The sequence below is a fragment of the Lynx rufus genome, unplaced genomic scaffold (genome assembly GCF_022079265.1).
Source record: "Lynx rufus isolate CCGP_SWC_20201006 ecotype Redwood Valley unplaced genomic scaffold, mLynRuf1.p SCAF_49, whole genome shotgun sequence".
Taxonomy (NCBI): Eukaryota; Metazoa; Chordata; class Mammalia; order Carnivora; family Felidae; genus Lynx; species Lynx rufus.
In genome coordinates, this window is record NW_025814866.1 from 540,469 (window position 1) to 608,927 (window position 68,459).

Below are 68,459 nucleotides of genomic sequence, written 5' to 3' on the forward strand. Positions count from 1 at the left end.
GTGACACAGCCTGTTTGGGGACTATGTAAAGGGCTGGGATTTGGGTGGAGGAGAATAGAAGGTGTGAAGGAGTGAAGAGCCTGGCACTGCCTGCAAGTCCCAAATTTGGTTCCACTTCTGATCCTGTGACTCAGATTGTCATTTCTCCTTGATTGCTGCGGGGTGTACTCTGGGCCCTGCTGACAGGACGTTCTTTGTGCACCACGTATTTATGCTGGTGGGAGTTGTGTGGCTGGCGCTTTGTGCATTGTCTCAGAAATTGCGTGGACTAAATGTCATATGGGCAGTGAATGGGTTTCTTCTGGTAGATGTTAGGCCTGGGGGATGGCTTATGTTTTTAATAGTCTTTTTCTCAGATTATGAATGGATTTTATAAAACAGGCAGTGGTCACTCTATCTAGTTCCTTCTAAGAAATGTAAAAAATATCTCTTAGTACTTATGAGTGGGAAAGACACAGCCACTTAAGCTGCAAGAAACTTTGGAAGGAATTCTCCAAGGATAGAACCTGTGTTTAGTAGATAAGTGTTTGATATCTTGTTATTTTCCTTCTTTTCCTTTTTTAAGAAATTATAAAAATAATGCATGCTTTTATGGAAAACAAACCATTTTAAAGCCTACCGTGTAAAAAGATGAAAGCTCCCTGTTAGTCTCCGTGCTCATTACCCAGAGTAACCACTATGAATGTAGATCCTTCTGAGTCTTCTCAGGCTCTACAAATATGCACTCTTTGTGTTTTTAACAAAATGAGGATAATATCATACATATTCCGCATCTATCCAAATCCATGTGATACGTTTCTTTCTGCCTCACTTCTGTTAAGTAGCAGTGTGATCTGGTGCTGACTTACTGTCCTGCATTGTCCTCCTGTTGGTTTTCCCACTGGTTTGCTATTAAACATACTACAGGATTGAACTTCCTTGTGTGCCACTCTTTTTGAAGAACGGCTACCTAGGCTTGGAATTGCTGATGGGTGCCACCACATTGCCTTCCAAAATGGCTGTCTCAGTTCTCATGACAGTCTGAGAAAGTACCGCTTCCTATACCCTCCCTGAATTGGATGCCCATCTTTTAAATTTGTGCTCCTTGGGTTATTACCGAGGCTGAACCTCAGTAATCATCAGCCATTTGTATTTGGTCTTTGTGAATTGCCTATTCATGTTCTGCGTTTATTCTTCCATCAGGATGTTTCTTTTTACGTTGATTTGTAAGAACTTGTATTAAGGATATTCTTTGTCGTCGTGCAGATGTTTTCCTACTTTGTCATATATCTTTTGATTCTCTGCTTGTCATGTTGCCGTATCCAATTTCTGTTATGATTTCTTCTTTTGATTTTGTACTTAGAACATCCTTTCCCACTTAAAGAACGTGTGAATATTCGTCTATATATTTTTTCTTCCTAAAAAAACGTGATGTACTGTATTAATATATACAAAAGAATCTTCTAGGTAAGTTGTCCTTTGTTTTTCATATGGTTATAAAAATGCCTGGTTTTGTATTGAGCATCGGGTAAGGATGGGATCGAGAGCCCACTTAGCCAGTCGTGTCATAGCCGCGTGGGGATTCAGTCAGTCATCTGGTCTTCACCTTTATCATTTGTCGACTTCAAGTAAACAAACATCTCTTACTTTTCTCTTTCCGAAGTTTTTCTTTGTGAGACTTGATGGCAAGCCTGTCAGCAGATAATCATTTATTCATTCACCCAACAAATATTCCAGGCAGGGGCAGCGTTGGGCCCTGCAAGTGCTGCCTTCTCCTTGACTTGGGGCAGGGCTCTAGAGGCTGCAGTGCCAGTGGCTGCGGCCGCAGTGCTCATTCCAGAAGACTCAAGAAAATAGTGGATCTTCACAAAGTAGGTTTCGGATCAACGAAGAGGAATCCAGAGGGTGTGTGCATGTGTGTGTGTTTAAAATTCTGACACAGAAGTTAGAGCTTAGGGTAGACCGAAACATAAGCATAGTTTGTTTTCTGTCTCATGTAATTGCGGGCTGATTTTTGTCTTGAATTATGATGAGGGCTTTTTGCTGTTGAAACAGTTCTATATTCGGCTATCTCGGTTGTGATGGAATAAAAGTTGTGTACTGATAAAAATGGTAATTTTCTTCTATGATTTTGAAGCATTTCTGTAATAGCTGATAAAAATAAAGTCAGGCTTTTGGTGAATATATTCTTAGGGGAAAAAGTGTAATTTTTTGCAGCTTGCATCATTTAAATCTAATAAATAACCTTAAAACTGAAGTGGAATCCTGGTTTGGAATGAGAAGTATTTTTTTACTTAGAGAAGGGATATGAACAACTTATGATTAAGGAAAAAGCTTCCTGTATGAGGCTGCTTTTTTCATGAATTTTAAAAATAAGTATATGATACAGAATGAGAAAGGTTGTATAAAAGGTTATATGGTTAAAGAGCTCCTTGCCACCCTGTCCCCAGATATCCATTTCTCTCCCTGGAGGCAGCCATCATTACCAGTTGTTTTTTTGTTAATCTCTGTGTGTGTGCATGTATGTGTGTGTGTGTGTGTGTGTGTGCAGTTTTTAAATTGTGCTAAAATATACGTAACAAGATTTACCATTTTAGCCATTTTTAAGTGGACACTTCTGTGACACGGAGTACGTTCTTGTGCAGCCATCCCCATTATGCATCTCCAGGATCCTTTTCATCTTGCAAAACCAAAACCATCTCCATTAAACTGTAATTCCCTATTCCCCCTTCCCCAGCCCCTGGCAGCTACCCTTCTCCTTTTTGTTTCTATGAAATTGATTATTCTAGGTACCTCATATTATATTTTATAATCGTGTTTATATATTTTGTGGGCATATGCACACAAACAAGGGTGTGTGTGTGTGTGTGTGTGTGTGTATGTTTGTGTGTGTTTACACAAACAATGAAATGCCATGCACATTTCCAAAATTTGCTCTTTTTAGTGAATGTATCTTGGAGATTGGTATCAGTTTCTATAGAGCTGTATCATTCTTTTTAAGGGTTGCTTTACTAGTATAGAAGAAATTCCTAGAGATGGGGCTTGCTTGGTCAAGGGGTATGTGCATTTTAAACTTGGAGAGATATTGCCAAGTCAAGGGTGACCTTTTAATTGCATAGTTTTAAAGAAAAGACTACATATGAGGAGATGAGCACACGAATTTATGTCTGCAGTGCTATTTGTAGAGACTAGAGAGCTGTTAATTAGGCTAGGAAGAAATAATTTTTAGCAGTTAGCACTAGAAAGCAAAACTTCGGAAGCTTCCATTTCATCAGATGTGACCTCATGTGAGCAGAGCCTGTGAGGCAGGACCCTTTACTTGACAAGGGGAACTTCAGCCAGTTCTCGTTTGTGAATATTGAAGAAAATGGAGCATTTTTATTTTGCTACTAAGTTGCAGTGGCTCCTTGGGACTCAGAGTTACAGGGTCTCCTGAAGCTGCTGGACCTTCTGTCTCATTTGTATTGTAATATGCATAAGGAATATACTGGAAGTATTCAGGACCAGAATGCTGTTGCGTCATGCTCTTTGATACTTTATAGAGCAATACTTCATTAATTTACCCTATACCAATTGAGTGTCTATTCTGTCATTTACTGTACTAGACGGTACAGACTTCCACTATCCTCAGTGATCTGATCTAAAAGAAGATACAGATCGGCAAACAGACGTTATTTACAAGGGGCCAAATGCTACGATGGAGGAGTACTGACCACTGAGGGAACACATCAACGTTAGAGAGGTCCCACCTAGACTTGAAAGTGAGATTGGGGAGGACACGTCTTTGAAAAGTGACCTCCACGACCTGAACCATAAGGCAACATTAGCTAGTCCAGGAGAAGGTGGAACATAGGAGTGGGGGAGAGACCAGCATGCACAGAGGCTCAGACAAGAGAGAACTGTTGGGCTGGGCCTGAGGAGTTTGGAGGATGGAGATGAGACAGGTGCGGCAAGCCAGGCCTAAGGGCTAGGAGCAGTTTGCAGAGTGTGCTGGTAGGAAATCAGACACACCACACCAGCTGTGCTAAGCAGGCTCTGCTTTCCTTCTAAGTCACACCCCATTCTGAGATGTTCCCACGCCCCAGAAGGCAGTGTAAGGAGCTCTGGCCATCCATCCTGTCCCCTTGCCATCCCCATGGCTCTGGAGGCCATCTGCCCTGAGCTGGCTTCCCACCCACCCATCAGGGCCCCGGGGCTCTCCCTGCAGGTCTCTTTATGGAACCTTCCTTCCCTCCACTTCTGCCCCAGGAGACCCATGAGGAGAGGGCTTCCCATTCTCCAGCACACTTCCTTCTGTGATACTCCATGCCGAGAGGAGGGCGGGAGCTTGTGTGGCATGACCGTCCACTCTGGTGCCAAACTCACTGCTTAGTTCTTCTGATTTTTATTTATTATTATTATTATTATTTTTTACCAAGACTTTCATGGTGAAGAAAGCAGTGCATAATCAAGCTCACTCTGTCTTGTCAAGGGCCAGGTCCACCCTGATGAGCCACCACGGATGGCACTGCTGCGATTCCCACAAGCCTGGGCTCAGGAGGTTGGATCAGAGCCCTCTTTACCTCTTCTCTGTGTGGCTACTCCTTGGCCCTCCCTTAGGCCATCCTGACCCTCCCATCTTTGAGGTCTTGCCTTCCTGCAGTCCTCCTGGCCCTCTTCCTCCCCAGCCTCTGCACTCTGCTCAAGCGTTAGCTACTCCGGTGCTTTCCACTTGGACCTCAGAAACGTTAGCAGTTTGCCCTGTTCACATCAGCCTCCTTTATGGAGCTCCATGTGACGGCTCCCGTGAAGTCCCGGGCACGGTTGCACTTGCTTGCCCTGCCTCCCTGAGGTGGCCTGTCCTCCGCAGGTGATGGGGATGCTCTCCATGCAGGCTTTATGCTGCGTTACACGTGAGAATGTATAACGTTCAAAACTGTTTTTACAGGCTTGCGGGAGGGTGTCCTACTGGATGTAACATTCTGCAACTCGCTCTTTTCACTTGGTACTTGGCTTTTGAGTTTGGTCCGTGTTGCTCTGTACAGACCTTCATTCAACATGTCTCCTTGTGCTGTAGAAACATCTTTACAACAGAAGCCCCACCAGAGCCCAGAGGGAGAATGGAATTTAGAGAAACGGGGATTGACATCTGGTTTATGTTTACATCCTTTGGTCCTATTAACCAAGAAGATATTTTTATTTCTTTGTTTGTGAAAGCTTTCCACACAAAAAAAGGCATCCATTTTCTAGATTTATTAATAGGGCAGTCCAAAGGTTTTATTTTTAGATTTGAAAGAAAGCAAAGCAGGCTTCTGAGATACGCACGTTTCCCTTTGTTCCCATCTTTGCAGCATTCCACACTGCTGCTAAAACACAGACGTGAGCACTTTAAAGCATGAGCTGACCTCTACATGTGGATTCTTCTTGAAAATATTAAAGTATTTTGACTTCTTTGGGGCCTCTAGTGGTACTCAAGTTTTGATAGTACTTTGATAAGTTATATTTTAATTTTGTCTATACATATTCAATAATACAGTTTTAAAGTATAAATTTGTGTGTTTCTGGTTTTTGTGTTTTTGTAAACAGCAGAAGGTATCGGTCCATATTAGTGCTAATTTGCTCTAATATTTTCAGCTGTTTTTGGAATTGCACTTGGCAAAAAAACACAAACGTCTGCAGTTGTGACAGTTTGTCTTTTTGTTCCACTTAACTCCAGAATAAATAATTCTAGTGATTTTTTTTCTAGGCTCGTAAGAACATAGGAATGATTAAAGTCGTCGTAATACTTAAGGAGTTAGGGAAAGTTGAAAAGTCTTTAAGTGGTCACCCTATAAAAAATGTTAATGTAGCTTGTATGCAGCTGTCTAAAATTGCTTAGCCATTCTTCTAAGTTGTTTAAGACAAAAATGTAGTATTTATTAAGCTCTTTATTTTTTAATTCCACAAGTAATTTTATCATTGTGGAAAACACATATGGAAATGACTGTGGAAATTCCACCACGCGGAGAAAACTGCCGTTACTGTTTGGTCTGTATGTTCTTAGACCAACGGTTCTGACTCATGGTTGAAAATCCACGGGTTCCGTAACCTTGGATGGGAAAAATACTTCATCTTGATTTTCACTAACCTCTCACTGAAAATTCAGTTTTCCTTCAATGACAAATGTAGGCCACAGACCATGGTAGTGTTAGGAGTACCTGTGACTTTGTCACCAGTAGAGATGAAAGATGCTTTCTTACCACATTACAGTTACAGATATTTTAGAAACATCATTTGTCCTTATCATACTTCAAACTTAGGGTAGTTATTAGACCTAGGTGTTTAATGGTTTCCCAAAGAAGCACATAATACTCCAGCACCATCTCGATGTGCATAATTCATCAGTTTCTATGTATTTAATTTTATGCATTTCAAAACATTCTTCTGAGAAGGGTTGCGGAGAGTCAGAAGGGCCTGCGGCAGAAGAAGGTTAAGAACACCCAGTGTGTATGTTATGCCGTGCGACTGCAGACATCGGAACTGCCAGCCCTTGAGTAGTCAGTATGTGGGGAAAAGAGTAAAGAAAGCCCTAGAGCACAAGTGCCAGAAAGGGAGACAAAATGGCATTTAAAGCTTACTTCAAACTATTCTGTCAAATATTTTTATGAACCCATTTAGTGTTTTTGCAAAATCCGTGCAAAGTGTAATGCAACTAAAACTGTTTAAGAATGCTTAATACCACATAAATTTCTTGATAAATAATAGTCTTAAAGTTACCTTTGCTGTTGGCATTTTAAACATTTTTCTTGGGGCCCCTGCATGGCTCAGTCGGTTAAGCGTCTGACTTCGGCACTCAGGTCACGATCTCACGGTTTGTGAGTTCAAGCCCCACATCAGGCTCTGTGCTGATAGCTCAGAGCCTGGCGCCTGCTTCGGACTCTGTGTCTCCCTCTCTCTCTCTGCCCCTCCCCCACTTGCACTCTGTCTCTCCCTCAAAAATAACCATTAAAAATTAAAATTCTTCTAGAGTCTTCCTTATGCACCCTGTGCATACGTACATTCTGTTTTAAATAAATGGGATGATATTATAAATGTACTGTTGTAACTTGCCTTTTTTCCTCAGTGATGGGTTGTAGATATCTGTCTGTGTCAGTAAAAGTAGATTGATAACACCACCTTTCTCTAAGATGAAAATAACGTGATTGTATTTACTAACTATAAAAATAATACCTGTTCAATGGAAATTTTTTTTAGAAAATAAAGAGGAAAAGAAAGAATTGCCCATAAATCTGGCATCTACAGATAACATCTGGGGAATGTCTTCACGCCGTCATTTTTGATGATCACATGACATTTCATTGATGACTATGCCTCGATTTAATTTGGGGCATATCCATTGTTTATGTGTTTCCATTGCTTTGCTGGGTTCAGCTGTGTGCTGATGATTCCACTCTGTGCCTGCATATCTAGCCTCCCTCTTGAACCCCACATTGGATGGCCTCTTCAGTATTTCCACTTGAGTTCCTCATAGACATTTCAAACTTAACAAGTCCCAAACAGTTCCCTTGCTTTTTTTTCTCCCCTCAAATCTGCTTTTTCTCCTGTCTTTTCTAATTTTTTTTAATGTTTATTTTTGAGAGAGAGAGAGAGACAGAGCATGAGCAGGGGAGGGGCAGAGAGAGAGAGAGGGAGACCCAGAATCCGGAGCAGGATCCAGGCTCTGAGCTGTCAGCGTGGAGCCCGACTTGGGGCTCAAACCCATGGACTATGAGATCATGACCTGACCCGAAGTCGGACACTTAACCCACGGAGCCACTCAGGCGCCCCTCCTCCTGTCTTTTCTATCCCAGTAAATAGCATCAGTATCCATCCAGTTACCAATGCAGAATTCCAGGAGTTGTCCTTTGCCTTCTGTTCTTTCCCTTACCGGCGACTCATGTGGGGATCCGTGTTCAAAATGGACCTCACAGCCAGCCGTGTCTCACCACCTCTAATGCTAAGGCCTCAGTCTAAGCCCCAGGTCACCTCTCAATGGATGCAGCGGGACCTTGGGTGACATTGAACAGCTTCCTCACTGACACTCATGAAACACCACACATTTCATAGGACTATTTGTTATACTGACACTCAATTCTGAGTGACAGGACTGTTCCATATTTAGTAACTTTTTCATCTGGCTGATACCGTTCAGTTTAAATACTGAATTCCTTGCTGCTCCATGCCGAAGGATCTGCAGTTCATCAGGCTGTCCCCCAGCCATTCATCCCACGACGGAGTTAGGTGTCTCCAGTACCTCAGGCACTGTAGTAGGCAGGTGGAGACTGCTTGGTACCTTTCCTCGTGGAGCTTAAGTTTGGCAAGAGAAACAGACTTAAATAATTCACAAGTAATTATGTAATTACAGCAGGTTAAGTGCTCTGAAGGCCAAGTGGCGGTGGTGGGGGGAGGGGTGGTTACTCACCATGCTCATGAGTAATGGGGGAACAGTGAAGCCTTGGGAGGGATAAGGAAACCAGTGCTAAGGAGGCAGTGCTGAAGCCAAGACTTGAGGGGTGAACAGAAGTGGGCAGGACACAGAGTGGAGGAGGGCTTTCCCAACTGGAAAGGGCATGTGTGAAGGCCGCGAGCCTGGCAGGAGCTTAGCCCTCTAAGGCACTTACAAAGCCCTGTGTGGCTGGAGCAGAGTTGGGGCGGGGCAGGTGGCGGTGATGCAGGCAGAGAGAGGTTGACAGGCTAGGTGCAGGATTTTTTATGTTAATCTCAGAGCAATAGAAAACTACTGGAGGGTTAGGTTGTTTGGCGTTTGAGTTTTTATCAAAATACTACGGCCACTCAATAACAATATAACTCCTCAAAAGAGGTTATAGTGAAAACAACAGCCTACCCCTTCCCCTTCCTGTTCCACAGTCCAGATAGGACAGCTTTTAACTGTTTCTACTTTCAGTTTCTTTAATGGTTACCTTCAAAATTAAATCATCTGCTTATCCATCTCTCTTGGTTTACCAACTTTGCAGAATTAACTCCCTGAAATGGAAGAGGATGGCTTAGCTTCCATCACCTCCCATGTTGAGACTCACACTCACATTTTCTCTCTGACTCCGGACGGTGCTTCCTCTTCTGTCAGCTTGCGGCCGTGTGGCACTTCCCCTCTGTTAAGATGAGGATACTAGCGACCCTGCTTTTCCTCCCACCTTGACCTAAAAGCTATACTTGACCTGGGCACCTGGCTGGCTCAGTCGGTGGAGCATGCAACTCTCAATCTCGGGGTTGTGAGTTTGAGCCCCATATTGGTGTAGAGATTATGTAAAAATAAAATATTTTAAAAAATAAAATAATAAAAGCTATGCTTGATCATATTCATTCTTACAATTACTAACATTTGTGCTCTGCCCTCCAACTACATCCACGTGGTCGTAGGTTAATTCTAAAGTTGAATGAACACCTGTCAACATCCTTGACACCGTTACACGTACGTAAATATTGTTACCCTGAGGCCAAGTCACAAGTGCTAGGATTACATTCCCTTCTTTATAGGTCTGGAGTCACAGTCGCTAGACCACTCAAAGGAGAATGACCAAGCAAGGTAAAATGGATTCTCCTTTCTTACACTCCCATCACCTGCTTACAGTCTTTGCCAGAATTTAACGTGCTTCATGTTTGGACCTTGGCTTTCTTGTACAGATCTTTGTTTTCCCCACTGTTTCTGATGGCCATTTGCTCTTCCTTAATAGTATTTCCTGGTTTTGTAAAATCTTTCCAGCCGTGCTGTTTCTTTCCTGTAGTTCTGCATCGTCCTCTCTCCTGCCCCCCTCCTGCAATCTGGATGAGTACTTGCTCTCTGAGGTGGTACACAGCTGCCACCCGGGTCTTCCCTTCGCTGAGATCTTGGGTTGGAGCCACTGTTTCTCAGAAGCCATGACTTTTACATGGTTTATTCCTCATTTCCTGGATACTGGGATAGGGTGTGTGGGTAGTAAACTGTAATGGACATGGTTGTTCCTCATCACATCCATTCCCTCTTTCCCCGTTCCTAACAGGGCCCTGGTGTCATCTACCTTTCTACCTTGCTGCCGCCACCAGCAGGGATCCTTAAGACATTCCACACATTGCATTCCCTTGGCAACTGATACTGTGTTTTAATTTTTTTAGAGAGAGAGTGAGTGTGAGCCGGGGAGAGGGGTGGAAGGAGGGAGGGAGAGAGAGAGAATCAAGCAGGCCCCGTGCTCAGCACGGAGCCCAGCACGGGGCCCAATGCAGGGCTCGATCCCACGATCCCTAGAATCATGACTCAAGCCAAAACCAAGAATCGGACACTCAACCAAGTGGGCCACCTACGTGCCCCTTGGCAACTGTTACTGATCCAGGTTAGACCTATGTTCTCAGTCCACTCAGAATGAAGGGAAGGGCTTTGATGGCATGTTCAGGGTAAACCGACCCTCACTGGGTATAAATAAGGAAGATGCTGTTGGCGGCTTTGGTGTAACCTCAGACTGAGGTGTCAAGCCTGAGGACAGCACTTCCTCACCAAGGATCTGGGGGCAGATGGACAGGAGGAGCCTGGGGCCTGCTCCCGCTCTGGGCTTCCAGTTGTAGGAGAGAATACATTTTCTTACTGTGTAAGCCAGTTGGAGTTGGCTTTTCTGTTACTTGCAGCCAAAAGCATTGTAACAGACATGTCTTCCGAGTCACTGCATGTCTGAAATGTCCTTCTTCTGCTCTTCTACTCAATTGACTGAGCATAGAATTTCAAGTTGAAAATCATTTTCCCTCCTAATTTTGAAGGCATTGCTTCCATTGTCTTCTAGCATTCAAAGTCACCAATGGAAGAAACATCTGATGTCAGTCTGATTGGGGTTCTTTTGTAGGTGTCTTTCTTTTCTTTTCTTCCCTGGAAAATTTTTAGGATTTTTTTTCTTTTTCTTTAGTGTCTTGGAATTTCATGAGAATGTGTCTGGAGTTGTGTCTTTTTCATTCATTGTGCTGGGGTCATTCAGTCAGAATAGTTTTGTCTATTGTCAACTCTTTTCTAAAAAATGTTTCATTTTTCCATTTTCTCTTTTTTATGGAGATTCCTCTTAGCTTAATTTTGGACTTCTTATATTGGTCCTCTGTCTCAATCTTCTCTCATATTTTCCTTTTGTTTTCTTTCACTCTGAATTTTGGAATGTCTCCTAGACTCTATTTCCATCCCTTCTGTTAAATTCTTCATTTCAGCCAAATCTTTTTTTCTACTTACTGTGAAGCCTGTGTGCCTACTGCCTAGATTCAACAATTGTTAACATTTTGACATATTTGCTTGGTCTGTTTAGATGTGTGCATTTTTAGGGGCACCTGGGTGGCTCAGTTGGGTAAGTGTCTGACTCTTGATTTCAGCCCAGGTCATGATCTCACGGTTCATGGGATCGAGCCCTGTGTTGGGCTCTGCGCTGGCAGTGCGGAGCCTGCTTGGGATTTTCTCCCCCTCTCTCTGCCCTTCGCCTGCTCGTGTGTAGGTGTGCTCTCATAATAAATAAACTTAAAAAAAATGTGCATTGTTATATCTTTATGCTGACCATATGAAAGGAATTCGCAGACATCATGACATTTCCTCCCTAAATACTTCAGCATACATCTCCTAAAATTAAGGATATTTTCCAGGGGCGCCTGGGTGGCGCAGTCGGTTAAGCGTCCGACTTCAGCCAGGTCACGATCTCGCGGTCCGTGAGTTCGAGCCCCGCGTCGGGCTCTGGGCTGACGGCTCAGAGCCTGGAGCCTGTTTCCGATTCTGTGTCTCCCTCTCTCTCTGCCCCTCCCCCGTTCATGCTCTGTCTCTCTCTGTCCCAAAAATAAATAAACGTTGAAAAAAAAATTAAAAAAAAAAATAAAATAAAAAAAGGATATTTTCCAATACAACACAATGCCCTGAGCATACCTAAAAACATTAACAGTTTTCTACTGTTACCATCAGACAGCCATTCTAAATTCTGATTTCTCCCAAATGTCTCTTACAGCTGTTTGGGAAGAGGGGAGCTAGAGAGCAATTAAGATTTATTCGTTATATTTGAGTATGTTTCCTTTTTCTCTTTTGACAAGAACAGCCTCCCCACCTCCAGTCCACCTGTGACATTGGCTTTATGAAGCAACTAGCCCACTTGCTTTACAGAAGACCCACATTCTAGATGTGTCTCTTTCCCTGTTTATCTTTTATATTAATTGTAAATGAGAGGTTAGATTTTAGGGCTTACTTAGGCAAACATTTTGGGCAAGAGTATTTTGTATTAGTATCAAATCAGGAGGCACGTTCTGGTTAGTTCTCTTGTGGCTCCTGATGCTGTGTTTTACCACTTGGTTGAAGAAGCGGATGACTACCAGATCTCTCCATTGCAGATGTACAGTTTTCCTGCTGTAATTGATAAGTAATATGTGGTATGCTTTGGCACCATACAAAGATCCTGTTGCCCAGCAGTTCACCTAATGATTTAGCATTCATCGATGATCCTTGCCTCAATCGATTACTTCATTGGCAGTTACAAAATGATGGATTTTCTAGTTCTGTCCTCTCTTCTACGTGTAGTATTGGCATTCTTCTGTAAAGAACTTTCCCTTACCAAGTAAGGAGGAACTATATTTCCTCCTAAAAAGATAGCATAAGCGCTAAATCTTTGCCTTTAATTACTAAATTAATTACTAGATTCCAGAGCAAGGAGTTGGTGTAATAGTCACCTCCAGGTGGTGGCAAACCCTTTGCTGTTGTGTTTTCTCTTCTCTTTTATGTCAATATGAACTCATGGATTTTTATTTATTGAATGTTTTGCAATTCAGCTACAGTCACTATCTTTTTAATAAAATTATTCCAAATTTGATCAGTGGGAGTCCCTTCATGCTGGCACCTGTGTCCTCTTGGCATACCGTCATTAATTAGTCTTTGAGTGATTCTTTGCTTTCTGGCACAAGACATTCCATGTGTGCTTTTCCTGACCCAGAACTGGTTCCAAGAGCTCTGATTCCTTTTAGTGGAAAATGGTATTTAGGAGCCAAGCTTTGGGTGCTAGATGTGCTCATTCTTACTGGGGTGACATTCTCTCTAGGTTCTCTCAATGGACAAAGCTAAAAACGCTGAAAAGATAATTTTTAGACTCATGAATACATAATGATGTCTTTGGTGGAAATTTAACATTTGAGGGTTTGTCTTTAACTTTTATTTTATCCTTATATATCAACTGAAAATGTTGACTCCTAATTAGCCTACTTACTTGCTTTATCTAGTAATATATAAAGTAGTTACAAAATTATAATACCAATATTACTACTAACCTGCAGTCTCAAGGGCTGAAGAATCACAGGACAGAGAGTTCACAGCAACCACAGCAGCTGAAAACCAAGAGCAGAAATCCCGGAAAGCAGATAGCCACAGGCAGGGGGCCCAAATTCTTCATATAACTCTGCTAAATTCCAGCGAAGGCAAAAGAAACGAACAGAGATTTCAGATGCTGCCCACCATAGGGAACACAGTTTGGAGTTTGAATTCTACTGAGTTGACTTCCTGTTAAATCCGTGTCTTTATTGCAGTATAACCGAATCCAAAGTCTGACAGTGTATCATTCACAATGTCTAGGCGTTTGAAAAAATAGGAAAATGTGACCCTTACTCAGGAGCAGGGGTAAGCAAATTATTTTCTGTACATAGTAACTATTTTAGTCTTTGCCAGCCATATAGTCTCTGTTACAGCTACACAATTCTGCTGTTGTAGTGTGAAAGCAGCCATAGACAGTATATAAATGAATAGGCCTGACTACATTCCAATAAAATTGTATTTCCAAAGATAGGCAGTGAGTCATATTGGGCCTGCAGGTCATAGTTTGCCCACCCCTGTTCAAGAGAGAGGCAATCAGGGGCACCTGGGTGGCTCAGTCGGTTAAACGTCGACTTCGGTTCAGGTCATGATCTCGTGGTTTGCAAGTGCGAGCCCTGCGTCTGGCTCTGTGCTGACAGCTCAGAGCCTGGAGCCTGCTTCAGATTCTGTGTCTCCCCTGTCTCTGCCCTTCCCATGCTCATGCTCTGTCTCTCAATAATAAATAAACGTTAAAAAAGTTAAAAAAAAAAAAAAGGCAATCAATGGCAACCTACCCCAAGATGACCCAAATGTTGGAATTAACAGGATTTTTATTTATTTTTGAGAGAGAGAGTGAGTGCATGTGATGTGGGGAAGGACAGAGAGAGAGGGAGAGAGAGAATCCCAAGCAGGCTCCTCATTGTCAGTGCAGAGCCTGATGCAAGGCTCTATCTCAACAACCCTTGAGATCAAGATCTGAGCCAAAACCAAGAATTGGATGCTTAACCAACTGAGCACCCCCCGCCCAGGTACCCCTAGCAGAGAAGGATCTTAAAGCAACTGTTGTAAACTGTGTTCAAGAATGTAAAAGAAAATATACTTGTAATGAAAGGACAAATCAGTAATCCTAAATCCACTCATATCAATAATTACATTAAATGAAAAGTGGATTAGACATTTTAGTTAAATGGCAGAAACTGTAGGCTGGATTAAAAAGCAAGGCCCAACTTTTGTTGTCTATAAGAGAAGCAGTTTTTTAAAGTTTATTTATTTATTTTGAGAGAGTGTGTGTGTGCACGTGCACATGGGAGGGGGGGAGAGAGAAAGAGAATGAATATTCTAAGCAGTCGCTGAGCTGTCAGCACAGAGCCCAATGAGGGGCTTGATCCCATGAACCATGAGATCATGCCCTGAGCCAAAATTAAGAGTTGAACACTTAACTGAGTCACCCAGGCATCCCTGTAAGAGAAGCAGTTTTAATGCTAGACACCACTAGATTAAAATAAAAGGATGGAAAAAGGTATACCATGCAAACAAACAGTAAGCGTAGGAAAACTGGAGTAGCAATACTAATATCAAAAAAAGAGACTTTAAAACAAAGGATATTACCGGAGATAAAGAGACACACACTTCATAATGAGCAAAGGGTCGGCTCATCAGGAATACATTAACAGTTATGAATGTGTATGTGCCTAATTATAAAACTGCAAAATACATGAAGAAAAATTGGCAAAATTAAAGAGAAAAAGACAAATTTCATAATCATACTTGGCAATTTTAATACTCTTCTTTCAATAATTGTTAGAACTAGACAAGAGAATTAGGATACAGATCTGAACATTACCAGCCACATTGACCTAATTGATATTTATAGAATAACACGCTCAACAACTGCAGAACACACAGTCTTTTCAAAAGTACATAATATAGTTCAACAGTGTAACATTTACTGGACCATAAACAAGTCTCAAGACATTTCAGAAGTTTGAAACATAGATTATGTTCTTTGATCAGAACAGGATTAAAATATCATAACAATAAGATCTAGAAGAAAAACCCCTACTATTTAAAAATTAATACATTTCTGAATAGAACTAGAAGTCAAAAGAAAAATTAGGAAAAGTTTCAAGCAGTAACAAATTATAATGAAAATAAAACATGTTAAGAGTTATAGGATTCAGCTAAAGGAGTACTTAGAGGGAAATTTATATGAGGTATGAACAGCCAAATTAGAGGTAATTAACAAAGCCAAAAGTTGGTTCTTTGAATATATCAACAGATAATGTGCTGGCCAGACTAATCAAGAAAAAAAGAGAAGTATGTAAGTTACCTACATCAGGCAGAAAAGGGATATTACTGAAGCCTTTTCAGACATTAAAAGGATTATAAGGGAATGTTATAAACAACTAAAGTTGGCAAATTGGATGAAATGGATAAATTCCTTGAAAAACAGGACATATCAAAACTGACATAATATGAAATAGAAAGTATTTAGTAGTCCTTCATCTAGTGAAAATATTTAATTCATTATCAGGGCACCTGGCTGGCTCAGTCAGTAGAGCATGTGACTCTTGATCTTGCGATCGTGCGTTCAAGCCCTACATTGGGCGTGGAGCCTACTTAAAAAAAAACAAAAAAAAATTAATTCATTATTAAAACATTTTCCCAAAAAGAATATTCTGGGCCTAGATGGTTTGGTTTCACTGGTCAATTTTATCAAACATTTAAGAAATAGCACCAATCTTAACATAAACATTAGCTTTTAGAAGAGAGAGGAGGAAGAAGAAACACTCCAGCATAACCCGGATACCAAATCTTATGAAGACATTACATGACAAGAAAATTCAGACCAATATCCATCATGAACATAATGTAAAAATCTTAATAAAATATTAGCAAATCACATCCATCAGTATATAAAAAGATAATGTGTCACAACCAGGTGAGGTTTATCCCAGGAACACAAATATGATTTAACATTCAAAACCAGTCTATAATTCACCATATTAAGAGAAAAAAGGAGAGGGATGCCTGGCTGATTCAGTCTGAAAAGCATGTGACTCTTGATCTTAGGATTGTGAGTTCAAGCCTAGTGTTGGGTATAGAGATTACTTAAATAAATAAAAACTTTCTGAAAAAGAATAAAGGAGAAAAATATGGTTATCTCAGTAAACATAGAAAAAACATTGACAAAATTCAGTGCCCATTCATAATAGAAACTCACCAGATTAGAAGGGAACTTCCTCATTTGATACAATGCATTTATGAAAGCTACAGATAAACTATTTAATGGTAAAATATTGAACATGTTACCCCTAAAATCAGGAAAAAGGCAAAGATCTCCATCCTTAATACTTATGTTCAATATTGTACTAGAGGTTTAGGCCAGTATAATAAGGCAAGAAAAAGATAAAAAGCATGAATGTTAACAGGAAATAAAACTTTCTTTTTTGGAGGTAATGTAGAAAATTTGAGTCTATAAAAGAAAGAAAGAAAAACCTTTACTAAAATTAAAAAGTGAATTCAACAAGGTCTCAGGACACAAGGTCAATTATACAAAAATTAATTGGAAAGTGAATTTTATAATGCAGTACCTCTAAGAATAATTTAATGAAAATGTACATGGTCTATACACTGAAACTGAAAAACTTGCTTAAAGAAATTAATCGCCTAAATAAATAGAAAGATATACTGTGTTCACAGATTGAAAGACTGATCGATCTTTGCAGTGTTAGTTCCCCCATATTGATCTGTAGATTAAACATAATTCCAGTCGGAGCGCCTGGGTGGCATAGTCAGTTAAGCGTCTGACTTCGGCTCAGATCGTGATCACACGGTTCATGGTATCGAGCCCTGCGTCAGGCTCTGTGCTGACAGCTCAGAGCCTGGAGCCTGCTTCAGATTCCGTGTCCCCCTCTCTCTGCCCCTCCCCCACTCGTGCTTGGTCTCTTTCTGTTTCTCAAAAATAAATAAAAACATTAAAGGTTTAAAAAATATAATTCTGATCATAACTAAAGGCTTTTTTTGTAGAAATTGACAAGTCAATTCTAAAATGTGTATGGAAATGCAAAGTACCTAGAATTTTCAGAGCAATCTTGAAAAAGAACAAAATTGGAACATTTACAGTACCTGATTTTGACTTACTATAAACCTACAGTAATCAAGACTGCTTGGTACTTGCATAGGATAAACACGTAGTTCAGTGGAATAGAATAGAAAGCCCAGAATTGACCAAAGTTCTGTGATTATTTCATTTTAACAGAGGCACCAGAGCGGTTCAATGGGACAAAGGAAAGCCTTTTCACCAGATGGTTCTGGATGATAGCACATGACATTTATACCAGACAAAAATGAACCTTGACCCTATCCATATTAGTTTACCGGAACTGCTGTAACAAAATACCACAAACTGGGTGGCTTACAACCCAAGGTGTCAGCAGAGCCATGCTTCCTCTGAAACCTATAGAGAAATCTTTCCTTGCCTCTTCCTAGCTTCTGGTGGTTTGCTGGCAATCTTGGATGTTCCTTGACTTGCAGCTGGATAACTGCAGTGTCTGTCTTTCTCATCACATGGTGTTTTCCTCATAATATGTGTCTTTGCATAGCTGTCTTCTAATAAGGACACCAGTTATAGTGGATTAGGGGTCCACCCTATTCCAGGACGACCTCGTCTTAAGTGATTGCATCTGCAAGGACCCTATTTCCAAATAAGGTCACATTCTTAGGTACTAGGAAACTTTAACATTAAAATTTAAAACTTTTGTTCTTTAGAGGATACCATTAAGAAAATGAAAAGACAGATCACTGAGAAAATAGTTGAGACAAGTCATAGAGAAAATAGAGAGTCATATATTTGACAAAGGACTTCTATCTAAAATATGTAAACTACAGTTAAATAATAAAAAGAGGCAAGATTTTAATAGATACCTCACAAAGGAAGGCATCTGAATGATGACCATGAGAAAGTGCTTAACAGTACCCATCGGAGAAATGCAAATTAAAACCACAATGAAACACCCCTACACACCCCCAGAATAGCCAAAATTGAAAATTGACAATACCAAATGTTGAAGGGGATATTGAGTATGACTGAATGAGAAGTGGGGCCAGGGAACTTTCTGTGGCCATAGTGATGTTTTCTATCTTAATAGAGATTTGGCTTCTACAGATGGATGTACTTGACAGAACTCATTAAATGATTTTGTCACTTTACTGGATGTAAGTTTTACTAAAAAAATTAAAATAAGTTTTCAACTCCAGTTAATGATACACATGCTAAAGTGTTTGGGTGTACTAGTGTGAGAACTTTGAAATGCATCAAAAATAAGATGGATTGATGGATAAATGGCTGATGTCAACAGCAGCAGAATCGAGGTGATGAGTATGTGGGTATTCTTTGTGCAGTTTGTTCAATTTTTCTGTATGTTTGAATATTTTCTTTATAATATGTTGGGGAAAAGTCACTTGGAATAGTTCTTTTCTGTGTGGTTATGTTATTTGATATACAGCTAGGTTTATTTGTTTTCAGTGTTGGTTGCGCTTTTCTCTGTTTCTGGAATATGTCAAGTATTTAATGGTTCAGAAGTCAAGTCTAATTTATTATGGGGATTGCTACTTTACTGAATGAACCTTGTTTAGTTATGATTGTAGAATAACAAAAAGTTAACGATTGTAATAGTGATTCTTTACGTTAAGGGTTTATATGCACACATTTTGTATACATGTAAACAACATTAAAATGCAAGTTGATGTCTGTTGAATCTAGTATAATAGACTTTAATTTTTTTAAAGCCCCGCCTGTGTAAGAAATATACACTTGTAAGTCATATTTCCATTTTATTCCCTTGGTCCCCTTTTAATTAAAAATTTTTTTAATGTTTATTTATTTTTGACACACACACACACACACACACACACACACACAAAATCTAAAGCCACCTTTCAGGCTCTGAGCTGTCAGCACAGAGCCCAACGCAGGGCTCAAACCTGAGAACCATGAGATCATGACCTGAGCCAAAGTCAGGACGCTTAACCAACTGATCCACCCAGGCGCCCCTAGGTGATCATTTTATTAGTTCTTTGCTCATCCTACTAATGTTTCCTTTTACGAAGATAAGCTATAGACATGTATTCTTATTTCTTCTTCTTTCTTACACAGAAAGTTAGCACGATGGATATACTGTTTCACATTTTGTTTTCAGTTTGTTTTCATTTGGTCTGTCCTGGAGATCAATCCGTATCAGTGTAAATTCCCTCCTTTTTTATGGCAGTGTGGTGTTTTCCCTTCCTCATTCTTATGTCCCTGCTGCATGGACTCTGTTGTACAGATAAACTATGCTTTAGTCGAGCAGCTCCCTGTGGATGGACATTTGGAGCCTTTTGAGCCTTTTCCTATTGTAAACAATGCCACACTGTTGTTTTGTATTTGTAGCTAATCCGTTTTTAATCTCTGAACTCTTTTATTGTCCGTTTCTTTGTTGTTTGTGGACACTTCTGCTCTGGTTTTAGGGCTACGTTGTCTTCTAGAATTTCTCCCAGAATATTATATTTCCTCTAGGGACAGAATTGGTCTCTCTTCCATGTCGCTGGATCTCTTCCCCTGGCCCTGGAAAGCCATTCAGGTTGGGGACGAGAGGCCTGGGTAGCTGGCACGCTGCCTCTGCTCTGGTGGAGTCCCCCACTTCCTGTGGGGTCTCTCCCCCAAAGAGGATTTGGAGTAGGAGTTCTATGGAGGGCAGGTAGGGCAGGTTAACCAGCAGTTGGCTTTGCAGGGTAAGCAGATAGGAGTCACCCCCATGCCATGGACTCTCAGAGGCCAGATAGAGGCGGGCTTCACCTGGGCTGCTGCCTGCCATACCGGGAGCCTTGCCGGGAGGAAGGGAAGGTTCAAGCCACAGATTTAGAAAAGACCCTTGGTTTCTTGCCCACGGGAGAAAGGGGCACCTTGCCACTCAAAGTGTGCTCCACTGACAGGCCCCAGTATCATTAGCCTCGCTGGGAGCTTTCTGGAAGTGCCCTGCCCTAACCTTCTGGATCACAGTCTGATGCTCAACAAGCCCCCTAAGTGGTTCATATGTATGAGAGTTTGAGGGGCTGCTTGTCCCTGGTCTCCTCTGCTCTGAGAGCCTCTTTGGGCTTCTGACTGGCACCTGGGCTCCCATATTCTTTGTAGTATGTTCTGTTCTGTTCCATTAGTCAATACATTCCTCCTACTTCCAGCATTTAGAAATTTGTGAACCATATCTGTTCAGAAGTCCCCTCCTGTTGTCATCTCTGTTGGAGGTTTCTTTCTCTTCATACATCTATACTTTGTTTCTTCAAGGTTTGAAGGGCTAGGTAACAAGTGCATGTATATAGTTGCTTATTCTCTAGGAGCGAAGGATTTTAAGCAGGGACCTAGCTGTAATATGGTGAACTTCATCAGAGGCGATGGAGACAGAAGCCAGGTTGGAGTGAGTGGGAGGTGAGGCAGTAGAGAGCAGGTATAGACAACTCTTCTTTTTTTAAAAATATTTTTATTTATTTTTGAGACAGAGAGAGACAGAGCATGAGCAGGGGAGGGGCAGAGAGAGAGGGAGACACAGAATCCGAAGCAGGCTCCAGGCTCTGAGCTGTCAGCACAGAGCCCGATGCGGGGCTCGAACTCACAGACCGTGAGATCATGACCTGAGCTGAAGTCAGACGCTCAACCGACTGAGCCACCCAGGCGCCCCAATATAGACAACTCTTCTTGAGAAGTTGGGCTATGATGAGGACCATAGAAATGGGAGTGGGGTTGAGGGTGATGGGGTTGCAGAAGGTCTTTTTCAGGTGGATGGCTATGAGAGCTTGTTTGCATGAAGAGGAGGAGACAGAGCCCTGGAAGAGCAGAGTCCTTGGACGGAGAGCGGCCATTGGAGGGTGGGCTTTGGGTGGGAACTTACTCTTTGGTAAGAGTGGGGAGAGTAGAACGTGGATCCTTGGTTAAGGCTCAGGAGTCCAGTGAGACTCACTAGACTAGAGCTCACACAGTGCTGGAGGCCAGAGGTCCAAAATCCAGGTGTTGCAAGGCCTCACTCCTTCCCGAGGCTCTAGTGAAGAATCCTTCCTGCCTCTTCCAGTGGCTGGCAACTGCCTGGCAGTCCTAGACTTTCCTTGGCTTGTGGTCACGTTACTGCAGTGGTGCTTCTGTCTGCACTTGGCTTCTCACCGTAATCTGGGAGGAACTCATCTGAAGACCTTTCACTTAACCATGTCTGCAAAGACTCTTTTCCCAGATAAGGTCACGTTCACAAGGCCTAGGGGTTAAGATGTGTACGGACCTTTTTGTGGCCACTATTGAACCCACTATAGAGGCCTGTCCACCACAAGGGCAGAAGGGCCCAGGGAAGGCCAGGAGTTCCCACAGAACAGTTGTTTTCCAGTGGAATCCAGGCCCTAAGCAGAAGGACAGTGGCCATTCAGTTCTATTTTGTGTAGCATGACCCACAGTATTTTGGCTAACAGAGTTCGTGGTAGACTTAATGAGATGTTTATCTCGTCCTGAGTAGTCTTTACACAGCGCCCATGTAACTCCTGGCTGACTGGCTGCCACAGTTTTGGGGAGCTGTAACAGGACAACCTTGTTGTTCACTGGAAAGTTTGTGTAGTTAAAATCAAGGGTCCCTTTAAGTCTGTTCTCATACTCCTGTACCCTGTGCTATGACCAGGCATGGAGATGGAATATTAAAAAATGAAAGTGTTGGAGCACCTGGGTGGCTCATTCGGTTAAGTATCTGACTTTGGCTCAGGTCATGATTTCACAGTTTGTGAGTTCGAGCCCCACATCGGGCTCTGTGCTGACAGCTCAGAGCCTGGAGCCTGCTTTGGATTCTGTGTCTCCCTCTCTCTCTCTGCCCCTCCCCTGCTCATCCTCCTCCCTCCCTCCCTCCCTCCCTCTCTCTCTCTCTCTCTCTCTCTCTCTCTCAAAAATAAATAAACATTAAAAAATTAAAGAAAAATGAAAGTGCTGGGACGCCTGGCTGGCTCAGTTGGTAGAGCATGTGACTCTTGATCTCAGGGTCATGAGTTTAAGCCCCACGGTGGGCGTAACGCCTCCTTTTTAAAAAAAAAAAAAAAAAGTGGAAGTGCTTACAATTGTGCTCTTCAAAATGACTTTTTTTTTTTAAAGTTTCTTTTGAGAGAGAGGAAGAGAGAAAGACTGTGTGTGTGCACGGAGAAGGGGTAGAGAGAGAGGGAAAGAGAGAATCCCAAGCGGGCTCCGTGGTGACATGGGGCTCAATCTCAAACCGTGAGATCATGAGCTGAGCCGAAATCAAGAGTCTGACGCTTAACCTAGGCACCCCTATATGACCTTTTAAAGATGCACGTGCTCTGAAGGATAGCCACACCTTTTTCTTCTTTCTCAAAGTCACACAGCTTTTCCAGTAGTCACTGGTGCCAAAAAATGTAGCCCTAATCATTTCCATCATCTGCAAAAACAGAGCTCCTCCTATGTGTCCAGCCGACTGCCTCTGTACCCAGCTCCCATAAGCTTTTGTCTTTGCAGGCACTCAGACACCAGTGAAGGCTCCATCTGCTCTCTGGCCCAGGCTTCCCTCGAATCCTCACTCCTCCCCTTCCCAGTGTGAACGGCATGGGCAGTTGTCTTAATTCTCTGGCACACCACCTCCACAGGCTCACCACTTTCATGCTTTGTCATAGTCCGTCGTCGAAGCGTGAACCCTGGTGAAATGTAGTCATCGCTTGCCCCACACCTGTTCTGCCATGCAGCTGAATAGAGCCCCCTGCCTTCTCCGGCCAGCATACCGCAGATCCCCAGTCTCTCTCCCTGCCTCTCCCACCCACCCTCATCAGCTGTCTCACCATCTCGAAGCTGATACCTCATTTCCTAGTTCCTGGAGAGCAGGGAAGCGATCCAGAGAGAACATCAGCAGGCCCTGAGGCTCCTCGCCAGCACCTACCCCCACCCCATGCCCTCCTCTCCTGGGCCCTTGCTCCTGCTCCGGGCCATCTCTGCCGCCCTCTCCTGTGCCAGAGATTCTTTCCCTGATGCCGCATCCTTCCCAGCCCCCTTGAAGCTTACTGCTACCTCTCTAACTTGGACCACAGTGGCCCTTGACCCCACCATCCTTCCAGGTTTGCTTCTTTTTTTACCAGCGGGACTCCACTTTTTCTCTCTACATACTCTCTTGAACTCTCTCTAGTCGGCCCTTTCCTGACACGAATGATGGCCTTTGTGTTGTTAAATCCAGGAGCCAGTTATTACTTCTCTTTCCTGATGCCCAGTTATCCACATGACTCGGTCCCTTCCCTCCCTTGACGCTTTGCACCAATGTGTGTCTTCCCAGTGGGGCCTACTCTGACCACCCTGGTTTTTTCCCAAACCACAGCTTTGGTCCCTTTCTAACAGAATAGGTGACCGACCGTATTTGTCTGTCATCCCTGCTGGGGCAGAACTCCGCAGGGCAAGATTGTCCACTGTGTTCATTAGTAGTCCTCAAGAGGTCCTTGGTGAGTGTGTGCTGGCTCTTCCCTGCACCCCACGTGATACTGGAGGGCCTCAGGCTCATACTTCTCCACCTTCACTCCTGAGCTGATCCTGTCCACCCTTGGGGTTCTCTATCCATTTGCAAACTTCTGGCTACCAAATTTATATCTCCAGGCTGACCAGGTCCCCTGAGCTCCAAACCCATGCTCCCAGTGCCACCTTAATATCTGTTCGTCTTCTAACAGGTTTCTCTGGCTGTCCCTGTTCAAGCCTGGGCTTCAACACCCGCCCCGCCCCCCCCCACCCCCACGGATGCGTTCTCTTTCCCTGTTCTTTCCCTTCCCAATATACAGCAACTCCCATCTTCTTGTTCCTTAGGCCAGAAACCTGGTGCTAGTTACCCACAGTGCTTTCACATTAGGTCCTCTTCGTCCACAGGCCCTGTTCGTTCTCCCTGACGAGTTCTCCCCATCTTTGCTGGTCCCATCCTGGTCCAGGCTCCCAGCCTTCCTGCTTGCCACCTGCATCTCTGTTCAGTCCTGCAACATGAAGGCCAGAGTGTGGCCCTCTCCTGTTCAGTACCCTGCCCTGGGCTCCCCTCTCACTCAGAATTAGAGCCAAAGTTCTTATAGTGTGATCACCTCTCCTGTCAGTCATCCACTGCGGCCTCCCTGACCTCCCTGCCTGGACCCTCGGGTTATACCTCTGCCCTTCCCTGTCTTGGGGACATTCTTCCCCCAGGTATCACATGGGTCCCTTTTTGGTCTCCTTCAAGTCTGCTCAAGTGTCGCCTTCCCAGCGTGGCCCTCCCTGAAGGTTGAAGCCTGCCTCTACCCCACCAGTTTTCCCTGCCTAGCCTAGCGCTTGTCACCATCTTCTGTATGCTCTTTTACCCGTTGGTTTTATTTGTGTTCTGTCTCTGTCTGTCTCTCGCACTAGCATCTAAGCCCCAGGAGGGCAGGAATTTTTTTTTTTTTTTTCAACGTTTATTTATTTTTGGGACAGAGAGAGACAGAGCATGAACGGGGGAGGGGCAGAGAGAGAGGGAGACACAGAATCGGAAACAGGCTCCAGGCTCTGAGCCATCAGCCCAGAGCCTGACGCGGGGCTCGAACTCACGGACCGTGAGATCGTGACCTGGCTGAAGTCGGACGCTTAACCGACTGCGCCACCCAGGCGCCCCAGGAATTTTTTTTTTTTTACCTCTTTCATTGCTGTATCTCCAGTGCCTAGAATCGTGCATACTTCTCGCATGGGTGGATGAATGGATGAATTCTGTAGTGGGACCTTGCCCTAAGATTTTGTCTTCTGCTGAGAGGGACAGCATAGAATGCAGACTGCTCTACTGTTGACTCATTAGCTTCTCTGTGGCCAAGAGGAACGATTTTGTTTATGGGTTAATCAAACCTGCAGTCTGGAGTCAGAAGGTACACATAAAGGGCAGATATGTGGAGTGATTAGTTTGAGTTACTTTTGGGGGGTTTGCAGTTATCTGAAAACATGGAACAAATTGATGAAAAGTCTACAAAACACCCACACAGTTCCCCCACTTTTTAAACATACATCTTCGAGGAGTGTATAATTTAATAGCATGGTTTTCCAATGCAGCTTTGCAAAACAGGAGAAATGAAGTTTAAAGGCTGTCAGGTATCTTTGCAACCCGTGGCTTCGTATTTGTGTAACAACATTTGTGTTTTCCCAACAGATGTGCTGCTTAAAGTACCCATGAGAATGGCCTTTATGGTTTTCTGCCTGACCAGACGGGACTCAGGAACTGATTCCTGAGAAGAGGCTGACACCCCTCACCCCAGCTCCCAGGCCTCAGGAGCCTGACCACTCCCCTCCTTGGGCCCTTAGTGACCCCTACAGACATCCGGTGCAGCCCGTATAGCTAAAAGGGACAGTGGTTTTCTGGCACATTGCTCTTTCCCTAGTGGCCTTTCCCTTATGAGCTTCCGGAGCAGAGACTCCATGGGACCCCTCGGGACCCTCCCCTGTGTAGTACAGTGCCTGGCACGAGTAGCTGGCGGGGTCACTTGGAGTTTCCCAGGAGCGGTAAGGGGCAGAGTTTCCGGCTCACCACGCGGCCTCCAGGCACATGTGTGTGTGTGTGTGTGTGTGTGTGTGTGTGTGTGTGTGTGTGTGTGTGTGTGCCTGCTACCTGGATCCGATGTCCAGGCTCCCTCAGCAGGCTTGGGTTGCTCCTTTTCCCGCTCAGTGGCTACAGTTTGGGAGAGCAGAATGATCTGGCTAATTGAACTTTCGGAGTCTCGGCAATTTGAACAATGTTTTCCTTTCCCTTCTGGGCAGGTTCTGACACCCATTACTGTGAAGGCAAGGAAAGGAATTTGGTGTTGTAGGTGGTAGTGTGTTTTGTCATTAACTGTTTTACTTTTAGGTTTTTTGCATTTTTTGCAATGAAGCAGGTTTTTTTGAATAAATAATGCTGAGAGCTTATCGCATAGAAGACATATGTGTGGTCCTCGGTACATTCTGAATTATCTGGGTTTGTTTTTGTCCCTCGAATTCACTTATAAACAAATCAAAGGCTGCATTTTTAGCCAACAGAAATAGGAAGAATCTCAGAATTTGTCAGTTTTCAGTAGCTTGAATTAATAGTGATTGTGTTAACTTCAGTGAAAATGCCATGTAATGAGTAAACCTCACATATAGCTTATTTTGAACATGTTGTCGTGGGTTTTGTTTGTTTCTAAGCACCTTGATACCTTTTTTGGTGTTAAATTCCCCATTTTGTGGATCTTGGGTAGAAGTAGACCTTAGCTTCTACTCAAGAAAGGGATTATCTTCTCTCCTATGCCCTGCAGGCTGGAGGCAGGTTGCCCAGGGCCCCTGCAGTGGCTCCATAAGTATCTGGGATCCCTCAGTCTCTTTCCTCCATCGCCCTAACCAAGTGACTTCTGTCCTCAGGGCTGCCCGTGCTCACAGCGGGGCAGCTGCGGTTCTAGCCGTTGCGCCCCCCTCTCCAGGTGGGAAGGAAGAGGCATAGAGGAAGGGCGGAAGAGCGGCTGCTGGCTCACCCTCCGGGCCCGCTCAGTAACTTCCGTCTCTAGCTCCACATCTCTCATTTTGCACTGAGGGACAGGCGGTGCCTAGAACAGCAGTCGTTTCTTTCTCACTCATAGGCCCAGGTCAGCTGCCAGCTAGGGTTCAGATCCGTTCCCGGGCCTGTCGTTCCAGGACCCGGGAGGGAGAAACAACTGCCGGGGACAGTCTCTTCTTAAGCAGACATCATCCCCAAAAGGATCGAGGAGGGACACAGAAGCCATTTAAAGTGTCTTCCTCCTCAGGCTCATCAGTGGAAGCCTGACCTGTGAGCAAGTGCAGGGAGGTGTGCTCTGCCCGCAGTTCACGGGGCAAGAGCAGGCATGAAGAATAGGACAGGCAGTGCACTCTACCACTGTCTCGTGGGCCAGTGTGTCATCCCAGCTCTGCTGGGAAGCTGGAAAATGTCTTTTCCGAGCACAGGGTCCTGTGAGGATGGCTGACGGCGAACCTGGGTGTGGACGGGTGGCTGGCAGCGCCTGCTACAGGGGACGAATGTTCCCTCTCCTTGCTCCCTGGAAGCTAGGGGATGGTCGTGAGATGTCGGCTTGGCCAAACCCATACTGTCCTCAGGCACCTCAACTCTTGAGGGACAGTGAGAAGTCATGGTGGTGGCACATGTATCAGGAAGCCAGCAGTAGGGGCTGATCCAGTGACGAGGTGATGATGGTGGTGGTGCCCAGGGTTGGGTGTCCACCCGGACGACCCCGGTGGTATAACTGTGGCTGTGTTTTCAGTTGAGCAGTTGCTTTTCTGGGCTTGGTTCTCTAGTCTTTTTTCCATTTCCAGATCTGCCGAAGAATTCCTTTGTGATTGAAGTTAACTAGCGTTAGTTTCTGTTGCTTGCAGCACAGGACCTTGATGTAATACATGGGGTCTAGGGAAGGTAAAAACATGCTACTTTCACAATTTTATCTTAAGTATAGTAGACAAGCATAGGTTCTTGAGCCATGTCACCTTAGGATTAAATCCCAGCTCTCACCTACTACCTGTCCGGTCACTTCTCCCTCCTTGAGCCTGTGTTGCCCTTGACGACATTGCTTTGCTGTGTTGCCGAACATTCAGTGAGATGGTCAAGTGATGATTGTGAAAGTATTGGGGAAACCGTCCTGGTCTGAGCTGTTTGGTTGACTATATGTTGTCTGGGTAATGGCCTAGTAACTTAAGAGTACTGACAGCAGGTCAGAGGGCCCTTCTGGAAAGCAGGTGAGGAAGGATAGGAAGCACCACTGGTGCCTGCTTTGAATGACCCTGGCCTCCTTCAGAGCACAGTGCTTGACAAACAGAGGCTATTTGGTGAATGAATGCACGCATGCCTGTATGTTTGGGTGCAATTTTATGGGATTTGGGTGAGTCTGAAGTGTTGGAATAGTTCAGTTGCAGATCACCACCATCCAGTGAATCATTCTAGGCTTAACGCTTCCAGCTGGACACTGGGAACAATGATCTTGGGCTATTCCACAGTTGCTTGTTGTGAGTGCACTTGGGGAGAATTTTAAATTTCCTTTCCAGTCTAGACTTGAATGCAGCAGCTCTTACTGCAAACTTACAACTAGTCAACCGCTAACAAACAAAGAGCGTGAACAGGAAATTTATAAAAGAAGAGGCACAGGGGGCTTCTGGGTGGCTCAGTGGGCTAAGTGTCTTGAGTCCTGATTTCAGCTCAGGTCATGATCTCACAGGTCGTGGGTTCGAGCCACGCGTCGGGCTTTGCACTGACAGTGCGGAGCCTGCTTGGGACTCTCTCTCTCTCCCTCTCTCTCTCATGCTCTCTGTCTCTCTCAAAATAAATAAACTTAAAAAAAGAAGTACAGCTGTCCAGTGAAGATAGCAAAAGAATTCTACCTCAATGATAATCAGAGACACAAGTGAAAACAAAGATGCCATTTTTACCTACCAAATTTGTAAAGGTGAGAAGGAGCGAGAACACCTAGTGCCAGCTAATACTGGGGGTTTGCTCCTGCCACACAGCTCACTCCCCATCAGCCTGCACACCCAGCCAGGCAAGGCCTTTCCTTGTCTACAGGCGTGTTTGGATCCACTGTTGAGTGGGTGACCTATTCACATTGTTCATAACTCACGAACTGCACACTCTAGGGTGACCCTTGGTCTGTGAGTGTTCCTGCTGCCACCCTGGCCCCTCTGCAGGGAACAGCCGCTTCCAGGATCTGATAGAGTTCCTGTGAGGTGTTCTGTGCACGTACACACAATTTGAAACCTAATTTTATTTTCCCTGCACCTGCTTGAGTCAGTGTGGCTAAGGTGTATTTTTGTCCATTTTTTTCTGTTGCTAAGTTTACTAGCATGAAGTTGTGCCTAACTTTTATAAACTTCTGTAGCATCTGTATTTATGTCCCCTTTTTTGTTCTAGTATTGTTTACTTGTTCCTCCTCTGTTTTCCTTGTCTTGTGGAATTTTGTTGGTTTTATTACTTTTTCAAAGAGCAAACTTGGGGCATTTTTGTCCTGTATTGCTGTGTGTGTCTACAGTTCATTACGTTCTGCTTTTATCTCTGTATATCTTCTACCTTCTTGGAGGACATTCTCTGGTTTTCTTTTTCTTGCTTCTCAAATTATAGACTTAACCCATTGATTTCCTTCTTTGCAAATATAAACACTTAAAGCTGACCTGCAAACTATTTCACATGTATGCATCAAGTTTTGATGTGTACTATCATCACTTAAAGTCAGCTGAAAGGGTTTTTTAATTCCCTTTATGATCCTTTATTTGACTCCCCCAAATTATTTTTAAAAAATTTTAGGGGTGCCTGGGTGGCTCAGTCGCTTCGGCTCTGGTCATGATCTTGCAGTCAGTGAGTTCAAGCCCCGCGTCGGGCTCTGTGCTGACATCTTGGAGCCTGGAGCCTGCTTCGGATTCTGTATCTCCCTCTCTGTCCGTCCCCTGCTCGTGTGCGCACGCACTCTCCCTGTCTCTCTCAAAAATAAACAGACGTTAAAATTTTTAAATAAAAAAAATTTTTAACGTGCATTTGAGAGAGCGAGCGAGCACACACAAGCAGGGGAGGGGCAGAGAGAGGAAGGGACAGAGAATCCCAAGCAGTTTCCATACCGTCAGCGCAGAGCCAGATGCAGCAGCTCGGTCTCATGAACCTGTGAGATCATGACCTGAGCTGAAATCAAGAGTTGGACGCCTAAGTAACTGAGCTGCCCAGGTGCCCCCGGAAAAACTATTCAGAAATGTGGGTTTTTTTCTTTTTTTCATTTCCAAGCATGTGGTTTTATGGATTGTTTTCTAGTTGCCGTTGTAAACATCCAAGTTTCTAGCTAAACTGCACCGTGGTCTGAGAACGTTGTCTGTGGTATCTGCCCTTGTAGTTTGCTGACAAGTACGTGGCTGCCTGAGCAGAACGTCGGGCTCTCAGGTGGGAGTGCGGGGGCCCCTGTGAGCTCACCTCCCCAGTCTCGTTCACTGGGTTATGAAAGTATCCTCTCTTCTTACTGTCATTTTGTCTGCTTGATTTGCCCACCGCAGGGGGACGTGTCTCAGTCTTCTGTGCTGGCAGACACATCAGTGTCTTCATAAGCTTTGTTGATTTGGGCTCTATTATTTATTTTGAGGGAAATGGTTCTGTCTTCTGGGTGAATTGAACCCTTTGACATTATCAAGTGACTGTCTTTATAATTAAGAGTGCTTCTGGCTTGAATGTGACTTCATCTGGTGGTAGTAGCACAGCATCACCTGTGTTTTCCGTCAGCACTACCACTTTTCATTTTCTTCACTTCTGTGTCTTTGTGGGTTAGATGTAGCACTTTAAAAAAATTTTTTTTTAATCTTTATTTACTTTTGAGAGAGAGACAGAGTGTGAGCAGGGGAGGAGCAGGGAGAGAGGGAGACACAGACTCCAAAGCAGGCTCCAGGCTCCAGGCTCCGAGCTGTCAGCACAGAGCCCAACGTGGGGCTCGAACTCACGAGCCGTGAGATCATGACCTGAGCCGAAGTCGGATGCCCAACCGACTGAGCCACCCAGGTGCCCCAGATATAGCTCTTGAAAGATGGCAGATAGCTGGATTTTTATAAAATCTGTTTCATTAGTTAACATCTATTTAATTAGTAATGTAGTTTTGTTTATGCCATTTTGTATATTCCGATTTTTCCACATTTTCTGTTCTTTATTTTTTTCTTTCTTGCCTTCTCTTGGACTGAGGCTTTTTTTTTTTTTATTGTGGTAAGATACATATAATCTTTACTATCTTAACCATTTTTTAAAAATATTAATTTATTTGGAGGAGAGCGCAAGTGGGGGTGGGAAGCAGAGAGAGGGGGAGAGAGGACCCGAAGCGGGCTCTGCACTGACAGGCTGACAGCAATAAACCCAATGTTAGGCTTGAACTTACAAACCGCGAGATCATGACCTGAGCCGAAGTCAGCTCAACCGACTGAGCCACCCAGGCTCCCCCTGTCTTAATCATTTTTAAGCGTACAATTCAGTGGCATTAAATACATTCGCATTGTTGTACTAACATCTCTCAGTTTGAGTTTTAATTGGTGTCACACAGTGTACATAGTGCCATACACTGTCTTTTCATTTTCCATTTAACAATAGAAAATATCTCCATTGTTATGGACTAAAGTGTTTGTCCCCCTCCCCCTAGGATTCATATGTTCCCTCCCTAACTCCTAATGTGATAGTATTTGAAGACCTGGGGGGGGGGCCTTTTAGGGGGTAATTAGGGTTAGAAGAGGACGTGAGGGCTGGGCCCCATGATGGAATTAATAGCTCACTCCTGCCCTTCTACCATATGAATACGCAGCGAGGGCTGTAGCTCCTTATTTTGTCCCCAGAGCTAAGACTTTTCGCTAGGAGTTTGGTTTTTGCATTCCCAGATTTATAAACCTAAACCTAAAGGTGGCACATGAAACACTAGAACCCAAAACTGAGCTCAGCTAAACTCAAGTACCCCAGAATTTTTGTCCACCAAGTAAGAGTTTCATGGATGACAACACAGTGGTTTCCTCAGTACACTTCAATTTGACAGTTGGTCCTGGGAGCGCAGAGAAATCAAGGTCAGAGCATGTCTGGAAAACGATCATAGGTTGAACAAGGTATTTCTAATGAGTGAGTAGCTCTGTGAGCTCCAGGAAGCTCTGATCTTCCAGTCGGGGGTCCCATGGCCCCTAGAGATGGTGTCACACATGTCAAGTTAGCTGGGCAGGCCCTTTTCCACCCAAATGCTGCCCCTTCCCCGGCCCCGCTTCAGGAGCCTCCCACTGCCCACCGGGCAGTCCACAGGTAAGTCTCTGGGTTTCAGCTGACATCCCATTAGGTGGCGACAGAGGGCACTTAAAAAGAAGTTGGAAGGAAATAAAACTCGTTTTGCTTCATGTGAGAAAAGGCACGTGGGGTTATGTGCACATTAGTCAGATTTTACCCAAGGCATTTGAAGTTTTTTCGCCCTTTTTTCTCCCTCCTTTTCTCCTCAACCCACTGCCTGCCCTACCACCTCCCCCAAAGTAAAGTGGATAGATCTGAAGACCAGACAGCCAAACCCCATGTCCTCTGGTCTCTGTCACAGTTGATAGCAGCAGCAGGCATGCAAACTGGGACCCGGCCCCACCCTTTGCTGTCCACATCCGGGGAGCCAGCCCACCCTTGCCCGTTCCTTTATTTCTGCCACCTCTGTCTTCTACATCCCGTCCTCCACCAACCTGGTGTAAGCCCTCGTCTCCCAGGACTCCTGCAGTAACTTGCCAACTCTCCTCCACGACGTCCCCAGAGTCAGCTCTCACTCCCCTGCTTTAAACCCAAGAACAGCACCACTGTCTTCAAATGGCATTGGGGCCCCTGACACGACCCCTGCCTCTTTCTGTCCTCTTCTGTTGCTGTTCTTTTTCTCATACATGTACCCCTCAGCTGCCTGCCCTCATACTCCTGGCTATGTCCATGGTTCCCTTGCCACATTTACCCTTCTTGCTTATTTTTAAAGCTTATTTATTTATTTTGAGACAGAGAGAGCAGGGGAGGGGCAGAGGGAGAATCCCAAGCAGGCACCACACTGTCAGCACAGAGCCCGACGCGGGCTCGATCTCACGGACTGTGAGCCAAAATCAAGAGTCTGACGCTCGACCCACTGAGCCACCCAGGCGCCCCGCCCACTTACTCTTGAAGACTCAGTTCAGGTGTCTCTTCCTGAAGAGAGCCCTTACTAAGCCCCCAGGCCTTATTTGGGTTACATCCTTCTCTTGCAGTCCTGGCTCCCTGCCAGTACCTCATGCAGAGAGAACAGACTGTTGACTGCACATTGGGGTCGCATGGGTCACACAGCCCATAGACCCCAGGGAGAAGGAGAAGCTGTGTCCTCTGTATTCAGGATCCATGCTCGTAAAAAGCACGCTGTGACACTCATGCCACTCCGCTTTGCAAGCTCACACACTCCCTGTCGCAGGCTTGTTCGCTGCCCCAGACGGTCCCCCTCTGCCGAGGATTTGGTGCCAGGCCCACAGTCTTTGTTCCTGTGTCCCAGTCCTTTCCATTCCAGAGGTGACTTAAGTGTGCATATAAGATGGCCCTTAACCTCCTCTGTTGCAGTGACTTCTGCCACCCACTGCCATCATCACAGCCTGGACTTTGTCATCACTGGAAGCTGCTCTACCCACAGAGCTCTAATAGCTCCGCTGGTGACACAGACTTCCTGTGCTCCTAGCTCACCGATTCCACTCTCCCCGGGACCCTGTCAGTTTTCTCTCTCATGACTCATGCCCATCGCCATACAAACATGTTGTAGAATCTCCCATCTTCACTGTGCACTCCCTCCTCAGCTCCCACGCAGTTTTCTGTTAGCCCTTTGGCCAAGCTCTTCAAGACTTGACTCCTCGCCTTCCCCCTCCTCACTTGCCACTCTGCTCAGCCCAGTCCGTGGAAGTTTTCCTTCCCCCACAGTCCACGGAGCAGTCTTGTTAGCCCCCCGTGGATGTCCCCCCCGTGGGAGGCCATGTTGCCACGGCCAGTGGCGAGTCTTCCTCTTGATGTGGTTGTTCCCTCTTGGAAACCCTTCCTTCCTTGTGTGTCTCTTTGGAGACCCCACCCTTTCTGGTGCAGCATCACTGGCTTAGTTTTATTTTTTAGATACCTCATTTCACATCTGAGCCCCCTTCTTTGTTTGGGGGAACTCTCCCTCCACCTTATGAATTTGATGGGAGGCCAGGTGACCTGACTGTAGTCACTAAAATGCCAGATGCTTTCCTTTTTAGTTTCCCTTTCAGCCAGGGCAGCAGTCGGCAGACTATATCCCAAGGTCAAATCTGGCCCACTGCCTGGTTTTATAAATAAAGTTTTATTGCATCCCAGCCCCACCCTTCCTTTCTGCATTGTCTGTAGCTGCTCTCCCAGTATACCAGGCAAGTTGAATGTTTGTGACAGAGATCATGTGGTCTGTGAAACAGAAAGTATTTACTGTCTGGTTCTTTACAGAGAGAATGGCCTGAGCTATGCACAAGCGTATGGGTGTGTGCCCCATATGCTGGTCAGACCCGTCCTCAGTGGGGATCAGGGCCAGGAGAGGAGCCTTTGCTCAGCGTCTGGGCTGCAGAAAGGATGAGTTCCTGGGCCACGCGTTGGCCGTGGTGCCGGTGGTCAGCGCTGCCCCCTGCAGGGTGGCAGAGGCAGCGCTAGCTGCCCTGCACCTGCCTTGACAGCAGTGAGATTTGGAATGTTGTTCCTGGCCAGCTAGACTCAAACCTCTGCCTCCAGCCTTCTAAGGATAGTCTGGCCACCGGGGAGCCTTTTCTCTTTAATTTTTGTTATTGTGGTAAAATACACATAACAAAACTTACCATTTGAATCATCTTTAAGCGTACAGTTCTGTGGTATTAAGTACATTCTTGTCATGGAAACGTCACCACCTTCTATCTTCCAGTAGCCTATTGATCAAGTCCTTGTCTGCATGAGTCAGCCAGAGTTGGTCTCTGTCTCTTGCCACCAATAATCTGGGCAGATACACCTAACCGTGCTTCCTCTGCCTTGGTTCTCTTCCTCTACTTCCTTTGCTGACTCCTTCTCATCACAACTACAGATAGTGGGGAGAGGGTTGTCCACATTTGGCATCCAAGGTGCCCCACCCTGCCTCTTCAGACCTCTGTGTTGAGCACCCCCAGATATTTGTCTCTAGCCCAGACCTCTCCCGCAAACTGCGGACTCACATGTCCAGCTGCCCTTTAGATCTTTAGAAGGTGAAATGCCTCAGTGTTGAAAACATCAAATTTGGAGGTCAGAACCCTTGATCTGTGCTCCCCCTGCCCCCAGCGCACACACGCCCTCTACTGCCAGTGCCTACACCCTGCATTGGCCCCTTTGCAGCGCAGAGGTCACTGCAGGGAGTGTGGTCCGCAGGCGGCCTCCAACTCCTTTGGGCTCTGCTGGGCTCCAGCTGCAGAATCCTCCTTGCCGAGGTCATGTCGCCGCTTTCAGGGCAGCACTGAGGTGACTGAGGTGGGGTTACGACGTCCCACCCCGCCATCTCTATCCAAGGTGCTCAGGCACTTTGTTGGGCCTGTGGTACACTTCAGCTTCTTCCTCTTCCCAGGTCCACTTCCTGCCCCCTTTTTTCACAGATGTCCGTCCCTAGTAAACATTTACTACCCCAACTGTGAGCTCACCATGCAACATCTTGTGTCTCACTGTCCCTTCACCCCTCTTAACACTCTCTATCTTCCACATCGTTAGAATGATTTTTTAAAACTTTATTTGGTCATGTCACTCCTCTGGGGGCCTCTTATCTCTCAGAATGAAATCCAGGATCCATTGCCTGGAAGCAAAGCCAGCTTCCTGGGCATGTAGCCTCTATAATGTCTGGGGCCTAGAATCAGGCTTGGTTTATTTATATATTTTATTTATTAAAAAAAAATTTAACGTTTATTTATTTTTGAGAGACAGAGCATGAGCAGGACAGGGAGACACAGAATCTGAAGCAGGCTCCAGGCCCCGAGCTGTCAGCACAGAGCCCGACGTGGAGCTCAAACCCACTAACTGTGAGATCATGACCTGAGCCGAACTCAGACGTTCAGCCGACTGAGCCACCCAGGCGCCCCTAACCGGGCTTGGTTTAATGTCTTACTGTAGCCATCTCAAAATTCTCCATTTTTTATTTTTTTTAACGTTTGTTTATTTTTAAGAGAGAGAAAGTTTGAACAGGGGAGGGGCTGAGGGAGAGGGAGACCCAGAATCCAAAGCAGGCTCCAGGCTCCGAGCTGTCAGCGCAGGGCCCAACACTGGTCTCGAACTCACGGACAGTGAGATCATGAGCTGAGCGAAAGTCGGACGCTCAACTGAGTGAGCCACCCAGGCGCCCCCTCGTCCATTTTTGAACAAGAGGTCCTGAGTTTCCATTTTGCACTAGGCCCTACAAATTACATGGGCCAGCCTGCCTCATTTTTAGTTCATTTTCTCCTCCTTGTTCACTTGGCTCCAGCCCACTGCTCTTGCTTTTCCTAGAACATGCCAGATTGTTCCTAGGTCAGGGCCTTGGCTCTTTCTGCTCCTTATATCTGGGCCCCACTTTATATGACCCACTCCCTCATCCCTCACTTCCTTCAGGTCTGGGTTCAGACTCCTCTCAGAGAGGCCTCCCCCAGGGATCAGGCCCCTGCCCATCTCCCTGACCTCACCTCTGACCTCTGCTCGGTGTGTGTTGCACACGCATGGACACAGCACAGATGACCGTGCTAGGATTTGAGCTCATTGCAGGCTGGCCCCAAGCCTGTGCTCCCACCACTGCACTGAGCTGCCTTGGGACCATATAGATGGTTAGAGCTCCTGGTCTGCTGATGTCTGCCCCTTGGAAGTCGTTTGCTTTTTCTTTTTCCCTCAGGATACCAGAAACATTCTTTCTTTCTTTGTTTCTTTTTTAATGTTTATTTAATTTGTTTTTTAAATTTACATGTAAGTTAGTTAGCATAGAGTGCAACAATGATTTCAGGAGTAGATTCCTTAATGCCCCTTACCCATTGAGCCCACAGCCCCTCAGGCAACCCTCTGTTTATTCTCCATATTTAAGAGTCTCTTATGTTTTGTCCCCCTCCCTGCTTTGATATTATTTTTGCTTCCCTTCCGTTATGTTCATCTGTTTTGTACCTTAAAGTCCTCCTGTGAGTGAAGTCATATGATATTTGTCTTTCTCCGACTGTCTCATTTCACTTAGCGTAGTACCCTCCAGTTCCATCCGTGTAGTTGCGAATAGCAAAGCAAGATTTCATTCTTTTTGATGGCCAAGTAATACTCCATTGTATATATATACCACATCTTCTTTATCCATTCACCCATAGATGGACATTTGGGCTAAGCATTCTTTCTTTTATCCTTGAAGTTGAGGAGGTTGAGCAGAGTGTGTCTCACTGAAGTGTTCCTTATCACATTTTCCTGGGAACACATTGTGTTCTTTCAAGATGCAAATGTAGCTCATCTTTGTTTCAGGTCTGTTCTCTTACATTTTTGGTAGCTTCTTCTGTTCCATTTTTTGGGTTCCCTACTATAGGGACACAAATTATCCTTATGTTGGATTGTCTTTGTCTCTCTTCCAATGCTGTTAGCTTTGCTGTAATTGCTTTAGCTCTTGTTTTTTCCATCTGCATTCACTGTTTGGCTGATTTGATTTTCAGCTATATATGTTCTGTTTCTGGCTGTTTGTGAATGTATTTATTAGCTCTGAAATGGTGTGTTTTAGTCTGAAGTTTGTCTAGGTTGCGAATTTGTCCCTTTCATCTTACTGTGTTTTATCATCTCATCTTTGCCTTCTTATTGAGAACATGTTCTTACAAAGTTGTGAGGAATTTCCTTCTCTTCCTTGCAGTGTGTTCTCTTCTTGGTGGGAGACTTGGCCTTTCCTGAGCCATCTCCCTCCCTATTCCTTTTTTTCCCCCCTCTTTTGGCCATAATATGTTTGCAGAGTTACCATGCTGTTTCCAGATATTCTGTTTGCTTTGGTACAGTGGGGGAGTTCCTGGCTTTTTCTTCCTGGTCTCTTGGCATCCTTTCTCACCGCTTCTCTTCTGGGCTCTCATGGGCCCAATATTGTGTGGTCAGCAAGAAGTTGCACACTGGGAGAGCCGTGCCCTGGGGTAGTCGTTAGCAGTATTCTGGATTCTTCTCTCTTTCCTAAGAATTGTGTTAAATGTCTTATAGCAGGGCACCTGGGTGGCTCAGTCGATTAAGCGTACAACTCTTAGTTTCAGCTCAGGTCATGATCTCACAGTTGTGAGATTGAGCCCTGTGTTGGGCTCTGTGCTGACAGCGTGGAACCTGCTTGGGATTTTCTCTCTGCCTCTCTCTGCCCCCTTTCCCCCCACCTCGCCCGTGCAGGTGCACTCTCTGTCCCTGTTTCTCAAAATGGATAAATTTTTTAAAAATGTCTTATACCAAGGTTCATTCCAACTGCTTGAGGGACATCTATACCGTTCCTGTAGGGATGCACGAAGGGTACACCCCAGGCTCTGGGCAGTTCCCTGGGTCTGTGTTCTACTCTAGAGCAGTCGAGCCCCCACCCACCCACTTTGCTGGGTACCTTCCAGCAGGAGGTTCTGTAGTCCCTGGGTCTAAAAGGAAAAGTGACAGACTTCCACCCAGTTGCTTCTCTCCAGCTTATTGGCTAAGGTCTCTGGGTATTTTTGGCTCCCCAGCATGGCTTCTGGGGGCAGGGCAGGAACTCCAGTAGGCTGCTGAGCAGGTTTTATGTCCCTTTCCTTTGTTTGACAGAGTCTTCCCCTCACACGTCTTCCCACCTTTGTTTCTAGGTTTTATTAGAGATTGGGAGGGAGCAAGTCCGTGGGAGGTTGTAACCAGCCATTTGAAGCTAATTCTCTAACCCATGTGGAATTGATCCTGTTGTATGGTATGTGATGCAGTGGAAGTGGAAGTGGTCATAGGAAGCAAGTCACAGCCCTGTCCCCCATACTTGCTCTGGCTGTTCACACGTGCTCATTCCAGGTAAATGCCAGCTCCGAGAAGGGAGTTCCAGTGGGCTCTGGGCTGCAAGAACAGTATTCAATCTTCCCGTTGTATTTTCTCCCTGGTTAGTGTTTAGACACAGGGAAGTGACTGAATGTGCTGATTTTTTTCTTGTCACCAGGTGTGTTACTTTTTTAGCCAGTCCCCAGAGTTATCTATGGGGTGGAGGCTTTAGTCCCTGCTGCTTGCTCACTGCTTCCCCATGACTTTGAACCCCTGTCATCCAAAGCCAGGGTCGGTGTAGGGCGGGGGCCCAGGCTGCTGCTGGGGAGGTTGCTGGGACAGGTGGAACCTCCATCCATACCTGTGTGTCTCTTTCTGGGTGTTCCAGCAGTGCGGGCTCCCTGGGGCACTGCAGCCCTTCTCTGCTCTCCCCCTTCTCAGCAGTTCCCCGGGGAAACACCCCAGCCTATTAACTGGCCTTTCCGTGGAGGGCACTAGTGGTATTTCAGGCCCTTCCATTTGCCACCAGCAAACTGCCCTCAGGCCAGCCTGGCTCCGAGGTCCTGTTGTTGTGACCTTGAAGATTTCCTAGGGCTGTTGGGGAGTCCTGTGTGCAGACCTCGCTGACGGGTCCCTCCTGCACTCCCGTATCTGAGCAGGGTAGAGCAGTGCGACCAGTACCGGACTCACACGGAGCCCGATGGCGCCGTATCTACAACAGTCTCTCAGAGTACCTCAGCCGTCGCTGGCACCCTTATTTGCCAGCACCGATAGAGATTTCCCTTCTTTTTTCTATTTTGTTGGCCGTTTCAGTGGGCTCAGACGTCATCACTGGGAAAAAGAAGCTTGTCGGGCGTGCAGATAGGAGGTGACCTACACTATAGGGGGAGGCACAGTAAGGAAAACAAAGTGAGCTGGCTCTTCTGCAGAGTTCTCTCATCCGTTACTGGAGATCTCCTTTCTGCCCCTTTTTTCCCCCAAACACATATTGCTTCTGTTGAAAATTTATTTTGGCAGATATTCTGTTCTTCAACAAAAGCAGCCAACGTTCTGATAAAAGTCTGTAAAACTTAAAGTATACAAAGGTAAGAAGAAAACGGCACCAACAGAAAAGTGGGGGAAGAGGTAGCTGTGGGAATGTACTGCCGGGGACCAAAAAGGCAAATATGTGAATGCACGTGGAAACTGGCTGCTGGGATGTTGAAGACTGGATATTTGTCGGGGCGCCTGCATGGCTCAGGCGGTTGAGCGTCGGACTTCGGCTCAGGTCCTGATCTCGCGGTTCGTGGGTTCGAGCCCCGCGTTGATCTCTGTGCTGACGGCTCAGAGCCTGGAGCCCGCTTGGGATTCTGTGTCTCCCTCTCTCTCTCTGCCCCTCCCCTGCTCCTGCTCTGTCAATCTCTCTCTCAAAAATAAATAAATGGTAAAAAAAAATGTTTTTTAAAAGACTGGATATTTGTCATGAGGACGCTGGAGGCCCAGGGTCCGGGCACTCGCGCAGAGGATCACCACGAGCACCCTGCGGCATGTAGGAGCAAAGGCACCGGGGAACGTGATGGAAGAGAAGTTGCTGGCTGTGGAAGGTAGAGAATGGAGAGCAAGGTCAAACAACATGGGCTTTCCAGGGGAAGAGACGAAATAGCAGAAACATCAGGAATGAGGATTGGGTTTTTGGTTTCCTCCCGTTCGCCTCTCCTCTGGCCAGCTCCCCGCACAGTTGCCTTCATGGAGACAGACGCGGCTGAAGCCACCCTGCTTGGGTTGCCGTCATGACCCACAACCTCACCAGCTCTACCATCTTGGACCCTCCCCCCTGCCTCCAGCAGCCTCACATCCTCGGGTCACAGTGTTGCCATTTCATCCATATTCTGGAGTTCTTCCCCTCCCTTCTGGGGTCTCCCCTTTCACAACACTCCTCACAACTGCCGATTTCAGTACTGTCTGCTTTAGAAGATGGTCAGCACCAGCAGAAAGAGAAGCGGTGCCGGTAGAAAGCTTGTCTCTTTGCTGTAGCGCCCCCGGCCCTGGCACAGCTTATCTGCCGTACCTCGAAGGTGCTTGAAGGATGTCAGCTACTGAATGAGTGAGTCGGTGAGATGAAACGTTGCTTCGCGCCACTCCCAGCGGCCTCACTGTGATCACTTCTGTTTAAAGCTTGCCCCTACCCGCTAAGCATTCCAGAGTGGAAGCGGTTTCTGCTGCCCTCCGTTACTTCTGTCTAGTTCCAGACCATTTTCATCAACTCCAAAGGAAACCCTGTGGACAGCAGCCCGGCAGTTCCTCAGAAGGTTAAACATAGAATTCGCATAGGACCGAGTATTTCCACTCTAGGTACAGACCCGAGAGAATTGAAAACACATACCCATGCAGAAACTCGTACACAGATGTGATAGCATCTAAAAGGGGGAAACAACCTGGGTGTTCATCAGCAGACGTACGGGATAAAAAAGTGTGGTGTTCTCATACAATGGAATGTTGGCCGTGAGGGGATTAAGTTCTGATACACACTACAGCGTGAATGAACCTAGAAAACATGCTGAGTGGAAGGAGGCAGTCATAAAAGGCCATATGTATGTTTCCATGTATATGAAATGTCCAGAACAGGTAAAATCCATAGAGACAGAAAAATTAGTAGTTGCCGAGTGCCGGAAGTAAGGGGGCCTGGGGGAATGACTGCTTAATGGGTGTGGGGTTTCCCCGAGGGGTGATGAGATGTTCCGGAACTAGATAGTGGTGATGGCTGCACAACGCTGTGAATGTACTAAGTGCCGCTAATGGTAAATTTTATGTGTGTTTTACCACAGTAAAAAAAAAAAAAAAAAAAAAAAAAAAAAAGATGGATCAAACACCCTCAATATTTAGCCAACAACCTTCAACTCGGCTAAATGCCTAGTCATTAAACTTTTTTTTCTTTTTATGTCATTAAGCTTCTTGAACTAAATTCTTTCCAGCTGTCATGGTTACCATGTCCTGGGCTTCAGAGATGGCATTCAGGTCAGCTTGGTCCAGTCTACTGGCATGTATCACCCTTGGTTCCACGCTGGCCTCTTTTCCTCAGACAGACGGCACGGCCACTTGCCTGGGCTCCTCCTGCGGCCAGCCAGCCAGGGTTGCTTGGAGACAGCTGCGGGCTCTGAGTCCTGCTGAGGCATCATAAAACCTACCTTTATGATTTAGGGCAATAGACAAAGTCAGCTGTCATTTTAGCGGGATGTTACAAAAATCGGGATCTAATTCACATACCGTGAAATTTACCCTTTAACGTGTACAGTTCAGTGGCATTTAGTACGTTCACGGTGTTGTGCGACCATCACTTCTGCCTGGTCCCAGAACATTTTTATCACCCCTAAAGAACTCTGTACTCGAGAAGTCCCTCCCTGTTACCCACTACTCCCAGCCCCTGGTAATGACTAATCTACTTTCTGTCTCTGTGGATTTGCCTGTTCTAAACATTTCCTATGCATGGAATCATATAGTATTTGTCTTTTCGTGGCTGGCTTATTTCACTCAGCACAGGGTCCCCAAGGTTCATCCATGTTGTAGCCTGGGTCAGAATGTCCTTCTTTTTTAAGGCCGAACAACATTCCAGTGTATGGATAGACCACATTTTGCTGGTCCACTCGTCCGTCAGCAGACACAGGCGTTGCTTCTACCTTTTGGCTGCTGTGAATCATGCTGCTGTGAATACAGGTGTATAAATACCTCTTCGGGTCTCTGTTTTCAGTTCCCTTGGGTCTACACCTAGAGCGGACTTGCTGGGTCATGTGGGAACTCCATGTTGGACCTTTTCAGGAGCTGCCGCCTGCCTGTTCTCCACAGCAGCAGTGTTGGTGGGGCCCTGCTTGTCTTTGCCCACGTGTGACGGCCTCGTGCTGTGAAGAGGAGAGCTAGTGTGTGGCACCAGGGGCCATCACTTGGGGAAGATTCTCCCTTTGACTGTCAAGAGCTGTATTTTATTTAGTTTTTGAAAACATAGGCGGTTTCTCTTGCATCTTCTGAAAACTGGGGTATTAAAAAAATACACTGAATTCAGAGCCACTGAACTTCAGGTTCTACGGCTGTAGCCTTTGAGCAGAACCCCATTTGCTCTTTTGCTCCCCGGACACCACTGAGACTCTCTTCCAGTGCCAGTTTGATTTCTCTCAGATCTCTAAAGGGGCTGAAGCTGGCATCTCAGAGTGCTGCTGCCTTTATTGATTCATGCAGAGAAGCCGCCTCGATTCTGAGATTCTGCGGCTCAGACCGAGGGTAGGAAGGATTGGAAGCACCGAGTGAATGACGCTGCAGGGTGGAAGCAGCCCCTGCCAGAAGGCCGTTTCTGTCTCCTCTGCTCCCTGGCCTTTCGCCTGAGGAAGTAGCCACCACCTTGCCCTCATGGGTCGCGGCCCCACTGTGATACTTGGGCTCCTTCTGCAACTCAGGGGAATGGGTGACTAGAAATGAAAGGTGCTGAGAAATGCTATATCCTGACATTGGCCCCCATGCGAACATGACTGAGATTGGACCGGGATATTGCTGTGCCTCTGGAAGGTTCCCTGGAGCTCACTTTGGAGGGAGCTGGATGCCAATTCAGGTGAAAAGCACCTTTCAGCCGCTGCTTTCACCTGGCTTTGTAGCCTTTTTCTTTTGTAATCCGAAAGCCTTGGGGACTGAGTAGTCCTTCCTCAGTCTCAGTTGTTGGGCCAGCCACACCTGCCAACCGTTGGTTGCCTGCACCCCTGTAATGTACAGGAGCCTGGGGCCAAACGAGTGCCGGGTGCAGCTTCCCAGAGCGGTCTTCCGCAGGGTTACTGTAGGTTCCTTCCGTTATCAAAGTACAGGCAGTGCTCTCCATCAAACCCCTTGGGATACAGTGATTTGGCTCGAAAACAAGATTCCTGCAACTCTGATTTTCCTTCACCAGATCAAAGAAAAGATTGGATCTAATGTTTGCGTTCTAGCAGCACAATTACTAGATAATGTTTTATTACTCAAGAGCTTTTCATGCTTCGTAGATACTTAAGGTTAGTGAAGGCCTTTCTGTTCCAATGTGATATGTGCATTTCTGGGAAAAAAAAATCCCGTGTTCTACAAATGACACAATAAAAAGAGTTGTTATGGGGAAAAATACGTGGGGTACACCACGCCGAACCTATGTGATTTGGTAACCAGGGCTTGCTAACGACACCAGAGATGATTCTGGCTAAAATTTTCATTGAAACACAGAACACCAGGGCACACCGAGTTCCCTGCTGGCATTTGCGCCCAGCATTGCCGTCAGCCGACCCTTTTCACCGTGACCCCCAGATTTGTGCTGCTTTGCACATGAGACACAGATTCTACCGCACGGTTCTTTTGACATTTAAAGTAGGGTCCTAGGCAGGGCTGCCTTCAGCAAGGATTTTTTTTTTAAAAAACACCGGAAAATATCTTGACACCTTCCCTTCATTCACGCTCACAGCTTCACCATATAGAGCATAACACTGTGGAAAACATCGTGGGCCTTTGAGCCACTAAACAAAGGCACTTCCACAGGGATTCCAGCTGTCCCTCTTAATGTATTCGTGTAATGTGAAGGTGTTCCCTTTCATTGTTAGAAAGCTTGCCCGAAACTGCTTCAGAATATTGCTGTCAACCAGCACAGCTTCGGTGACACGGATGTCTTCCGCACACCCCTTTTCAACCGTGCTGCCATGTCAGTACCATGCGTTTCCCTGAGTCACGGCCGCTGCATCACACTCCTAAGAGCATCCGGTGCACTTTGACCCTCAGGAGTTTGGCGCCGTGCTAACATGGGACCATCTTCATGTTCCCCACATGCCCCATTACTACCCATTTAGTGCCTTCGAGCCAGGGGCCGGTACCGGATCGCTTGTTGCCTCGTGCTGTCTGTCCTCTTTAATTGGGAGCTGCTCCCGAACTTTTTCTTCCAGGCCGCAGACGGTTTTGAAGGGTCCAGTTCCACAGTTGGGTGGAATGCCCCCCTCTCTTTGGACTCTTCCAGTTGTTTTCTTATGACCTTAGTTACCTCTTCTTGCAGGATGGGACAGTGTTGATGGTCCTCCTGCATGGCACTTCTGCCATGGCCAGTGGTGCTCAGTTTGATCACCTGTTAAGGGGGGCGCCTGCCAGATTTCTCCGTACAACAGGATCCCCTACCTTCCTTCCCTTACTCTTTAAACCGTATATTCCTTGCTTTTTCACCAGCTTGCAAGTGCAGGTAAAACTTTTTAAAGTGTCTTCTCCAGTGTCTTCTAGAAGACGTTCGGTCTAGCATTTTACGTAGTTTGCACAGGAGGAGCATCTACAGACCTGATGCTGTTCCTTGGAAGCCTAGAGCCCATCCTCCCAGTGTAGCCATCCTCCATACTGCTGCCCCCGTGACCCCACCCTCCCCATCACCATAGACTGTCACTGCCTGTGCTCCCAGGCCCTCACTGTGACTGCCCCAGCCTCGTCCCCTGCCAGCTCCAACCCGCCAGCACTCAGCAGGCTACAGTAGTACCCAAACTCATCATTTATTCGCTTACTCAGAGCGTGCCTGCTTGGTTGTTAAGCTAGCCCGTGCTCGTCAAAGCTGTTAGTCAAAGGGATACAGCCATCAAAAGAAGCATAGGTAGTACAGCGTCTGGGTTGTGGTGACCACTTGGCACTCCTGTGCCTGGCCCTGTGCATCGAGTGGAGAGATGACGGTTAAGAAGGCACACGCTGTCTAGGGGGCATTGACCTACATAGTGGTGTATTCCAAGTACACTGGGGTGCGTAGGGCGTTCTTGCTCATGGGATTGGGGGGTGGGGCAGGAGTAGGGACGGCTTCTCAGAAGTGCCATCTTAACCCAGAAGAAGATGAGAAAGGAGCCAGTCCAGAGACATTGCTTACACAGGGTAGGTGTCGTTAGTCGCTCCTCCTCCTAGGGATGGGGCTGTTGATATCGCTGGCCTGTCCTGAGCCCTTCTTGCCAGCTGGTGGAGCTCCATCAGCCCCGAAACCCAGCTCAGGCCTTCTTCCTCCGGGGAATCCCCATCTCTGGGCTTCCCCTGTGCCTGGAGCCGGGAAGGCTGCCACTGTTTTTTTGTTACTTCGTTGTCCCCCTGATTAAACAGGGCTCTTGAAGACCAAAGAATGATGTTAATTCTGCTCTGACGTCCCACCCCCTGGCAGAGTCCGGCTCAAGGCAAGGGTGGTTGATGAACACACATCAACTCAACTGTGACCTCAGATGAGTTGTCTTGTGTGGTTGGACTTCCTTTGCATCTGTAACCCTGAAGAGTTGGGTGGGTGGCTTTTCTGAGGGTACTCTCAACTCCAGAATATATGAACTTGGGAACTAGGTGCTCGCTCCGTTCTCATCTCAAGATTCTGTGTGTGCATGCATATATAAGTGGTCTGATTCAAGGGATGATAAAGAGGGCTGTTTGGTGTCTGAAAAAGTATGTGTTTCAGCAAACTCCATAAACCCCTGGTGGGGAGGCCTTAGGGAGTTGGGGCACCCTAGGACTGAGCAGGTGGATTACACCTGTTTTGCATTTTTACCTCCAGTCCACGCCCAGTAGAATGGCCTCCAGGCTTCTTTGTGGGCTTTTGTCATTTGTTTTTGTAGAGAAGTAGCAGTCAAAATAAAGTAGCCAACACCTGTGTGCACCTCGGTGCACAGAATTGAAAATCACCATATTGTCATAGCTGCTTCACAGAATTTTAACTTAAAAGGACTAAAATATGGACACCTGGGTGGCTTATTCGATTAAGTGTCCGAGTTCGGCTCAGGTCATGATTTCACGGTTTGTGAGTTCGAGCCCTGCTTCGGGTTCTCTGCTGCCAGCACGGATCCTGCTTCAGATCCTGTGTCTCCCTCACTCTCTGCCCCTCCCCTGCTTGCAGGCGCACACACACTCGCTCTCTCGCTCACTCTCTCAAAAATAAACATTTTTTAAAAATAAAAGAACCAAAATATCACAGAGTTAAAGGCCCTTTTATTCCTCAGCTTTGGTGCTATTAAAAGTTCGTTTATGGGGCACCTCGGTGGCTCAGTCAGTTAAGCGTCCAACTCTTGATCTCGACTCAGGTCTTGATCTCAGGGTCATGAGTTCAAGCCCTGCATTGGGGTCCACGCTGGGCGTGAAACCTACTTTAAAAAAAAAAGTTTGTTTATTATGCACTTAGATAGGGTTTAAAGGTAAATTTTATGTTATAACTGTTTTATCACAATAAAAAGCTTTTTTTAAAAAACCCGAACAGTTCACTTGGGCCCGAGTCAGAGTCTGGGCACAGCTTGGTCTCCCCTCTGTGACTAGTATCAAAGAGCTACGTTCTCCTCTCCTTGAACCTCTGTCAAGGTGGCTATAACCAGCCCCTGTTCCTGGCCCAGGATTCCCTGTCCTCAGTCAGTGGCACCACCATCCTCCTAGGCATTGGCCATGATCCTCAGTTCATCCCCTCCCCTCACCCACACCAGCCTGCCTGTCAGCTCTGTCGTTCCACCCCTCATCACATCCCAGACCCTCCGCTGTCTGCACCCTGGGGCACAAGGAGACCACTGCAAGAGCAGGCTTCTCAGGGCGCCTGGGGGGTTCAGATGGTTGAGCGGCCAACTTCGGCTCAGGTCATGATCACGTAGTTCATGGGTTCGAGCGCCATGTCGGGCTCTGCTGACAGCTCAGAGCCTAGAATGTGCTTCGGATTCTGCGTCTCCCTCTCTCTGCCCCTCCCCTGCTCATGCTCTGTCTCTCAAAAATAAACAAACATTTAAAAAGACAGGCTTCTCACGGGTCTTCCCTGCTTTCCTCTCTGGCCTCCCCACAGTCTGCTCTGATCGAAAAGTAGAGTGATCCTTTGAAGATAAGAGCCCTCGTCCCACCCCCCACCCAAGGCGCCCCAGTAGCAACCTGACAAAGCCCTCCACATCTCTCTTGAGGCCTCTCTGCTGCCCAGAACCTTCTGGCACATAGCCATATGGCTTGCCCCCTTGCCTCCTGTAGGCTTTTCTCTCTTTTGTCCCTCATTGTGTTCCAGTCAGTGTGTTCTTTTGGATACTCCCCTTGCCACAGTGTCATCTAGTGCAAGGAGCCCTTCCAGCCAGCCCCTGTGTCCTTTGACTTTCCCTTTCTCCTTCTAAGCACTCCCCTGCCTTTCCACCCCCACAGGCCACCTCAGAACCACAACCACCCACTTCTCCCAGGGGCTGGCCTGGTTCCCTCCATGGACACAGGGTGCATTCCCTGCCCCTGACGTGTCATACTCGGTCTTAGATATATCCCACCAAGGATGTGCAGAGCACTGTGGTCAGAGATATTTGAAATAAATCTTTTCTCTGCGGTATGTTGTCAGTTTGATACACAGTTCATTTGTTTGTGTTTGTATTCAATATAGTATGGTTTTGTCACCTCTTATTTTCATTTTCATTTTGGTTATGATGTAAGCTCGTACGTGATTCCAAGACGTCTTACCTTGTGCCTGTACCTTCCCTCATTCGCACCCACCCAGGACTAGGAAGCGCTTCTTACCTCGTTGATCACGTGAAAGGCGAAAGGCGGCCTATGGTCCATCGATCTGTAGGCGATCTGCAGGGGCTCCACCCTCTCCAGCTGCATGGCTGTCCACGCTGTGGCCATGGTGTTGCCCATTCCTCACATCCTTGCTGGCAGCCGTCTTGAGTTGTCTGCAGTATCGGGCCACGAAAAATAATGCCGTTACAAATAACCTCCTACACCTATTGTGTTTTGCATTTCTGGGAGTGTCTCTTGAGGATAGAGTTCTAGAAGGGATTGCCATTGATGGCATCGACACCCTTGATTGTATCTAAGAGGAGTTCCTGGGACATGTGGTTTGTACTTGACCTCACAGTGGTTAAACTATTTGGGGAATATAAGTGAGCATTCTGAAGAAGCCAGACCTTTCCCACGGGTGCAGTGTTGTTCTCTGACTCCAGGACTGTCCAGCTTCCAGGGAGCAGCCCTGGCCTTCAGCAGCACCCCTGTAGACTGTGTGAAAGTGACTGTTCCAGTCCATCCACCACTCTGATGCTGACAAGCTCCCTTTCTCCTCTATGTGATGGTGGGCTGCAGGCCACGCCCAGCTTCCCAGGATCCTTCTTCATTTCCTGCTGGGAAGCTAAGACTGTGAAAATGGAAAACTAAGCTCTGTGCTGTAACAGGCTAGGGACCCTCACTTTTCAGCAAGAAAAAGTCTCCTACGGGCCTTGGACTGAATCAGGGTGACCGTGAGAGCCAGGCTCAGAGCCCTGAACTGCTAGAGGAGGACCCAGGATGGGGAGAATCTCAGGGGTGAGCCTGTCTCCCTACCCCTGACTTGAGCTGTTCAAAAAAGGCATGTCCTAATGGTGCCAAGTCCTGATACTAACATGCCTTTGGCAACTTACCCACATCATTTGAATCAGGTTTGCATTGCACACCACAGTGCCTTCATTGGAGTCTCCCCTGTGTGAACAAGGGGGAAGTTGCTTGGGGCAGACCGGCCGTGAGGCAGTGACCAGTGCTGACACAAGCCATATGGGACCGGACAGCTCTAGGGCTAAGATACTGAGGACAGGAATAGTCGGATTCTTTTCTAGAATGAATTGCTGAGAGACCAGCAGACAGCCGATCCCGAGCCCACAATTCCTCCCAAGCCTCCCCGGCCCCGGGTCATGTTCCAGCCCTCTAAGCCCTGCCTGAGAACATCGTGGCCAGGCTCTGATTCCAGGGCCCAGGGCCTCGTGGTGATCATTTCTGACACACACAAGGAAGGGACCCTGCCAGGTGGAGCCAAAGTATGGGGAAGGAGCTCTGCCAGTTGAGGAGGAGCGGGGAGGGTGCTCCTCTGTGCCTTGGTCTTTGCCCCTCCGTTCCGGTGGTCGTTGGGTGGTCGTTGGTCGAGGCGGTCCTGTGTTATAAGGGAATGTCAACCGTTTGCGATTGCCCGAGTTGGCCAGTCTTTATATAGTGCCTCTGGGGTGTTGGTACCTATTGTTGAGATGGGGAAACTGACGTATGGGATGTTGAGGTCACTTGCTCAGGTCCATGTTTAGAAATCGCCAAGTCAGGATTTGAGCTCAGCTTGGCTGGCTCCAAACCTGCGTGTTCTTACCACAGCACTGTGCTGTGTGCCACCTCCCCGGGGGGTAGTGCTAGGCTGTGTCACCATCAGCGAGTCGTCCTGTGCCCCACAATTGCTTTTGGTCAAGCACGCATGGGAGAAAATCTAAAATACAGAGGCCGTAGTAACACCCAAGCCAGGCCTTCATGAAGAGTAGCCCTGCCCACGTTTTGGGTGGGCAGCTCCCTCTCCAGCAGCCAAGGGCCTCTTGTTAGCCAGCAAGCCCAGAGGCCCCTGGGCACAGCTTGTAAAGTGGCCTCTTCCAAGGCAGTGTACTAAGAAGCCACATGGTGTTTCTATCCAGAAGAATGCCACCTGTACAAGCTGTTTACTGTCCTGCATGCTAGGGGTGGGCGTGGGGCAGAAGGCCTCACAGTGGTCACAGCAGGGGGGCAAAGCCCAAAGCCCCCAAAGACCTCCTGAAGGGAAAAGGCGTCAAGATCCGATGAGCTTCGGCTGGCGGGGAGCGGCCCTGTCTCTCAGAGCCCCACCCGCGCCGGCGTGCTCCAGGCCTGCCGATGCTGACGTTTTCTACAGACTGCTGTTGTGTTCCCTGTGATGCTTACATACTTATTTAACACTTCAGGGAAGAAAAGTCAGAAGACCAGGATCTCCAGGGCCTCAAGGACAAACCTCTGAAGTTCAAAAAGGTGAAGAAGGATAAGAAAGAAGACAAAGAGGGCAAGCATGAGCCCCTGCAGCCACCCGCCCACCACTCTGCTGAACCAGCAGAGGCAGGCAAAGCGGAGACCTCAGAAGGGTCAGGCACAGCCCCAGCCGTCCCGGAAGCTTCTGCCTCCCCTAAACAGCGGCGCTCCATCATTCGTGACCGGGGACCCATGTATGACGATCCCACTCTGCCTGAAGGCTGGACCCGAAAGCTGAAGCAAAGGAAATCTGGCCGCTCCGCTGGGAAGTATGATGTGTATTTGATCAAGTAAGTAAGGGCAACTCGTGTCGTCTGCAGAGCAGGGAAGGCTGGGTAGGCAGGAGGCGGGGGGCAGGTGCTAAGAAACTAATGGGGATCCCTTAAGAGCGGCAGCTCTTCATTGCTTGTCGATCAGGAAAATGTGTGTGCATCACCCTATCTTGGGTCCGGGGAGGGGGGACTTCCCTAATGAACACCACTTGCGGGCCCAACCAGGTAGGTTTGGAATGACCATGTGCAGAGATCACTGCCCTGAGTGAGCCATGCACAGGGTAGCAGGGCGTGACTTTACCCCACCAGCCCTTGGGTCTTGTCTGAAGATGGCATAGCAGTAGGGCCTGCCCAGGGCCACAGCGAGGGTTGGAGTTGACGGGGCTCGGTCCACTCTGTGGATCACGTTGGGAAAGGTGAGCTCTCTGACAGGGCTTCCGGGGAGAGACACAAGTGAGCACCATGTGCCTTTCCAGCTGTCCTTTGTGCATTTGTCCAGCTTCGGGCTGGTCGTTGGGCATTTTCTATTGAAACAGAGTAACTTCCAAGCCAGAGCTTCAGAGGAAGACTGAATGAGTAGTGCATTTCAGTTCTGGCCCTTAGACGATCCAGAAAAGGTTAACAGACTTTGAAGGACATTTGCAGACAACCTCGTTTGATTCCAACAACTCTGAGAAGGGTGAGCAAAGCGTTATCCTATTGACAGATGAGGAAACTGATCCCAGAGAGGCTAAGCGGCATGTCCAGGTTCAGACAGAGGAGTGCTCTACTTACTGACTGGACCCAGGCACCAGCCAGCAGGGTGGGCCCCAGCCTGGTGGCTCAAGAGGGTCCCTAGGCCTGGCCCCTTTGGGGGGCGGCCAGAGGAGGGGCCTTGGTGGCAGACGGATCGTCAGGGGCATCCAGGCAAGAGCCAGAGAGCAGCCAGCACTGAGCTGTTCTGTCATTGGAGCACGCCCTAAAGGGGCCCACCACCACCCAGCGCGACCTGACTGTGGCCGCACCCCTCTGTTTTAGCCCGTTTGGCTCTCCTCTAATGTGACTGGCCTCTCGCTCAATAGCACCATCAGGCAGGTCGTAGCTGCAGAGCATCCTGTCGGAGAGTTCACCACATTCTGCTCTGCCCCATATCTGACATTCCTGTGGAAGCTTCTAATCATTCTTTGTGTCTCTCCATTTGTTCCCACAGTCCCCAGGGAAAAGCCTTTCGCTCTAAAGTGGAGTTGATTGCGTACTTCGAAAAGGTAGGCGACACCTCCCTGGACCCTAATGATTTTGACTTCACGGTAACTGGGAGAGGGAGCCCCTCCCGGCGAGAGCAGAAACCACCTAAGAAGCCCAAATCTCCCAAAGCTCCAGGAACTGGCAGAGGTCGGGGACGCCCCAAAGGGAGCGGCACTGCGAGACCCAAGGCAGCAGCATCAGAGGGTGTGCAGGTGAAAAGGGTCCTGGAGAAAAGTCCCGGGAAGCTGCTGGTCAAGATGCCTTTTCAAGCTTCGCCGGGGAGCAAGGCCGAAGGGGGTGGGGCCACCACGTCAGCCCAGGTCATGGTTATCAAACGCCCCGGCAGGAAGCGAAAAGCCGAGGCCGACCCCCAGGCCATCCCCAAGAAGCGGGGCCGAAAGCCAGGTAGTGTGGTGGCGGCCGCCGCTGCGGAGGCCAAAAAGAAAGCAGTGAAGGAGTCTTCTATCCGGTCCGTGCAGGAGACCGTGCTCCCCATCAAGAAGCGCAAGACCCGGGAGACCGTCAGCATCGAGGTGAAGGAGGTGGTGAAGCCCCTGCTGGTGTCCACCCTCGGCGAGAAGAGCGGAAAGGGACTGAAGACCTGCAAAAGCCCCGGGCGGAAAAGCAAGGAGAGCAGCCCCAAGGGGCGCGGCGGCAGCGCCTCCTCGCCCCCCAAGAAGGAGCACCACCACCACCACCACCACTCGGAGCCCCCGAAGGCGCCTGCGCCGCTGCTTCCGCCCCCGCCCCCGCCCCCGCCCGAGCCCCAGAGCTCCGAGGACCCCGCCAGCCCCCCTGAGCCCCAGGACTTGAGCAGCGGCGTCTGCAAAGAGGAGAAGATGCCGAGAGGAGGCTCGCTGGAGAGCGACGGCTGCCCCAAGGAGCCAGCTAAGACTCAGCCCGCGGTCGCGACCGCTGCCACGGCCGCAGAAAAGTACAAACACCGAGGGGAGGGAGAGCGCAAAGACATTGTCTCGTCCTCCATGCCGAGGCCAAACAGAGAGGAGCCTGTGGACAGCCGGACGCCCGTGACCGAGAGAGTTAGCTGACTTTACACAGAGCGGATTGCAAAGCAAACCAACAAGAATAAAGGCAGCTGTTGTCTCTTCTCCTTATGGGTAGGGCTCTGACAAAGCTTCCCGATTAACTGAAATAAAAAATATTTTTTTTTCTTTCAGTAAACTTAGAGTTTCGTGGCTTCAGGGTGGGAGTAGTTGGAGCATTGGGATGTTTTTCTTACCGACAAGCACAGTCAGGTTGAAGACCTAACCAGGGCCAGAAGTAGCTTTGCACTTTTCTAAACTAGGCTCCTTCAACAAGGCTTGCTGCAGATACTACTGACCAGACAAGCTGTTGACCAGGCTTCTTAGGGTGTGCCTGCACCTCCCCTCCCACCCGGACCTCCCCCCTGTGTGGTCATTAGGGACAGACAGTGAGTGCTTGAGAGGACACGCCCGTTTTTCGGTGCCGGTGCCGTTGGTGCCCCAGTCTGCCCTCTCCTCTCCCCCTCCCCTGCCCCACCCCTATGCCCCAGTTCCCCACCCACGTTGGGACAAGGAGGTGTGAGGCAGGAGAGACAGTTGGATTCTTTAGAGAAAAAGACAGAGATGGCCAGTGGCTACAGCCTGTGTGATCTCACCCATGGTGGCACAAATCTGGCCCCACGCCAGCCCCAATCCAAAACCGACTAGGACATTTCACAGAACAGGGAAGTAAGCACCTGTTCGCTCCAGTTCCGGCATGGCTAGGAGGGAGTCAGTCCTTGAGCTGCTGGGTGTAGATTGGCCTGAGCCGCAGGAGAGAGGACGGCCGGGGGGGCCGTCCTCCAGTGGGTGGCGCTAGAGAGAGGCCGTGGAAGCCGCAGGACAGGGCGCGGGCAGGCTGGCCCCGACTCCTCCGGGTGGCAGAGAGCAGTGGGGCCGATGGAATTCCTAGTCGCTCAGAGCAGTCTGTGACTGGTAGACAGAGGCCTAGTGGACAGGTTGGGGGGCCAGGGGAAAGGAGGGGAAAATGTTCTTCCAAAACTTTCCAATTCTACTCCTTTAGGGACAGCTTAGAACTATTTGCACTATTGAGTCTTCATGTTCCCACTTCAAAACAAACATGCTCTGAGAGCAAACTGGCTTGAATTGGTGACACTTTGTCCCTCAAGCCACCAGACGTGACGGTGTTTAGAACTACCTGGATCTGTATATACCTGCGCTTGTTTTAAAGTGGGCTCAGCACATAGGGTTCCCACGAAGCTCCGAAACTCTAAGTGTTTGCTGCAATTTTATAAGGACTTCCTGATTGGTTTCTTTTCTGTCCTTCCATTTCTGCCTTCTCTCATTCACCCTTTCATTTCTTCCCTCCTCGTTCATCCCTTCTGCGCCAGGTACCCACAGTCTCCAACTTTACCTGAGTTGATGCTGGTCAGCTCAGTCCCCCAGATCTCATCCTGCCCTTGGCCTTCCCACTGCCAGCCCCAGCCCCAGCCCCAGCCCCAGCCGCACCCTGTTCTGAGCCCTGAAGAAGCCCTGGGCTCTGCCGAGTCCACCTGGCCCTAGCACCTTGGCTTCTCTGAAGGGCAAGAGAGCAGCACGATCTTGCTCTCGTAGGGAGCTCCCTTCCCTGGTCAGACCCTGCATTCTGGGCCTTCTGAACCTTCTACTTGAGAGAAACAGGCAGGAGAAGTTGGGCCGATTTGGATTTGGGAGCTGAGGGTAGCACAGAGGCCCCCTCGGCCTGCCAGAGTCATTAAGTAACCCAGCCCTGACCTTGGCCTCCTCCAGGCCCAGCTAGCACAGTGCAGTGCAACAAGGCAGCAGGTGGGAAGGAATGTAGGTGCCCCAGATCTGGGCCGGGACCAGCGCCTAGCCCCCTGGCCCCTCCGCTCCTCCTCTGAGTTAACCACGAGTTCTCTTCTGATGGAAAATGTGTGGCTTTTGCTTGCCGGAGACTGGGTGGGGCCAGCCCACCCCAGGTTTCCACCTCTGTGCCAGGGCTGTGGTGTGGGGGCTTAGAGGCTTGGCTTTGCTGTGGGTGTTCCTTGATCAGTCTCCATTTAGGACCCCATCCCCTCATTCTCTGTTCAGGAAGTCCTTATCTAGCTGCATATCTTCATCATATTGGTATATCCTTTTCTGTGTTTACAGAGATGTCTCTTATATCTAAATCTGTCCAACTGAGAAGTACCTTATCAAAGTAGCAAATGAGACAGCAGTCTTATGCTTCCAGAAACACCCACAAGCACGTCCCATGCGAGCTGCTGCCATGAACTGTCAAGTGCGTGTTGTCTCGTGTATTTCAGTTATTGTCCCCTGGCTTCCTTACTGCGGTGTAACCATGAAGGAGTGAAACATCCTAAAAACCGTCTAGCACTTCCTTGCCAGTCCTTAGTGATCAGGAACCATAGTTGACAGTTCCAATCAGTAGCTTAAGAAAAAATCGCGTTTGTCTCTTCCGGAATGGTTAGAAGCAAGGGAGTTTGCCCCCATTCTGTTTGCAGAATCATAGTTGGCCTTCGTAGTGTTTCTGTACCCATTCCCCTATGCTGCAAAAGCAAGTCCCACAACCAGACCCGCTCTGCTGTCGACCCTCTGGGCTTCACTTCTGACTCCTCCCCAGGAAGGGAAGGGGGGGTGGTTGGAGGAGGAGGCGAGTCCTTCAGGACCCCTCTTCCTTCAAGGACAAAAGGCTCCTGACCCCGAAGTAGCCTCGCACTCCCGGCACCCACAAAGGATGCCTATCCACGCGAGTACAGCGTCCGGCCAGTTTGTCGTGGAGACGCCGTCCGTTCTGGTCGGTTGGGTTTTTATGCATTACACTTAGTCCAGTGGAATGTGACTCCTGGAACCAGTGTCAAGACAAGAGCTGGCCTCCCCATCAGCTCAGTACCATCTGGTCCCGGGAAGACGAGCGTGGGGCCCACCATGCCCCCCCCCCTTTCACCCAGGACCGTTCAGGGGCTGCCTGGGTGTTGGTGGTTGAGGGCACAGCGTTTCAAGTGTCATTTTCCTTCTGCCCGGCCTGACCTGCAGCCCCTCACTCCCTGGCTGCTTCTCCTTACAGTTCCAAAGCCGCAGGCAGCGCCTGGGGCTCTGTAGGGTTTCCTCTCCTTCTCCCCTTTCCTCCACATTCCCTCTTCTGCACCTAATAAAAGCACCACGAGTAAGTCACCATTAAGCAGGTCGCCGTGGTGGTTTGTCGCCCTGGCAGGCAGGGGCCCTGCAGCTCCCATGCCACCCCTGTCCTGGGTCAGGTTGATAGGAGGTTGGAGGGAAAGCCAGGCCATGGGATTCTCACCAGCTGTGTCCAGCCCAGTTTGGGGGTGTGACCTCAATTTTGTGTGTACTCGGCCACCCCGAAGATTGGGGGCATCTTTTAGGGACTGTGTGAAGAGTACAGAAATTAACCAACAGCTTTTAGATACCTGTCTGTGGGGCTAGGTCACAGAGTCCCTTTCAGTCACCCCAGCCCTCGTTCTAGTTGTTAGTTACTACCTCCTCTCCCAACAGAATGCCATAGGCCCTCGAGCTCCTCCCACAATGCCTAGCCCAGCTCTGCCCTGCCCACTGGTGGGCCTGCCCTAACCAGTGGAATTGCTGGCCTTGACACTGTAGTGAAGCAGGGCACTGAGCCACAGCCAGGCTCTAAGACAGCTCCCTTCTGCCGCTGCTGTATTCCCACATCAGAAGGCACAGGACACACCTAGAAATGCCCCGTTCCCCAAGTCCGTCAGTGCCAAACTACCCAAGGACCCCAGCCCCTCAACTTCCTGGAGGGTACAAGCCGTGGTGGTGGCCCGGGGACCCTGGCCACAGCCAGCACCTGGCTTCTACTCCTGAGACCCCGTGCAGGTGTGGGCAACAGTCTTCAAGGGCACCCTTCCTGGCTCGAGGCCACCAGTGGTGGCACTAGGACCCGGAGGAGCCCCAACAAACCTGCTCCTCTGCCCAGCTTTTCACTGCTGTGACGGGGGTGTGAAAGAGGGTACTAGTCCGAAACAAACTGCCATGTTTAGAGGGAAAGGGGTTTCTCTAGCTGACAGGACCTCTGCATCTAAGTAACTTTTAATAAAGCAGCCGAAGCGCAGGAAGGAGCAAAAGGTATGAACTGAATTCACCAGGTGGGGCCGACTGGATCTTGCAGGGCCCAGGTAGAGCCCGGCAGCCGAACTCCGTGCCCCCTTTCCAGAGCATTCCCACCCAGCTCTCGGGGCTGATGGAGCCAGGGAAGGTCACAGGTGCCGGTTCTTGGAGAAGCCTTTTGCGCACCCTTTCCTAGCCAGTGTCACCCCGAATCGTTTCCTGATCGGAGTTTCACACACAGATTCTAGGACTGATGGGCCAGACCTCAGGAAGCGAGCTATGTCTAGAGCCCTGCGGGCCTTTGCCTAGCCAGTTCCCGGAGTCCTGGCTCGTGGGGGTGGGGTTGGGGGTGGGGGCAAGCAATGGCAGCGTCGCCCCGCCTGTGGTAGAAGCCCTGCTCCTGTGCCCCTGCGGCCCCACCGTGTCGCGTTCCTGATCTTACTCTGTTCTCTGTAAGGGCCCCCCCTTTGCTCTCTTCATCAGTAAACTCGTCCACTCTGGAGGGGTTTGTTGAGTCTCCATTTTTGCGTCTTTCTCTTTCAGCTACTGTTATCGATCTTTAGAAAAGGCATAGTCTAATTGTTATCAATCGCTAGGATACTGCCTCCCCCAGGGTCTGAAGTTACATATTAACTGGTAAAAAAAAAAAAAAAAAAAAAAGTGAACACTGAAACCTGTTCTTGACAATTCAGAAGGAAAACCTAGAAAACATTTGGCAGAAAACCACATTTCAATGTTGCTGAATGAATAAGACCAAGCTTTTGCAGAAATGCTGATCTAAAACAACTTGGAGCTTGGCCTGACATGTGGTGAGTGCTGCAGGAAAAGGGGAATCCAGCCTGAAGCTGCTGGGTCTGAGGCTCGGGGCCATCCTGTCCTGTGGGGCCGCCCGCCTGGTCCCAGACCTGTAGGAGCCCAGCGCTTGGTGTGGGAAGCAGAGTTTCACCAGTGACTCCAGAGGCCTGCGACGTCCTCACCACCGAGCACCACCTGTTCTTTGCTCCTTTCTCATCTCGACAGGGCCCTCCCCAAGTGCTGGTTTTTCAGGAAAAAGGGAGTTCTAGGGTCCTAGGGCCCAGGCAACTAGGAAGGTGAGGGTGAGGTGTCCCTTTCAGCCTTGACCTGTGCCCTGAGGACGTTCCCCCGCTCTGCTCTCCCTGGGGCCCAGGGCCTAGGTGAAGCGGTGCTCCCTTCTGCGGTCGGAGGGGAAGACAGTGGCCTGAGCACCCACTGTGGTGCGTGTCCCCCTCGCCCCTCACCAGCGAGAGCCCCTGGGCCGGAGGGACGGCAGGTGTAAGAACAGGTGCCGGGCGGAACCGAGACCCTCCGGAAGGGAAGTCCGGCCTTGGAGTTTGAGAGCATCCGGGAAACCTGCAAATTGCCTTTGCTCCCCCGCCCCCTTCCGGCTCCCCTTTTCTCAGGTCCTCAGCAGCGAGAGACAATGAGATGAAAAGGCCAAGAGGTTTGGCTCCTGCCCACTGGTAGTCCCTCTCCCTCAGTGTTTGTGTGTCCAGTGACAGAGCTGTTCCTCCTGGTGACCCTGATTATATCCAGTACCTTATAGACTATACGCATAGGCCTGCTCGGTCTCTATCCTGGGCTTTTGTTTTGCTTTTTAGCTTCGCTTTTAGTTTTTCTGTCCCTTTTATTTAATGCACCAACTAGACACACAGAGCAGTTGAATTTTTATATATATATCTGTATATTGCACAATTATAAACTCATTTTGCTTGTGGCTCCACACACACACAAAAAGACCTGTTAAAATTATACCTGTTGCTTAATTACAATATTTCTGATAACCATAGCATAGGACAAGGGAAAATAAAAAACAAAAAACAAAAAAAACAAAAAAACAACAAAAAAAAAACACAAAAAACTACAAATCTGTCTGCTGGTCACTTCTTCCGTCCAAGCAGATCCGTGGTCTTTCCTCGCTTCTTTTAAGGGCTTCCCTGTGCCAAGCTAAGGAGGCTCCAGGCAGCGTCCGGGTTTTGCACTGTTTCTCCCATGCTCGTGAGAAAGGTCCCAGGATGCTGGTGCGAGTCAGTTCACCTCAGCGGGTGGGCGCGAGAGCGCTTCCTTGCCCTGGCAAAGTCTGGAATGTAGTTGGCACCACCTGGCCCCCTTTGCCGTCTGGGTGGGGCAGCTGGAGTCCACGGGGAGGGGGGTGGCCTGACCCCCCGCCCCCGCCCCTCCCGGTGACGCAGTCAGAGTGATGGCGTCTGGAGGGCCGGCTCAACAGACCTCCCCACCAGTAGGGCTTCCGCTTTGCCGAGACTGGAGGGGAGCTGGGGGGCCTGTCACCTCTCTGAATGTGTGAGCTGCACCAGGTAGAGCACCAGGGACCCCAGAACCACATACGAGAGTCCACCGGGTCCCCTCTAGGAGGTGGCAAAGACTCCAGAAACATCCCTTTCTCTTCTCCCCCGTCCTACGAGTAACCGCATTTGCTTTTGTAATTCTTAACGAGCAATATCCGCTAGAGTTTAGCCGTAACACTTCTTTTTGATCGTTTTTTTTAAGTAAGTAAAAAACACCAAAAAAAAACCAAAAACAAAAACAAAAACAAAAAAACAAAACCCAGAAACTTGTTCTTCCAAAGCAGAGAGCATTATAATCACCAGGGCCAAAAGCTTCCCTCCCTGCATCAGTACTTCTTCTGAGGCCTGAACCAAAAGAGAAACGCTCATAAGCCCTTTGGGTGGCCAGGCTAGCCGTGGGCCCCTCGGAGGCCCCGGGCCGGGGCAGCCTGTGGGCCCAGCGTGGGGCCGGCTCCAGCCTGCGGTCAGTATTAGCGGTGGGTCACAGCGTCCTTCCCACCCAGCCTGGGGTGGGGGCAGACGAGGCGAGGGGGCCGTTGCCGCCGGTGTTTGCCGCTAACAGGTGGGTGTCCACATGTGTCCACTGAAAGCACGTGCTTTCCGACTGAAATCAGCGCCCGAGTTAGCCTCACACGGTGACCTCTCGCCCGCCTGGACGGAGCAGGGCCCACCCAGTCGAGTGTTTCTGGGGAGCTGGACGGTGGAGTGCAAAAGGCTTGCAGAACTTGAAGCCTGCTCCTTCCCTTGCTACCAAGGCCTCCTTTTCCGTTTGATTTGTCACTGCTTCAATCAATAACGGCCGCTCCAGAGTCAGTAGTTGATGAATATATGACCAAATATCACCAGGACTGTTACTCAATGTGTGCCGAGCCCTTTCCTCGCGCTGGGCTCCCGTGTACCCGGACACTGTAACGTGTGCTGTGTTTGCTCTCCTCCCCTCCTCCTTCACCCTCCCATTGTTCTGGGGTTTTTCCGTTTGGGTTTGGTTTGGTTTTTCTTTCTCCTTTTGTGTTCCAAACATGAGGTTCTCTCTACTGGTCCTCTTAACTGTGGTGTTGAGGCTTATATTTGTGTAATTTTTGGTGGGTGAAAGGAAATTTGCTAAGTAAATCTCTTCTGTGTTTGAACTGAAGTCTGTATTGTAACCATGTTTAAAGTAATTGTTCCAGAGACAAATGCTTCTAGACACCTTTTCTTTACAAACAAAAGGATTTGGAGGGAGGGGATGGTGACCAAGATGAGGGGGGCTGTCCTTTTTCCCCAGGAGGGGAGTTCCGAAGAGATGACCCCTGCCCAGATCAGCCAGAAGCCACCCAAGGAAGTTAAGCCTAAACCAACGGACCAAATAGCTGATGTGTTGCCATTTTCAAAGAGCAAAACCAGGTTTCGTTCCACCCAGTGGATTCTGTTGCCTTTTTTCCCCCTGAGATTATTAGCATCATCATTACTTTCAAGGACAGACAAGGTTGGTGTCCCTTTGAAGGGAGACAGGAGGGGTGTGGGCAGAGCCGACCTCGCATCAGCGGGAGGAGGATAGGGCCGGCCCGAGCAGCACAGCTCAGACGAAAGGTGGTCACCTCCCTGGGGACCTCCACTGTGGCCACAGAGTCAAGTGTGTGTTCGCAGGGCAGATGGCCACTCTCCACCCGATGCGGCTCTTCCTGGACGGGCCAGGTGGTGGGCATTACCATTTGGGACACCTCCATCACATCCCACCCTGTCCCAAAGTCCACAACACTTCATGTGACCTGTAGATTCTTCACCATCCGGGGTGATCTGATGATGGGGGAGGGGTGCACTCTCTTTGCTGTCATCTGATCCCCAGCAAAATTTGGGCATGACAAATTCATGCTTCCCTTTCCTTGGCAAAACCAGATCCTTCTGAAAAAAGCCTACCCACACCATTGTTCTGGGCTCATGGAACAGGGACAGATGTGTGCTCCCTTAGCACGCAGCCCCCCCCCCCCACCAAAGGCAAGGACAATGCTGACTGTCAAGACTATTTGCACATGGGAAGAACCAGGCAGGGTGGCTGCCCCCTCCTGATTCGCAGTGACACCGGTCGCCCTAGACAGAGGAGCTCCAGCCAGAAACCCGGCCGAGGGTGGGAGAGAGGTGTGTGCGGGCCGGGGAGCAGCCCAGGACAGACTTGGTTAGAGATGTCTCCAAAAGCCCTCCATCACATTCACCTTTGGTTTTTGTGTTTTGGGACAATTACTTTAGAAAATAAGTAGGTTGTTTTAAAAACAAAAAATATTGATTGCTTTTTTGTAGTGTTCAAAAAAAGGTTCTTTGTGTATAGCCAAATGACTGAAAGCACTGATATATTTAAAAACAAAAGGCAATTTATTAAGGAAATTTGTACCATTTCAGTAAACCTGTCTGAATGTACCTGTATACGTTTCAAAAACACCCCCCCCACTGAATCCCTGTAACCTATTTATTATATAAAGAGTTTGCCTTATAAATTTACATAAAAATGTCCGTTTGTGTCTTTTGTTGTAAAATCAAGTGATTTTTTCATGAGGTTCTTTTACTATTTGAAAAGATGGGCAGCACGCAGTTTTATTTTATTTTTGTAAGTTTTTTAATACGTGTGAAAGCAAAGAATACTCAGCATGCCTTTCTAAGTGACGCGTTTGCACCTTTTGTTGGGAAGTACTGTATCCTGTGCTGTTAGCATTCTCGATAAATCTCTCTGTGAAAGTGACTCAAGGTCTGGGCTTTCATTATCAGACAGCTCACAGGATAGCATGGTGGTGTCTCCTGATTCCATCTGGCTGCCCCCGAACACGACAGCCAGCCGCTGTCAGGACGGCCTTGGGAGGAAAGAGCAGTCCCCTCCATACACCACCTCCCCCTGGCTTCCGAGGCTACGCCTTCCAGGCACACTGCTCCTGCGTGTGACAGGGAGCCCTGGGGTGGCAGGCCGGGAAGGGCCCGGTGCGGGGGCGGCCCGCCGTGCCCCAGGTCCAGAGGCCAGCGGGCCACAGGCCTTCTGCACAGAAGCACAACTTTCCCGCTCCTGGGGGCCGTGGCGGGGGCGCCTTCTCTGTCCAGGTGCTTTGGGAAACACCCAGCCATCCCCCGGCTGCGGCTCCTCCTGTGCCTGCCGCCCAGGACCCTCCCGAGGCCTCTGCTGACCTGGCCCCCTGCCCACAGGGGGCGCTGTCATCACCGTGGGTGTGCAGACCTTTTGCAAAGCCCGCATTCAGGAGCTGCGCGCCCTGCCGCAGCTGTTCTCAGCAGGCTGTTGCCGGGCTGGAGGGAACGACGGCTCAGAGCCCGGCTTCACATGCAAATGTGGACACAGCTGCTAAAAGGTGCACTCCAATATCCTGGCCTTGAATGTTAAAACAAAGGGTTGAAATGCGACCTGTGTATACTGAGCGTTTCTCGCGTGCCGGGCCCGTCCTGGGAGCCGCTGTACAGCAGTGAGCAAGGAGGAGCGCGTTGCTCTTCCCTTAGAGCTCAGTGTGTGCGTGCAGGAGGCTTTCCCGCACCAGAGTCGGTTGTCTTTGTAAAGGCTGTCCCACGAGAAGCCACTGGGGCTCAGGGTGTGGCTGGCAATGGCTGTGGCTTCTGGGAAGAGCCTCCCATTGGAGGCCCATGTCGGGAGGACCGCCTGGAGAGGAGCCCACTACCGGTCGGGACTGGGGGCGGGGGGCGGGGGCTCAGGGAAGGACACCTGTTGCCTTGCAAGCACGCATCCAACTGGAGAAACCAAAGAGGAAGGCACCGCTGCTGCTTGCTGGGGTCTTCCCCCATCTAGTGGGGGAGGCAAACAAGTGCAGAGGCTCCAAAAGGATGCCCCAGGGGCAGCAGGCAGCTCTGCCCAGAGGGAGCTAGGGGCCGAAGGTCCCCCAGGTAGCAGGGAGCAGTGAGAGCAATGGGCCTATGGGGAAGAAGCGGACTCCCGAGACGTTCAGGGAAATGAGCGGAGGATAGTGGCTGCTGGAATGGAGGAGCGCCAGAGAATCCAAAGAAGTCCATGGCTGCAGACCACTGTGGGAAGGGGCAAGAGACACTAACGTGGTGAAGACCTCAAGGAGGCTGGGAGCCGAGCTTGGTGCCGGGGAGAGGCTGGAGTCTGCGGTCCTAGCAGGGGGGAACGCCAAGTGAGCCAGAAGCATGGCCACCAGAGGGAGGAGGGATGGCGGAAGCTGAAGGCCTGTTTTTAAGAGGTGTAAATACGTTTTATGGGCTAGTGGGAAGAGGCCAGCAAAGAAGGAAGACTTGCAAACACCGCAAAGAGCTAACAGTTGCTGGAGCAGGTTCCTCAAGGAGCGGAAAAGATAGGATGCAGGGCAGAGGAGGTGGGCAACAATGCCCTGAGCTGGGTAGCCTGCCCTGAAAGCTTCCAGACGCTTCTCCCTGCGCCCGGCCTTCCGGCCAGCTGCCGGGACTCGGCGGGGGTCCTCTGTGTGGCCCGTATCTGACCTCGCCCTGCCTGGATCTCTGACGACTCTGCACTGCCTCCCACATGAAGCCAGAAGTTCCTGCGGGGACCTCCCGGTGACTCTCCCAAGGCCCGGCTGTAGCCCGGTCTGGCGTGTCCCGGGCCGTGCCTCGCCCTTTGTCCCACGGCTCGGAACCGCGCTCCTCCATCCCTCGGGGCCCCATTCAGGCGGCCCCTCCTCCGGGAAGCCCGCCTGGCCGCCTCACAGGGCGAAGGGGCGCGGCCTCCGCGGGGAGACTCTACGCGCGGCGCCCCCGTCTGGCCGAGGGTCGCGGCGGCGGCGGCGGCGGCGGCGGCGGCGGCGGCGGCGGCGGGCAAGATGGCGGCGGGCCCGGACCCCGCCCCTTCCGCCCCGCCGGGCGCCGCACGAGGCCGGCTTAAAGGGGAAGTGAGTCAGTGTCCGCGGACCCGGCCGGCCAAGGCCCGCGCCCGCCGCGGCCCCGAGAGGCCCCAGGAGGCCCTGGCGCGGCGGCGGCGGCGGCGGCGGCCATGGCCGGTGGGCCGGGCCCGGGGGACCCCGCGGCCCCCGGCGCCCAGCACTTCTTGTACGAGGTGCCGCCCTGGGTCATGTGCCGCTTCTACAAAGTGATGGACGCCCTGGAGCCCGCCGACTGGTGCCAGTTCGGTGGGTGGCGGCGGGCTGAGAGAGGCTGGGGCGGGAGGCGCGCGGGCCCCGGGCGCCCGGGCCTGACGCCTCCCGCCCCGCAGCCGCCCTGATCGTGCGCGACCAGACCGAGCTGCGGCTGTGCGAGCGCTCCGGGCAGCGCACGGCCAGTGTCCTGTGGCCCTGGATCAACCGCAACGCCCGCGTGGCCGACCTCGTGCGCATCCTCACGCACCTGCAGCTGCTCCGCGCGCGGGATATCATCACGGCCTGTGAGCGAGCGGCCCCGGGGACCCCGGGATCCCGGGCTGACCCAGGACCTCCCACGGGACTCCTCCCTCCTCCCCCTCCCCCGCCTGGGCCTAACCGCCCTTTTCTTCCCTGGCATCCCAGGGCACCCTCCCGCCCCCCTTCTGCCCCCCGGCACCAGCACCCCGAGGCCCAGCAGCCCCCCTGCACCCTCTGAGGCCGAGGCCCTCCGCCCCCGGAAGTTGCAGACGTCAGCCTCCACACTCCCCTCCCCAGGTAAGAGGGGCCCGGTGTGGGGCTTGATGGTCTTTTGGAAAGGTCCGCCTTGACCATGGCCACTGTCGTAGACCATGCCGCTGGTCTCTCCCTGCCTCTCACTGGTGTCTTTATGAAGTTTTTCCAGGCTCCCAAACCCATTCTGGGGCTGAGCTGGGTCCTGTCCCAAGCCCTGCTGCCCTCCAGCCACCACCACCATATCCAGACCCTTCCTCTACCAAGGTAGGTGGGGCCTGCCGGCAGAGAAAGAGTCAAGACGAGGAGCAAAAAAGGTAGCCTTTGGTACACTTGTGAACCCCAGCCAGCCAGGAGGGCCAGCCAGGAGGGCCGGCCAGGAGGCAGCTGGGGTAGCAAGAGCTTGTGAGTTTCAGGCGCAGGGGAGGGTTTGGGGCACAGAGGAAGACAGAGGACTTCACCTGATCCAGGGTATCTTCCCACAGCCTAACCGGGAGAGCCCAGTGTCCCTCCTGCAGGGGGCCCACCCCTCTCCGTTCTGCTGGCCCCTCACTGAGATTTCCCAAGGCACCCACAACTTCTCAGAGGAGCTGAAGATCGGGGAGGGCGGCTTCGGGTGTGTGTACCGGGCTGTGATGAGGAACACGCTGTATGCTGTGAAGAGGCTGAAGGAGGTGGGTGTAGCACCCCCGCAAAGGCCCTTGGCCGGTCGTCAGCAGACCCTCGCTTCTCTGGGCCTTCCCCGGGACACGCTGCCCCGTGTACCTCCTTCGGCCCTCTGATTCCCCAGTTCAAGGTCCCCAGCCCCTCGGTTGTTCTGGGCCCGGGTCAGGTGGCAGGGAGAGTGGCCGTCAAGCCTTGGCCGCAAAGGCTTCACGCTGCCTCCCGCCCTCGTTTTCCTTGGGGGCCGCAGGGGGCAGACCTGGAGTGGACCACAGTGAGGCAGAGCTTCCTGACCGAAGTGGAGCAGCTGTCTCGGTGAGCCTGGGGCGTCCCTCCCGGGTGGCGGCAGAGAGAGAGCCGCGTCGGGGCCCCATCGGCCTCCGGGACCGCGGACCGCGGTGCCTGGCTCCCTCGAGCCCCCGGGGACTGCCCACCCCCACGACAGCCAGCTGGAGAGCGTGGTGGAGGCTGGAGGCCAGAGCACTCAGGTCCCGCTTTTGAAGCAGGTTCCGTCACCCAAACATCGTGGACTTTGCCGGCTACTGCGCCGAGAGTGGCTTCTACTGCCTCGTCTATGGCTTCCTGCCCAGTGGCTCCCTGGAAGACCGCCTCCACTTCCAGGTAGGCCTACTTGGCCGCACACACTTCCCCGGCCCCACGGTGCTGTCGGCACCTGGGCGCTCAGGCTCCGTGAGTGGGTCCCACCGGCAGGCAGGTTTGGGTCCGGGGTTCGGCCCGAGGCGGGTCGCCATATTCCCCGGCACCCTTTCCCGGGGCGTCCCTCTGGCTGCTCCCGCGCGCTGGGAAGCCCGGGTCACGATGCCTCTAAACGGGGGGTTACCGGGGCACCTGGGGGCCTCAGCGGGTTAAGCGTCTGACTCTTGATTTCAGCTCAGGTCACGACCTCACGGTTCGTGGGTTTGAGCCCCGGAGGCAGGCTCCGCACTGACAACATGGAACCTGCTCGGGCTTCTCTCCCCCTCTCTCTGCCCCTCCTGTGCTCCTGCTCTCTAAATAAATAAATAAAGTTAAAGATAAAGAAATAAATAGTTAAGAATCGATCAATCAAATCAAATCAAAGGAGGGTTATTGACTCAGTGGCCGGAGTCAAGCTTCTCCCTTTTGCAAGCAGAGTAGCTGAGGGGTCTTGTCAGCATTGCCCCTGGAGAAAGGGGGCGGCGGACCGCACCGTCCGGACCCACGACTGAGCCCCCTCTCGTGACGTGCCCACAAGATCCAGGGGCTCACGGCGCTCGGGGACTTCAGCTCCGGAGATCAGCACGCTGTGCTGGGGGAGGTGGAGAGAACGCCTCCCTCCCCCCGACATCCCACTCACCCCAGGAGGAAGGGCGCACCCCAGCCATCCTCCCCTCCTTGGAAGAGCTTAGCCTTGACCTTCTTGTGAAGGAGCTCATGGACTTTTGGCTCGTGGTTTTCCAGAAGGGGAGACTGTGGCCCAGGCAGCGAAGTGACTTGTCTAGACCCTGCAGTGACAGGCGGAGGGAGGCTTGGGGTCCGGGAACGGGGGCCCTTCCAGCCTCTTCTGCGCCCCTCTGCTTCCTCTGCCAGGCCTGCCCCCCTCTCTCCTGGCCTCAGCGACTAAACATCCTCCTGGGCACGGCGCGGGCGATTCAGTTTCTACATCAGGACAGCCCCAGCCTCATCCACGGAGACATCAAGAGGTGAGGAGGGGACACGGCCAGGCCCCTGCGGCCTCTGACGGCTGTCAGAGCGGAGTCCGCCGCAAGGGAATGATGCTCCCCAACCTTCTGCCGGCAGGGAGCAGTGGCGCTCGCTCTCCGAGTCCCAAGGAGCCCTGCTCCGGGTGTCCCCCATGAGAATAGGCCTGTCCTCTCCTGCCTGAGGCTGAGGTGAGGGACGGGCTGCGGCCCCGAGGCCCGGGCCGTCGGAGCTGAGGGCCCCGGGTCACGGAGAGCCGGGCGCAGGACAGGTATGGAAGCAGAGGCTGAGGACGGGCCCCACCGAGGAGCAGGGGCTGGCCCGCGTGAGGGAGCCCCCGGGCAGCGGGACCGCCGGCCGCCGCCAGCCACTTTCCGTGGGCGAGGCGCGAGCTGGCAGCCCGGAGTCCTCTTCCGTCGGCTCCAGGCCGGTGTTGGGGTGTGGAGCGGGCCGGGGCCGAGCTGACGCCGCCGCTTCCCTCCCCCAGCTCCAACGTCCTTCTGGATGACAGACTGATGCCCAGACTGGGAGACTTTGGCCTGGCGCGTCTCAGCCGCTTCGCAGCGGCCAGTCCCGGCCAGAGCAGCACCGTGGCCCGGACGCGGACCGTGCGTGGCACTCTGGCCTACCTGCCCGAGGAGTACATCAAGACGGGGCGGCTGGCCGTGGACACCGACACGTTCAGCTTCGGCGTGGTGAGCCGCCGCAGGCCCCTCTGCCGCTTTGGGGAGGCGACGGGGGGATGGGAGGCCGGGGCCCAGCGAAGGCACCGGGGCCTGAAGAGCTCCCCGTGGGGCCAGAGGCCGACCTGGCGGGAAGCTAACGGAGCTTCGGCTCCGGGGCCCCTCCCTCCCTGACACGGGCCCTCGCCTCCGCCCTGCACCTCACTCCCCGTGCGTGCTCCCACCGGAGCTCCGGTCCCATGACGCGCGGCTCCGTCCTTGCCGGCAGCCGGTCCCCATCTGCGCGTCCGAGGGCCTAGCCCCCGTCCGCCCGGATCTGTGCCTCAGCAGCCTCTTTGGGCCGGTCCACCCCACGAGCCCCCCCACCCCCGCGTGTGGCCCTCCCTGCCATCCCAGAAGCCACCGCCACACTCTCCGTCCTGCCCTCTCCAGGTAGTGCTGGAGACCCTGGCTGGCCAGAGGGCCGTGAGGACGCATGGTACCAAGACCAAGTATCTGGTGAGCCTCCTGAGGTGGGGCAGCGAGGGAGGCAGAGGAGAGAGAGAGAGACAGAGAGGCGAGGAGACAGCAGGGAGAGGCAGAAAGGGAGGCAGGGAAGCGCTAC

The 68,459-nt window shown here is 49.6% G+C and overlaps 2 protein-coding genes and 1 long non-coding RNA gene across 5 annotated transcripts in view; all 3 read left to right on the forward strand.

Annotated features, from left to right (window-relative positions):
• Positions 1-10,130, forward strand: part of LOC124525887 (uncharacterized) — a 16,484-nt gene extending 6,354 nt beyond the window's left edge. The window contains exon 3 of the long non-coding RNA XR_006965576.1: positions 9,472-10,130. This is a non-coding gene — a long non-coding RNA (uncharacterized LOC124525887). The remainder of the gene's footprint in view (positions 1-9,471) is intronic.
• A 28,458-nt stretch (positions 10,131-38,588) lies between these two features.
• On the forward strand, positions 38,589-53,075 carry MECP2 (methyl-CpG binding protein 2). 2 transcript variants are annotated; one of them, XM_047098505.1, is made up of 3 exons: positions 38,589-38,715; positions 50,337-50,687; positions 51,859-53,075. In XM_047098505.1, the coding sequence occupies exons 1-3, from the start codon at positions 38,618-38,620 to the stop codon at positions 52,940-52,942; spliced, it is 1,533 nt and encodes a 510-aa protein (XP_046954461.1). In that variant the 5' UTR covers positions 38,589-38,617; the 3' UTR covers positions 52,943-53,075. The 2 variants fall into 2 exon arrangements, with proteins under 2 accessions (XP_046954461.1, XP_046954462.1); XM_047098506.1 differs by lacking the exon at positions 38,589-38,715 and having other exon boundaries at positions 50,665-50,687; positions 51,859-51,913; positions 52,023-53,075.
• Positions 53,076-64,202: 11,127 nt separating this feature from the next.
• The window catches only part of IRAK1 (interleukin 1 receptor associated kinase 1), a 9,030-nt gene continuing 4,773 nt past the window's right edge, over positions 64,203-68,459 (forward strand). For both annotated transcript variants that reach the window (XM_047098466.1, XM_047098467.1), the window contains exons 1-10: positions 64,203-64,370; positions 64,454-64,621; positions 64,743-64,874; positions 64,993-65,096; positions 65,315-65,503; positions 65,743-65,807; positions 65,999-66,113; positions 67,062-67,174; positions 67,660-67,867; positions 68,288-68,353. In XM_047098466.1, coding sequence (XP_046954422.1) covers positions 64,235-64,370; positions 64,454-64,621; positions 64,743-64,874; positions 64,993-65,096; positions 65,315-65,503; positions 65,743-65,807; positions 65,999-66,113; positions 67,062-67,174; positions 67,660-67,867; positions 68,288-68,353 — 1,296 coding nt within the window. In that variant the 5' untranslated portion in view covers positions 64,203-64,234. The remainder of the gene's footprint in view (positions 64,371-64,453; positions 64,622-64,742; positions 64,875-64,992; positions 65,097-65,314; positions 65,504-65,742; positions 65,808-65,998; positions 66,114-67,061; positions 67,175-67,659; positions 67,868-68,287; positions 68,354-68,459) is intronic.

Excerpts from the sequence above, each read along its gene's own strand:
- MECP2 (XM_047098505.1), top strand. The coding sequence starts at position 38,618 with ATGGTATGTGATGCAGTGGAAGTGGAAGTGGTCATAGGAAGCAAGTCA. Across the intron at positions 38,716-50,336 it reads TTCACACGTGCTCATTCCAG|GGAAGAAAAGTCAGAAGACC; the intron begins GTAAATGCCAGC and ends TTAACACTTCAG. Across the intron at positions 50,688-51,858 it reads TATGATGTGTATTTGATCAA|TCCCCAGGGAAAAGCCTTTC; the intron begins GTAAGTAAGGGC and ends TTGTTCCCACAG.